Below are 72,089 nucleotides of genomic sequence, written 5' to 3' on the forward strand. Positions count from 1 at the left end.
ATTTGATGTAAAACAGAAACATAGAAACAACATAAAGTCCCGCACACCACCCACTTCAATTCACCCATCTGGTCAAAAGGTCCCTTCACCAGCCGCGGTCCGTGCAGGTAACAGCGGTGTGGCTGTGTAAGTTGGGATTCTGAGCGACGGTGCTGAGGGACAATTCATTATTTATTTAATTGTTCCTCAGCATTGTCCCTCAGAATCTCCCTTTACACGGACCCACCACCCACCGTTGTTACCTGCACGGACCGTGGCTGCCCTTCACACCTCTCAACCAAAGCTATAATCTCAACACAACGTGCCGTATTGAGATACATTCTGAGGGCGATAAAGAGCTCGGTGAACGACCCAGACAAGAAGTGGCCGGGTGAGAAAAGGAACAGAAACATTCCCCTTAGAAGGAGCCAGGGTAGAGAGTAAGACAAATGCAGCACGGTAAGACGGTGATCCGGACACGGGCACAATGCCAACAGCTTAGACTGATATCGTCCACAAGGTCATACAGTGGTGTGCAGAGGGGAGTAGGAACGCCTGTATTCACAGCAGGTGTGTAGCAGGTACCCTAGCACCTGAAGTCAATCTGCTATTCATTGTTGCTGAAGCAGCCATTCTTGGCTGATGCAGGATCAGGCGAGGCATGCACTTTAGTAGTCATTTGCTCTGGGGAGAATTTCATGGCCGCTTTGGGATTGGTAAAGAAGGGCTGCTTGCCAACCAAATGTATCAGCAGCTTGGACTGGTAGACAAGGAAGCAGGTGATGTCAGCTTTTAGAAGACATGTCAAGGGCAGGAAATAACATCGAGCAAGAGTAAAATCAGGATAGATTGATATTCTTGATATTTGAGAGTATGGCATATGGGAGTAAGGGTGTGTCCCTATAATTAACAAGACTGGCCACAATGGGTCATGCCGATGCGCCAGGGGGTGGGCGCGATCCCAACGTACTTTGTGCCAAAATAACCCCCGGTTAGAGATCATCTTTGAACATGGAGTAAAGAATTTGTGCCACATACAGTTCAATTTTATCAATGGTGGTAGATTCAGGCTGGCCTAGGATGAGGACATTATTGCACCTTTCAAATCCTTCTTTAGCTTAATGGCCTCCAGGACTTTCTCCATGTGGAGAAGTAGCTCGCTAGTGGTGGCATGTGAGTCTACGACAGTGGTGCTATTTTCAAGGAGCCCAGATTGTCATCTTGTTTATCTGCTCTCTCCTCGATATGGCTGGTCATCATATCAATTTTGGCATTTATGCTGTGAAGGCTGTTTTCAAATCAATATGCATCTCCTTGATGTCCATGTCCTGCATGCTTGGCCGGGGGCGGGGCTTGGAGGGAACAGAAATGCTATGATCCTGCTTGGTCATGCATGTCTGACATTTGCCATCAAATGATGATTTGATGGTTTGGCATAGCCCTTGCCTATGATGGCTATCTGTGGCACCAAGCGGCTCCCCGTGTCCTGATCTCACCCCAGGACTCCGCACCAGAATGTGGGGGAACGGGCAGACCTCAGACATCATCCCTCATCCAGAGGCACAGGGCAAAAGGTGGTCAGGCCTCCACAGCACCCCAAGGACTGATGCCGGCCTCTCGACAGTAGAAGGGGAGCAGGCACTCCACCAAAGTAGCACAGCCAGTCGGCATCAGCGTCCCTGACACAATAGCTACTGGCCCGCAAGGCGCACCAAGGCTCCAATTCAGGTCCAGCACTGCCTGAGAGCACATGTGCATCCCTCCTTGTCCGAGCCGCCAAGGGCAAAAATAAAAAGCTCTGCAACATTCAGCTACTATCCACATCACTTGTAGGTAAGTGACGGGGTCATATGTGCTCTAAAACCGCAGCTTTGTGAAGGATTGATGCAACAGCTGGTGGACTCCTGCTAAGTAGCAGGACTCTTGCAGCCAGACCATCTGGCTTTCTGTGTTTTTCCCCACTATTCCCAACTTATCCATAAAAGTACAGCAACGGGTATGTTTTTGCCTGGCTTGACAACAGCAGAGACTATGGGGTCCATTAGGATGTAGGGCGGTGGCACCACCGCGGTGCTGGTGGTGTGGAAAAATGCCTTTTTCTGCCCGCCAGCAGCGGACATCACGTCTGCCATATTAGTATTGACACACATTGGCCAATTCCCGACCGCCGTGGTGTGACGCGCACCACCATCAAAGTACGCCCGCCACCGTAGCGGTGGGAGCCAATGGAGACTCACTGCCGTGCAGAATGACGTCTGCCCCGCTCCACAAATTAGGATGACTCAAGCAAGCAGACGCACCTCAGCAGAGACACCGCCCAACCAGAGACGGCAGAAGTTCGACAGTGGAGCGCGAAACCAGAGTCCCGGTCACGACCGCCATGGACCCAGCTCTACACGTCTTTCCGGTGCTGTACCTGTGTTAGACGGACCGGGAGGGTCGGCCGAGGACAAGGGGAGAGGTCTCCGTGGAGAGCCGTCTCCAGCGATCGTACAGACGAATAACTTCCCCCCCACAGTTGTACACCACACGAAGATAAGGTTTAATGTTCTTTATAAGCAATCTTTAGGTACGATAGAATGGTACAAGGAGGTCAGGACTCAGGGATCCCCTCGATTCTAGTCTCTTGGTTGGGAAAGGGGGTAGCGGGACAGTCTTGTTACCAATCTGGTAGATGTGATGATATGATGGATAGCTCACAATCCTCGAGCTCGGCGTTCTAGATGGACGGGCCGCGGCAGCGCCAGCTGGTCCCGGTGAAGGTGGTAGTTACAACGGTCCGCGGCAGCGCCAGCAGGTCCCGACGAGGAGGAAGGATGCAGAAGGTTGCGGCAGCGCCAGCAGGCAGGACGATAGTTCGCAAGGCAGGGCTACGGCAGCGCCAGTAGTCCGTCAAAGATGAGTTCTTCACGGTGTCTCTCGACTCCAGGATACAACTGCCTTCCTGCTCTGGAGCTGCCCCAGTTATAGGTCTGGCGCCCTTTGATGTCCGGACCCTCGCACTTGGAGGTCGGGAGGTCCGGGACGAGGGAGTCCAGACACCCAGCAGGGGGGTGGAGCCAGCGCCCGGGGGAGCTGGGGGCGATCGGCACCTGGCGGGGGGAGCCATCGACACTTCTTTCTCCCATTGACCTGCCAAGTGGTCCGTTCACCTCCTGGGTGGATGGTGGTGCCGGGATGTCGGGGCCTGGCCAGGCCCAGGGTTAGAGTCGAGCTGAGGCCACGCGGCCTCGTGGTGCAGTGTCCAAGATGGCGGCCGGGCCGGGCGAGGGAGCCGGTAGTGGTTCGGCCCCATGATACAGAGATGTCCGGGGGCAGGAGTCCCGTATGAGACGGGGTGCGGGTTGCTTCTGTGGGTAACACCTGGAGGGCCGGGGCTCGGGCCCTGTCATGCGGGGAGGGAGCAAGCCCTTTATGTGGCCTGTCCAACATGCGTCCCCCCCAGCTGAAGGCGGGGAGAGTCACCCATCCTTTTGGGGACTCTCCTCGTCGAGGCGGAAAAAGCGTGACAGGCCATCTGCGTTGGCGTGGTCTTGGCCAGGTCGATGTTCCACAGTGAAGTCCATCCCCTGCAGGGAGATGGACCAACGCAATAGTTTGGGGTTTTCCCCCCGCATCTGCATTAGCCACTGCAGGGGCCGATGATCTGTTTGCACCCGAAAGTGGGTACCGAAGAGATAGGGCCGGAGCTTTTTGAGGGCCCACACCACTGCGAAGGCCTCCCTCTCGATGGTGCTCCAGCGCTGTTCACGGGCCAGGAGGCGTCTGCTGATGAAGGCCACTGGTTGGTCAAGTCCCTCGGAGTTCAACTGGGAGAGGACCGCCCCGATGCCATGGTCGGAGGCATCTGTTTGTACGATGAATTCCCGACTGTAGTCGGGGGCCTGGAGCACAGGGGCAGTGCACATGGCGGCCTTCAGCTTCTCGAAGGCCGCTTGACAGTCTGGGGTCCAGTTGACCCTCTTCGGGTGGTTTTTGGATGTGAGTTCCGTGAGGGGCCCCACAATGCTGCCATAGTTCCTCACGAACCGCCGGTAGTAGCCGGTTAGCCCCAAGAAGGCTCGGACCTCGGTCTGCGTGACTGGAGGCTGCCAGGACTGGATGGCAGCGATCTTGAGTTGTAGAGGGGCCACCAGACCGCTTCCCACCTGGTGTCCGAGATAGGTCACGGACCCCTGACCAATTTGGCACTTGCTGGCCTTGATTGTGAGGCCGGCCCGTTGGAGGGCCTGCAGGACCTCTTGGAGGTGGTGGAGGTGGTCGGACCAGTGGCGGCTGTACACAGCGATATTGTCCAGGTAGGCGGCGCTCAACTCCTCGAGTCCCGCCAAGACCTGGTTCACCAGTCGCTGAAAAGTAGCTGGGGCATTCTTCATGCCGAATGGCATGACTTTGAAGTGGTAGTGGCCATCGGGGGTGGAAAAGGCGGAACGTTCTTGAGCCCGGGGTGTGAGACCGATCTGCCAGTAGCCCGCTGTCAGGTCGAAGATGCTGAGGTAGCGGGCAGCCCCCATGCGGTCGATCAGTTCATCCGCTCGGGGGATGGGGTGAGCGTCGGTTCTGGTGACCGCATTCAAGCCCCGATAGTCGACGCAGAAACGGAGCTCAGGAGTGGTGCCGGGGGCAGCAGCTTTGGGGACCAGCACGACCGGGCTGGCCCAGGGGCTGTCCGAGGGCTCGATGACCCCGAGCGTGAGCATCTTTGACACCTCCTCTTGGATGCAGGCCCGTACCCGATCTGGTACGCGGTACGCCCGATGTCTGATAGGGGGACTGTCCCCCGTGTCCACGTCGTGCAAGCACCAGGGGGTGACCCCTGGGGTGAGGGAAAACAGGGTCGCAAACCGCAGCAGGAGGTCCCGGCAGCCTTGGCGCTGTTCCGGGGTGAGGGCATCTGAGAGTCGGACCCCGTCCACGGAACCATCTTTCTCACGAGTCTTTAGGAGATCAGGGAGAGGTTCGGAGTCTTCTTCCGCTCCACTGTCTGTAGCCATCAGGAGACTGAGCTCCGAGCGCACAAAGTGGGGTTTGAGCCTGTTGGCGTGGAGGACCCGGAGGGGGTTCCGTGGAGATTCCATATCGATGAGATAGGTGACGGGGCTCTTGCGCTCGACCACTTTGAAGGGCCCCGTCCACTTGTCCTGCAAGGCACATGGTTCGGTGGGGGACATCACCCACACTCGTTGGCCAGGTTCGAATTCGATGGAGGAGGCATTTTGATCGTACCATTTTTTCATGTCCTCCTGACTGGCCTCAAGGTTCGCTTTCGCCATTTCTCTGAATCGTCTGGTCTGATTGCGTAGGGTCAGGAGGTACTTGAAGACGTCTGGAGGGGTCTTTAGGGGGGCCATCTCCCAACCTTCTTTGACTAGGCTGAGGGGCCCTCGCACAGGGTGTCCGTACAGGAGTTCGAAAGGGCTGAAGCCGAGGGACTTCTGGGGGACTTCTCGATATGCGAAGAGGAGGCACGGAAGTAGCACATCCCACTGGCGACGGAGGGGCTCCTCCAACCCCCCAATCATTCCCTTGAGTGTGCGGTTGAACCGCTCGACTAGTCCGTTTCCTTGAGGGTGATAGGGGGTCGTGAATCGGTAGGTGACCCCGCACTGTTGCCAGAGGGACTTCATATATTTTGAAATAAAGTTTGTGCCTCTGTCGCTGACGACTTCTCGGGGGAAGCCCACCCGGGAGAAGATCCCCATTAAGGCCCGGCCGACCACCGGGGCTGTTACAGTTCGCAGGGGAACAGCCTCGGGGTAGCGGGTGGCGTGGTCCACCAGTACCAGGATGAACCGATGTCCTTGGGCTGTACGGGGGTCCAGGGGCCCCACAATGTCTATTCCCACCCTCTCGAATGGGGTGGTGACAACTGGGAAGGGTTGCAGAGGTGCTTTAAGTTTGCGGCCGCTCTTCCCGCTGGCCTGGCACGTGGGGCAGGACCGGCAGTGGTTGAGGACGTCGTTTCCCATCTTTGGCCAGAAAAAGTGGGTCACCAGGCGGCTGTAGGTTTTGTCCTGGCCCAGGTGTCCAGCCAGAGGGACATCGTGGGCCAAATTTAACAAGAAGTCTCTAAAACGGAGGGGCACCACCAGCACTCGACTGGCCCCTAACTCCGCGATTCTCTGTTCACTGTACAACAGGTCGTTGTCCCAATAGATCCAATGGGCTCCGGTGGTGTCCCCTGCGCTCTGGGCGAGGGCTTGCTGGCGGAGTCCCTCGAGGGAGGGACAGGCCTTCTGCTCTTGACGGAACTGTTCCTGGGTGGGCCCCCCTTCTTGACGCCACTGAGCCAGGTCGGGAAGGTCCTGGGGCTGAGCGAGCCCCTCGGGGGTTTGCTCTGGGGGGTCGGTATGGTCGGTGTCCTCTACTGGAGCGATCGGGGGAGGAGGTGCTGGCCATTCTGGTTCTTCTGGTCGGGGGATGGCACGGGCGGCCATGGACCGGGTGGTTACGCACGCCCAGTCCGGGAGGCCCAACATCCCCAGGTGCTCTTTTCTTTCTACGGCGGCCCACGGGGAACTCTCAAGATCATTCCCCAGGAGACAGTCCACGGGGGCATCATCTTCGACCGTCACCTTCAACATGCCGGAGACTCCTCCCCATTCGAAGGGGACGCAGGCCATCCGACATAGACTCTCCGAATTGTCGGCTGAACGGACGGGGCAGAGAATGTTCAGCAGGATCTGTTCTGGGGTCACCAGGTGACAGCGGACGGCCGTCACACTGGCCCCCGTGTCACGTAGTGCTTCGGCCCTTCGTCCATTAATGTTCACCCACTGACTATATTTTCTGGTGTTGGCGGGTAGGGGAGCCCGCGGGACCATGTCTCTTCCTCCTAGGCACGCTAGAATCATGGCGGCCGGTTCCCACTCTTGTTGTTCTTGTTCGCATTCTTCCTGTTCTTCGGAGATTTGTTCTCCCCCCAGGGCGGCGGCAGCTACCTGGCGGGGTCTCGGAGTTTGGTTTTGTGGACAGTTCGGGTCATTGGCGTAGTGGCCGACTCGCTGGCATCGGTGACACGTGACATTGGCTCGGAACCCTGGGCGCAGCGGGGGGTTGCCCCGGCTGGCCGGGGGCGGGGTGCTGGCGGCGGGAGCGGCCGGGACGGTGTCTCTTCCTCGCCCCTGGCCTCCTCCTCCTCCTCGGGGACGGTGCTGACCTTGGTTGATCCGGTTCTGTTCGTGCGGCCCCCTCCGGCCTACTCGGGTGCTCTCCCACCGGTCAGCTTCGGCGGCGAGCTGCCGTGGGTCAGTCAATTTACTGTCGAGGAGGTGCTGCCGGAGCTCGACGAAGCAGTTGTTAGAGAGGTGCTCCCACACCATGAGATTAAAAAGTTGCTCGTAGGTCGTTACGTGGCTTCCCTTGATCCAACCCTCGAAGGCTCGGCTGAAATAGTTTACATATTCCACCCAAGTTGTACCCGGGATCCGGGTGCAGTCTCGGAACCTCTGGCGGTACATTTCGGGTGTGAGCCCATATCGGGTGAGTAGGGCAGCCTTCATGTGGTCGTAGGATGTCATCAGATGGTCTGGGAGCTGTAGCAGGGCATCGCGGCCTTCATTGATGAACCTCCCCCATAGACCGGCTCCCCAATCACTTCGATCTATCCGGTGGGAGGTCATGGCGATCTCGTAGGCCTTGAACCACTGTTGTATGTCGTCATCTCGGAAATACTCTCGCACGACATCCTTGGGGATGTGGACTTTCTTTTCTGTCGCTCCTGGGGTGCGCGGTTGCTCGGGCACCCCCAGTTCTTTGTTCTGCTTCCGTAGGTCTATTTCTGCCAGTTTGCGCTCGTGTTCGTACGCTAATCTCTTTTCTTCGAGCTCTCTCTGTCTCTGTTTTTCTTCCCGTTCTTCTCGGAGCCGCAGATGTTCTAGGTTCAGTTTTTGTTCGGCTAATTTTAGTTCACCGTCCATTTTGAGCCGTGCCATTTCTAACTCATGTAGTCTGCTTTTTTCTCTTTCTTGGATCTCTTCCTGCGAGAGACCCGTTCTTCGCTCCTCGGGAGCCGTGGTGTTCCTCTCTGATGCTGCAATGTTTTGGTCCGGGGGTCTGGCGGCCCCGATTTCTGCCCACGACTCAATGGCGTGCTTGAAATCGTCTTTGGTACTCAGACCGGTGGTGGCAATGCCTAGTTCAATGCAGAATTGTTTCAACTCACGATGGCTGTACTCCATCTGGAATTTCTCGGTGGATCCGCTCTCTTTGGTTGTCATTGTGGTTTCGTCGTGGGGTGAGCGTACGATTACGCGTTGATTCTGATCGCGCCGCTGGCCACCAATGTTAGACGGACCGGGAGGGTCGGCCGAGGACAAGGGGAGAGGTCTCCGTGGAGAGCCGTCTCCAGCGATCGTACAGACGAGTAACTTCCCCCCCACAGTTGTACACCACACGAAGATAAGGTTTAACATTCTTTATAAGCAATCTTTAGGTACGATAGAATGGTACAAGGAGGTCAGGACTCAGGGGTCCCCTCGATTCTAGTCTCTTGGTTGGGAAAGGGGGTAGCGGGACAGTCTTGTTACCAATCTGGTAGATGTGATGATATGATGGATAGCTCACAATCCTCGAGCTCGGCGTTCTAGATGGACGGGCCGCGGCAGCGCCAGCTGGTCCCGGTGAAGGTGGTAGTTACAACGGTCCGCGGCAGCGCCAGCAGGTCCCGACGAGGAGGAAGGATGCAGAAGGTTGCGGCAGCGCCAGCAGGCAGGACGATAGTTCGCAAGGCAGGGCTACGGCAGCGCCAGTAGTCCGTCAAGATGAGTTCTTCACGGTGTCTCTCGACTCCAGGATACAACTGCCTTCCTGCTCTGGAGCTGCCCCAGTTATAGGTCTGGTGCCCTTTGATGTCCGGACCCTCGCACTTGGAGGTCGGGAGGTCCGGGACGAGGGAGTCCAGACACCCAGCAGGGGGGTGGAGCCAGCGCCCGGGGGAGCTGGGGGCGATCGGCACCTGGCGGGGGGAGCCATCGACACTTCTTTCTCCCATTGACCTGCCAAGTGGTCCGTTCACCTCCTGGGTGGATGGTGGTGCCGGGATGTCGGGGCCTGGCCAGGCCCAGGGTTAGGGTCGAGCTGAGGCCACGCGGCCTCGTGGTGCAGTGTCCAAGATGGCGGCCGGGCCGGGCGAGGGAGCCGGTAGTGGTTCGGCCCCATGATACAGAGATGTCCGGGGGCAGGAGTCCCGTATGAGACGGGGTGCGGGTTGCTTCTGTGGGTAACACCTGGAGGGCCGGGGTTCGGGCCCTGTCATGCGGGGAGGGAGCAAGCCCTTTATGTGGCCTGTCCAACAACCTGCTACATCACCAGGAACTCATGGACCACCACGGATGCCACTGCAGGTACGCAACAACACAAGACACGGCCTGACACAGGGTCCAAATCCACATCAGACACCCTAGGGGGTACAGGGACACATCCATAAGGGCAACCACACATCACCCACCTGCTACAAAGTCACCCCGCTGGTTCCTGGACACACAGCTACCGCCACCATGCAGCAATGTCCCGGTCACGTCACCGCAGCGGCAAACACAAGCAAATACATGCGTACAATGCAGAAGGCAGGGCCAGTGCCAGGCATGGGCAGGGCACAAAGACCACAGAGCCACACCCCCTTTCACCACACACTAGCACACTTCATGAAGGCACATGCCATGTGCCCCTCCTGTGCACCCCATGCACAACAACAAGCCAGGGCAATACACACCCTGCACCTCACAACAAACAATCATGGAGACACACACTGCAGGAGTGGCTGCACAGGAACACACAACACACAGCACAGCAGCACAGGGCCAGGGAAACACACACACCACCACACTCAGGGAAATATAAATGAGGACAAGCAACAAATGAACACATACAAGGAATTAACATCCAAATGGACACACAGCCTGCACAGTCACACATACATACCACAGACTGACACACACACACATACACGCCCCACATGCCAACAGCAATGGAGCACAACAAATATGAAAACCAAGGTGGGCTGCACACAAATGGAAGGCCATGGAGACTCACAACAAGCATGTGTACATCACATCAACACAAGGAACAGAGCACAACACCCTCACACCGTCAAAGCACACATGGCTGGCACAGTCAGTCAACACAAACCACAGACAGCTCATTGCAACAACACAGGGAGACAGCAAGGCAAACCACGTATAGGCACACGGATGAAAGGAAGGCCCTGAAGTCAAACTGTGAACAGCCACACATCCATACAACTACTTCACAGGAGTACACCAGCAGCACAACACACAGGGACCATCTACACACCTCAGGACTGACAAACACCAGTAAGAATCTACACACATTCCCCCTCACACCAGCAGCACACAACACCAGTGCCAAACACACTGAAGGCTGGCAATACTTGACAGTCAATACACACACAAACAACCACACACCCTGGGCTCAGCCACACACATCACACACACAGGGATGCCACCACAAATGTGGAAACAAATACAACAGACAAACACATAGCTCAACAGAAACACACACAGAGGCATAACAACAACAACAGACATGCCCTGTGCAGCTAAACTGGGGAAAGGCAATGGGAGCACAGACACAACAGGAGTGCACAACCTCCTCACTCAGGAACAATGCACAGACAACATACCACAACACACACAGGAGATGCACCATCACAGAACAACACAGTCACAGCAAACAAACAACAGATGCACAAGCAGAACAATCACAAGGCAACATACACACAGTGCAGCAAGCACAACAAGCTGTGTGTGCACACCAAGAATACCAGATACACACAGACATCAGTGACACAACATCAACCCACACAACACCAATCAGCACAGCACAAAGACAACAGCACACCCAGGAAGTGACGCAAAAACACAAACAACACACATACATCCAACACAACACCCAATAGATGCACAAGTCTGGGACACAAAGGTGGAAACAACTTGACAAGAGGACTGGGCAGCACACACATTTGAACTGCATAGGAGCAAACATGACTGACAAACAGCACCAGAACATCACACATGACCCATTTGGTAAATGCCCTTAGTGACACATTGACCCTGGCCAAAGAACTGCACCACAAAGCACAGTGGCACAAAATAAGTCATGGGGAGGCACACACACATAAACCAAGGGGACTGCTCACAGCAAAGTGAAGTGTACTGCATGTCAGTAGGGGACATGGCAGGAGTGTACCATACACAAAGAGAGAGAGTACAGACCCACAATGGGTAGGCAGCTGAAGCACAGATAGGGGATGGCATGACAACACACACAACATGCCACACTGGAGGCAAGAAGGCACCATGTGACAGCAAGGCATGAGAAAACACAATCACAATGGCAGTGTGGAGCACCAGGTCTGCACAGTCCCCACAAACAACAACAAAACACATGGATGTGCAACAAAACACAACACTGATTTGCCAGTAACACTCTCTGCATACTCACAAGTGACAAAAACAACAAGTAGGAGTCAGACAGAACTACAAGGACACACAAACACACTGCACAGTGCACAACATACAACTCACACATGGGCATACAACCACATCCACAAGGAGGAACAATCAAAACAACAGGCACACAACTCCTGGATGACACATGTGTGTAGTTGACATTGTAGTGACATGTACACATCAACACTCCCCATAAACTCACCCCCTTCACACTGCACACCACCTGGGCATCCAAGAGTACTAATGGAAAGCAAGCCATGGAACTAGGATGACTGGCCATCACAAGATGACCACACACATACAACACTGGGCACACATAAAGGAAGAACACACATACATGATGACCCTGGACAGCCTGCCTGTAATACTGTGTGCAGAAACCCACTCCGTGCTAGCAGTGAACCCCCCCCCCCCAAAGCTGACATGTGTACAATCGAGCCAACATAAACTAATCAAGTAAATGACTACTGATAACCATTCGGAATGGACACCATTACCACCACAAGTATCTGGGTCAAGCTGAAATGAAGACCCTGTCACCCCTACAAAAAAGAGAGTAAGTGAGCCCAAACATTGACCATGTTGAAGTGCCACACAGACCATGTGGCACAGTAAACCATTTACACACAGCAAAATAACTTTATTCAGTAAGGACACTGACAACATAGACAATAGGAGAAACTGTCTTTATTCACATATTGCACAGATCGGTACCATGAGAAGAGATGAACAAGGCACAAGATGCAGAGCATGTCCATGAGAAGCTGCACAGGCAGGGGGCACACAGCAGTGAACGACAAGGCCAGTTGGCAGGACAAAGTGCAGACTAAGTCCATGAGAAGCTGCACAGGCAGGGGGCACACAGCAGTGAACGACAAGGCCAGTGGCCAGTCCAGGGTGCAGACTGAGTCCATGAGAAGCTGCACAGGGAAGAGTCCAACAGAGCAAAGAGCAACAAGGCCAGTGGTCAGTCCAGGGTGCAGACTGAGTCCATGAGAAGCTGCACAGGGAATGTGTGTGACTGTGCCGTTCCATGCTCAGCAACATAGTCAGGGGGCAACAATGTGCAGTACAGGCCCACCTGTGTGAGAGACAGGTGTGTGAGGGTGACTAACACTCAGACTTGGCTGTCAGGTGGACTGGGAGCTGGCTGTGTCTCGGGGACTGGCGGGGCACTTGACCGGGGAGAGAGCGGAAAAGCTAAGGTAGAGCTATCAGTGGCTTGGCAAGCCAGAGGGCTGCTTGGACCAGGTGGTGTAGTGGCACGTGGAGGTGGAGTCATGCAGATGGGAGACACGGTGTGGCTGAGAGATTGTGAAGGGGAGCCCTTCTACTTCTTGGTGATCCTAAATGACTTGCCTGACTTTGGATCAATGGGAAGTGGTGTGGGCACAACAGGCACACTCACCACCACTGCTGCAGCAGGTGCAGGGGCTGGCAGCCCCTCTTGTGATTTGCTGGACCCAGCAGAACGCTTTGCCTGGCTTCGCCTCTGCCCCCCTTCACCTGTTTACTAGGTGTTACCCCTACAGTGCCCTCCGGCCCCTGCTTCACTGGGCTTGGAATGGGAGTTGAGGTGGTTGGCGATTCTGTCTTGGAACCCTTCCTAGGTGTACCCTTGACATGCAACACCTCCTTGGTGGGCACAGACACTGTACGATTAACTTTGCGCAATGCTTTAGGGGCAGGAGACTCCTTGGATGGGGATGCCACTGAGGCATATGTGCCTGAGGTCTGCTGCTTTGCTTTTTGTCCACTGTTGTCGTCTGATGAGCTTTTCTCCCTGCACTCTGGGGTGGCTTTAGTCTTCTGTGGGGATGGTGTCTGCGCCCGGGACCCCTTGGGTTGCTGCTGCTGTGTGCTTCGTGTGCTGTATCGTGACTTTGATGTATGTGGACTGTTAGAAATGAGGGGGCTCTGGTTGACGCAGGTGTGAACCCACAACAAGCAGGGACCCCTTACTTCTTGTCAGGGCGAAGGATGACTCCCCAGAATAACCCCTGCTCACCCTCTAGGTGCGTGGCGCGAGCAGTCTAGGCTAAGTCTCAGGCGTACACGGTTAAGCAAATGCAATTACACATACAGTAAACCCCTTGCATGCACCACAAACGGACACCAATCCGGGAGTATATAAAAATAAGCTTTTATGTAGTTTCAGCAGAGTTAAATACAAGGCCCAGTAACGTTGAACTGACGGGGCCACAATTCTTGGAAATACGGTCAAGTTCTCTTGGTTTTACGGAAAGTCCTTTAGGCGGGCACAAGGTAACTGTAGGCCTCAGCGCACTTCGTGCTGAAGCAGCGCCCGGGGAGCACACAGCAGATGACAGGGAAATAAGAACGTTGCGGACCCTGGATCCGATGCGAGCTCGCGGTCGAGTTCGTAAGTACAGTACCTTGTTTCTTGACGCAAAGGCGGGTGCGGGATTTCAGCGGCTCTTCGACAGAAGAGCGAGGCGGCGTCCGGGGCTCCCACACTTCACGATGGGGGTCTGATCTTCAGGCTCACGACAGGAGCGGGGTGTTGCAGGTGGCGGGTGAACAAAGCGGGGCAGCCGGGCACGCCGATGCGTCCGGGCCGTCCGAGGCTTGGAGATGCTCACAAACGCCGATTCCGGCGGGAGGGTGAAGGGGCACAGCGAGCCTCCACGAGCGAGGTGACGGGGCAGCCCAGCACAGCGTAGGGGGAGCGGCTCCGATCGAGCGAGGCTCTTCCCAAGGCGGGGGCGGCTAAGCAGTCCTGGTCACGGCTCAGGGAGGGACTGGGCACGAGGGTCACAGCTCCGGCGAGGGAAAGGACACCACAGTCCAGCAGCAGGCGAGTGGAGATCAGGTAGAGCCCAATGTTCCTGGGGCTCAGTTCAGGGGGCAAGCTCAGTTCCAAGCCCTTGGAGATCGTTTTGGAAAAGCACAAGTTTTGAAAGTAAAAGTAAAGTAAAAGTATTCAGCAACAGTTTCTCTTCTCTCCTTTGGCAGCAAGGTCACCACTGCAGGCCAATCCCCCAGGATAGGGACAGTCTTCCTCCTACAGCTTTCCCGGTGCCTCCTCCTCAGGCAGAGATTCTTCTTGGTCAAAAGCGGATCTAGTTTCTTAGGAGCAGGGCTCCTCCATTTATACCACAAATCTTTTGTTCTCCCAGGCCAGGGGGGCCCTTGCCTAGTTCAGTCCGGTTTCTGAGCACTTTGTTTACGTGATGCAGGCTTCTTCTTTCAGAGTGCAGGGCAGAGTCATCAGACGCTCCACAGGGGGTGGAGCCGGCATCGAGGGAGCGGAGCACTGTCCTATTCAGAGCCTAGGAGCACTCCTCCCACCCATCTACCTGTCGATCGTCCTATTCATACCAGGCTACCTAGCCCTGCCCATCTGGGTTCCCCCAGTCCTGTCACTCACACCAGCCAGACATCAGATACACATCACGCAGAGGCGGCTGAAATAGTTAGGCAAGCAAAGGCCAACTTTCTAAAAGTGACATTTGCAAACCCGGAATATTAAAATAAACCTTGCGAAAAGATGTACCTTATCATTCCGAGTTCAGGCATACTAAACTCGATCTCCTACCATGTTCCCTGGGTCGGTTAGGATCATAGGGTGTAATAATCCAGGCCGCCCATACTGGCCTATGAGAACAGGGTAGCCTTACAGTAGTGAACAACAAAATGGCGGTCATTCACTACCAGGACGTGCCACGCATCTAGGCTTGTCCTACCTCAGGCTCACAATGCACCCTGCCCGTGGGCCTACCAGAGGGGTGACTAACATGCAGCTGAGGGAAGGTTTCGGGGACCGGCAAGTGTGGGCACTTGTCGGTCGGCGCGTCAGTACCAGACTGCACGCAGGCTCTGCGACGGCAGACCTTAGACGTATTTTACCGGCCGCTTCCGTGGGTGGCACAACCCGTGCTGCAAGCCCACCAGCGGCGTTTGCCTTTACATGCCCTGGCGCTCCTGGCGCACTTTACTGGGGTCTGATAGTAAATCAAACAATCCAATCATGGAATCCAACCAACACATACAATTTATAAAGGGAGCACTCGCACCGTGACACTGGTTGGCAGTGGCACAGCGCGCTGAGCGGCCAACACCATAAAATCACATGAGGCACAGCGACAAAAAGAGGAAGGGAGACTCACGCCAAGGTGCCAGGTCTAACACGTGTCCCCTCCAGCTGAAAGGTGGGGAGAACTACCCTACCCCAGGGAGTTCCTCACCACTAAGGCGGAAAAATCTGGACAGACCGTCAGCATTGGCGTGATCTGTACCAGGGCGATGTTCCACCGTGAAATCCATCCCCTGTAGGGAAATGGACCACCTCAACAGCTTGGGATTCTCACCCCTCATATGCATCAACCATCTGAGGGGCCTGTGGTCCGTCTGAACCCGGAAGTGAGACCCAAACAAGTAGGGTCTTAGCTTCTTCAGCGCCCAGACCACAGCAAATGCCTCACGCTCAATAGCACTCCATCTCTGTTCCCGTGGAAGTAACCTCCTGCTAATAAGGGCTACGGGTTGATCTAGGCCCTCCTCATTAATCTGTGAAAGAACAGCCCCCACACCATGCTCTGAAGCGTCTGTCTGAACGATAAACTCTTTGGAGAAGTTGGGAGCCAAGAGCACGGGCGCCGTGCACATAGCAGTTTTCAAGGCCTCAAAAGCTCTCTGACAGGTGTCAGTCCAGATCACCTTCCTGGGCTGCTTCTTCGAAGTCAGCGCTGTCAAGGGGGCAACCAGGTTGCCATACCCCTTGACAAACCTCCTGTAGTACCCGGTGAGACCTAGGAAGGCTCTCACCTCCGTCTGGGTTTTGGGCGCCTCCCAATTCAGGATGGTTTCTATCTTGGGCTGAAGGGGTGCCACCTGGCCACTCCCAACTTGGTGTCCCAAGTACACCACGGAACCCTGCCCGATCTGGCACTTACTCGCCTTGATCGTGAGGCCTGCCTTCCGCAGCGCCATCAACACTTCCCAGAGGTGTCGCAAGTGTTCCTCCCACGTGGAGCTGAACACGGCGATGTCATCCAGGTAGGCTGCACTGAACGAATCCAGCCCAGCCAACACCTGGTTGACCAATCTCTGGAAGGTGGCAGGGGCATTCTTCATCCCAAATGGCATAACCCGGAACTGGTAGTGCCCATCTGGGGTGGAAAATGCTGACCTCTCTTTGGCCCCCTCGGTCAAGGCGATCTGCCAATACCCAGACGTTAGATCAAACGTGCTGAGGTAGTTGGCAGCCCCTAGCCGATCGATGAGCTCATCAGCTCTGGGGATGGGGTGTGCGTCAGTCCTAGTGACTGAATTGAGTCCTCTGTAGTCCACACAGAACCGGAGTTCGGGTGTGGCTCCCGGCGCTGCAGCCTTTGGGACCAAGACCACGGGGCTGGCCCAAGGACTGCTAGAAGACTCAATGACCCCGAGTGCAAACATCTTGGAGACCTCCTCCTTGATGCATGTCCTCACCCTGTCAGTCACCCTGTAGGCCTTGTGCCGTACAGGAGGGCTATCCCCAGTGTCCACATCATGGACGCACCAATCAGTGACACCAGGGACCAGGGAAAACAGATCAGAAAATTGTCCCAGCAACTGGCGACAATCATCCTGTTGCTCAGGGGTCAGGGTGGAAGAGAGGATGACACCATCCACTGACCCATCTTGCTCCTTGGCTGACAGGAGGTCCGGAAGAGGTTCGGTCTCCTCTTCCATCCCCGCATCTGTTGCCAAGAGCATGCCCACTTGGGACCTCTCCAAGTGGGGCTTGAGGCGGTTGACATGTAGGACCCGTAAGGGGTTCCTGGGAGTCTTCAGGTCCACCACGTAGGTAACAGGACTCTTTCGCTCCACCACCTCAAAGGGACCGGTCCACTTATCCTGGAGCGCACACGGCTCCACGGGGGCCAAGACCCATACTTTCTGCCCAGGCTGAAGCTCTACCAGAGTGGCATTCTGGTCGTACCACCGCTTCATCTCCTCCTGGCTGGCTTCCAGATTTGCCTCAGCAAGTTGCCTGAAACGCCTAGTCTGATTCCTGAAGGCCAGCATGTAGCTATATACATTCTGGGGAGGTTTCCTGGGAGATTGCTCCCAGCCTTCCTTGACCAGACTTAGAGGTCCTCTGACGGGGTGACCATACAGAAGCTCAAAGGGACTGAACCCCAGAGACTTCTGTGGCACCTCACGGTAAGCGAAGAGAAGGCATGGTAAGAGGACGTCCCACTTGCGCCTCATGGGTCCTTCTAGGCCCATTATCATGCCTTTGAGGGTTCGGTTGAATCTCTCAACCAACCCGTTTCCTTGGGGGTGGTAAGGTGTGGTGAACTTGTAGGTTACACCACACTCTTGCCAAAGAGATTTCATGTACTTGGACATGAAATTGGTACCTCGGTCAGACACCACCTCTAGAGGGAATCCCACTCGGGAGAAAATTCCCATCAGTGCACGTCCCACCACGGGGGCCGTCACTGTCCTCAGAGGAATGGCTTCCGGGTACCGGGTGGCATGGTCCACCAGGACCAGGATGAACCTATTGCCCATCGCTGTCTTGGGGTCCAGTGGCCCTACAATGTCGATCCCCACTCGCTGGAATGGAGTACCGACCACAGGGAATGGCTGGAGTGGAGCCTTCTGCTTCCTTCCACTCTTTCCACTTGCCTGGCAAGTCTGGCATGTCCTGCAGTGAGTATCCGAACTCCTGCGCATTTGGGGCCAATAAAAGTGGGTGACAAGCCTTTCAAAGGTCTTGTCCTGCCCCAAATGCCCTGCCAATGGCACATCGTGAGCCAGCCCCAGTAGGAAGGCTCTGAAGTCCTGGGGTACCACCAGCGCACGGGCTGACCCAGGCTCAGCAACCTTAGGCTCTGTATATAGGAGGTCGTTCTCCCAGTAAATGAAATGTGATCCTGACTGATCACCTGCGGCCTGGTCTGCAGCCTGCTGCCGCATACCCACGAGAGAAGGGCACTCCTTCTGTGCCTTGCAAAAGTCCTCCCTGGTGGGACCCCCTTCCTGCTGCCAATGGGTCAGCTCCGGCAGGTCTCCCAGTTCAGCTATCTGCTCCCCTGTAGGCTCCAGGGCATCCCCCTCAAGGTCTGCTTCCTCCTGGACCGTGGGAACTTCAGGGGCCGGCTTCCCACGCCCCTTGCCCCTTCTCTCTGAGGCCGGTTCCTGGGCCTCCCTCTCAGGCTCCAGGACCTCTCGAGTACCTTTACTGGCTGCCATGGACCGTGTGGTCACACACGCCCAATCCGGCATACCCAACATCTCCAGGTGAGCACTCCGCTCCACCTGAGCCCAAGGTGAGCTCTCCAAATCGTTCCCTAACAAACAGTCTACAGGCATGGCGGGCCTCACAGCTACCTGAAGAGTACCAGAGACCCCCCCCCACTCGAAGGGAACCTGAGCCACCTTGCAGTGCCTCTCTGTGTTGTCAGCGGCAACAACGGGATAGAATGCATTGGGGACCACCTGCTCCTGAGACACCAGGTGACACCTGACAGCGGTCACACTGGCTCCTGTATCTCTAAGAGCTTCCACCCTATGGCCATTTATGGTCACCCACTGCCTGTACTTCTTAGTGTTCTCAGGCAGCTGGGTTGGAGGGACCACTTCACGGTCTCCTAGCGAGACCAGGGACATCTCTGCGGGACCCCACCCACCTTGGACATCCCTCTCCTCCCCCAAGGCTACACTAGTCACCTGCCGGGGTGGAGCACCAGTGGGTGCTGGTTTACCAAACATCGGACACTTCACATCAGAGGCAAAATGCCCCAAATTGTTACACCTGTAACATCTTACGGGCCCCTTCTGAACAGGAGGACCTGTCGGGGCCCCGGTCGGTTTCTGGGGTGGGGGAGGCTGAGAACCCTTCCCTTGGTTCCCGTGGGGATTATTTTGTGGCCCTTTTTGGAACTGCTTCTGTTTACCCCTGTCCCCCCCACTCTTCTGCTGGGGACCCTGCCCACCTTTGGCGGAATCTCCCACGGTACCCTTGTGGACCCTGGTACTGACCCAGCGGTCCGCCTCCTCAGCAAGCTTCCTCGGGTTAGTCAGCTTACTATCGATCAGGTGCTGGCGCAGCTCAGGAAAACAATTACTGGACAAGTGCTCCCATGCCATTAGATCAAGAAGCCCTTGATAATCAGTCACCTTACTACCCTTCACCCAACCATCCAGCGCTCTGCAAAAGAAAGTCACATACTCCACATACGTACTATTGGGAATCTTAGTGCAACCCCTGAACCTCTGTCTATATAACTCAGGGGTCAACCCATACCTAGTCATCAATGCTTCCTTCATATGGGGGTAAGAATTACGAACATCAACAGGTAAATCTAACAGTGTGTCCCGCCCTTCACTCAGGAACCTTCCCCACAACCCCGCTCCCCAATCTTTCTCAGGGACCCGGTGGGAAGACATGGCTACCTCGTAGGCTCTGAACCACTGCCCGATGTCGTCATTCCTGAAGAACTCCTTCACTACATCCTTAGGAATATAAACTCTTGGTTCCGCCGATCCTGGCGGTGTGCTGCCACCAGAGGGATTAAGCTCCAAACTTTTGGCTTTCAGCTCCAGCTCCCTCAGCTTCATGTCATGCTCTAATTGTAGTTTCTTTTCTTCCATGGCTAATCTTTGTTTTTCCATATCCATCTGCCCATGAAGTTTCGCCATTTCCACCTCGTGTGCCCGGGTTGCTGCCCTGTCCGCCAACTCCTCTGGCGACAGGCATCTGCCGAACTCATGGACACTTTCTGGTGGAACCACTTCCACCTGATTCTCTGGTGCCTTTGACTCATACCAGGCCCTCAGCGCCTTTACGAGTTGCTCCTTCTTTTTCAATCCAGTTTGGGCAATCCTGAACTTGGAGCAAAGACCTTTCAAGTCTTCATTGGTACGATCATGAAGTGCGCCTTCCTCCCAATCTATGTCTTCAAATCCAGAGATTACGGAAGCCGCCCTTCCGGCGGAAAGTGAACCAGGCATGGCTCTAACAACGGAGATTCTTGGCAAAACAAAAACAATGCTAGCCTTGTGGCTGTGTTACTGGTCTGCTCTCACTACGTGGTGATCAGTGATTCACTACACGCAAACCACAAATGCAAATCCGTAAATCCTCACCGCTGCCACCAATGTTAGAAATGAGGGGGCTCTGGTTGACGCAGGTGTGAACCCACAACAAGCAGGGACCCCTTACTTCTTGTCAGGGCGAAGGATGACTCCCCAGAATAACCCCTGCTCACCCTCTAGGTGCGTGGCGCGAGCAGTCTAGGCTAAGTCTCAGGCGTACACGGTTAAGCAAATGCAATTACACATACAGTAAACCCCTTGCATGCACCACAAACGGACACCAATCCGGGAGTATATAAAAATAAGCTTTTATGTAGTTTCAGCAGAGTTAAATACAAGGCCCAGTAACGTTGAACTGACGGGGCCACAATTCTTGGAAATACGGTCAAGTTCTCTTGGTTTTACGGAAAGTCCTTTAGGCGGGCACAAGGTAACTGTAGGCCTCAGCGCACTTCGTGCTGAAGCAGCGCCCGGGGAGCACACAGCAGATGACAGGGAAATAAGAACGTTGCGGACCCTGGATCCGATGCGAGCTCGCGGTCGAGTTCGTAAGTACAGTACCTTGTTTCTTGACGCAAAGGCGGGTGCGGGATTTCAGCGGCTCTTCGACAGAAGAGCGAGGCGGCGTCCGGGGCTCCCACACTTCACGATGGGGGTCTGATCTTCAGGCTCACGACAGGAGCGGGGTGTTGCAGGTGGCGGGTGAACAAAGCGGGGCAGCCGGGCACGCCGATGCGTCCGGGCCGTCCGAGGCTTGGAGATGCTCACAAACGCCGATTCCGGCGGGAGGGTGAAGGGGCACAGCGAGCCTCCACGAGCGAGGTGACGGGGCAGCCCAGCACAGCGTAGGGGGAGCGGCTCCGATCGAGCGAGGCTCTTCCCAAGGCGGGGGCGGCTAAGCAGTCCTGGTCACGGCTCAGGGAGGGACTGGGCACGAGGGTCACAGCTCCGGCGAGGGAAAGGACACCACAGTCCAGCAGCAGGCGAGTGGAGATCAGGTAGAGCCCAATGTTCCTGGGGCTCAGTTCAGGGGGCAAGCTCAGTTCCAAGCCCTTGGAGATCGTTTTGGAAAAGCACAAGTTTTGAAAGTAAAAGTAAAGTAAAAGTATTCAGCAACAGTTTCTCTTCTCTCCTTTGGCAGCAAGGTCACCACTGCAGGCCAATCCCCCAGGATAGGGACAGTCTTCCTCCTACAGCTTTCCCGGTGCCTCCTCCTCAGGCAGAGATTCTTCTTGGTCAAAAGCGGATCTAGTTTCTTAGGAGCAGGGCTCCTCCATTTATACCACAAATCTTTTGTTCTCCCAGGCCAGGGGGGCCCTTGCCTAGTTCAGTCCGGTTTCTGAGCACTTTGTTTACGTGATGCAGGCTTCTTCTTTCAGAGTGCAGGGCAGAGTCATCAGACGCTCCACAGGGGGTGGAGCCGGCATCGAGGGAGCGGAGCACTGTCCTATTCAGAGCCTAGGAGCACTCCTCCCACCCATCTACCTGTCGATCGTCCTATTCATACCAGGCTACCTAGCCCTGCCCATCTGGGTTCCCCCAGTCCTGTCACTCACACCAGCCAGACATCAGATACACATCACGCAGAGGCGGCTGAAATAGTTAGGCAAGCAAAGGCCAACTTTCTAAAAGTGACATTTGCAAACCCGGAATATTAAAATAAACCTTGCGAAAAGATGTACCTTATCATTCCGAGTTCAGGCATACTAAACTCGATCTCCTACCATGTTCCCTGGGTCGGTTAGGATCATAGGGTGTAATAATCCAGGCCGCCCATACTGGCCTATGAGAACAGGGTAGCCTTACAGTAGTGAACAACAAAATGGCGGTCATTCACTACCAGGACATGCCACGCATCTAGGCTTGTCCTACCTCAGGCTCACAATGCACCCTGCCCGTGGGCCTACCAGAGGGGTGACTAACATGCAGCTGAGGGAAGGTTTCGGGGACCGGCAAGTGTGGGCACTTGTCGGTCGGCGCGTCAGTACCAGACTGCACGCAGGCTCTGCGACGGCAGACCTTAGACGTATTTTACCGGCCGCTTCCGTGGGTGGCACAACCCGTGCTGCAAGCCCACCAGCGGCGTTTGCCTTTACATGCCCTGGCGCTCCTGGCGCACTTTACTGGGGTCTGATAGTAAATCAAACAATCCAATCATGGAATCCAACCAACACATACAATTTATAAAGGGAGCACTCGCACCGTGACACTGGTTGGCAGTGGCACAGCGCGCTGAGCGGCCAACACCATAAAATCACATGAGGCACAGCGACAAAAAGAGGAAGGGAGACTCACGCCAAGGTGCCAGGTCTAACATGGACTGTGGACTCACTATCGTCAGACCTGGCCACTGCCAGGTGGGTGGACAAAGGGACTGGTGCTGGACTGTGAGTATGTGCCTGATGCAGGGCAGACGTCACTGTTGATGACAAAGCCTGGACTGTCCGGTGCAGCTCACCCACGTCTGAATGTATGCTCTCCATGAAAGCAACCACCTGGGCCAATTTCTTGTCATGGTCAATGAAGGCATTGAGGAGAGCTGTCTGGCCTGCACACAGCTGGTGCAAAAGGTCCACAGACTCAGCACTGATGGCAGCAGGGGGGACAGGGGCAGCGGTGCCAGGGGTAAAGGACACTCTTCCCCTCTTACTGAGGCAGACACCGGCAGCACCAGAGGAAGTGGCTGGGAGGGTGGCAATGGCCACTGTGTGGTGGAAGTCGATGCAGAGTCCCCGTTCCCTGTGCCCTCCAACATGGATGCACCCCCGCTGGCATCGTATGATATGGTGCTTTGTGTCTCAGGCTGGGACTCCTCCAGCAGACTCCTGTCCCCCTCTGAGGTGCTGGTGACATCTGTGTCACTGGGCTCCTGGGCAGCTGTGGTGCTAGTTTCACCCCCACTGGTGTCAGTCTCCTGTCCCTCTGTAACCACAGGTGATGCTGCATGAGAGAGAGAGATTTAGGGTCAGGTCAGTGGCAGAAACAGAACAAACATATGCAAGCAATGCATGACAAAAGTTGACCAAAGCTACATGTTGCACACCACCCTGTGCAATCACATCGTGCCAACTCACTACATAGACTCAAGCAGTGCGTGGAAACTGGAAACTCAGGCATGAGTGAGCCATGTGATGACCACACAGCACAACACCCTGCTTGTGGCTCTGTTCAAATAGACACACAACTAGTTCTGAGCACACCTAGGGACATGATGGGGCACACTACTTGTTACCAATGACAGAACTAGATGGAACAGGAGGGGACAACACAGACCCAGACTACAACATGACAGTCCACAATGGACATTAGCCCATGCCACCCACCATGTCGTACCTTGGGGACAATATTATGCTGCACATTGCTGTAAGATGTGTAGGCCTCCCCAATATGGGTGCATGCAATGGACGCATTGATGTATGTACAGTCAGAACGGGCACACTGCCGTTCGCTCCCATGGGATTCCCAAGACTACAGCTATGCAGAAGAAACCTGAAGAGCACAACTCAGAATGCAATGTGAAGGCACAGCATCCGAATCACCTTTGTAAGTACAAGTAGGGCAAATGCATACCACAGGCACCCAGGCCAGCAGCCACTCACATGCCACAGCATCACACTACCAACATCACATAGGCCAGCGCTGGCACAGGCTCTGTACACATGCAGCCACTCCCAGCCAAACTCAGACTCCCCAAATGCTCACCCCTCGCTTGCTGCTGATGCTCCTTCAAACGTGCATCCAGCTCAGGCTGTGTCATCGCCAAGATGAGCCCCATTAGTGGTGTCATGCTGGGCCGCGCCAGACGCCCAGTGCGAGGAAGCAGCCCCAAGGTCATCTCCGCCACATTCTTTGCCAGCCGGCTAATGTTGTCCCATCTCTTGTGGCAGTGGGTGCGCCATCGGTTTGAGACCCCCAGAGCTCGCACCATGGCTGCAATGGCCGACCACACAGCCTTACACTGGTGAACCTTGAGCTGAAGGCATGGGAGACAAGAGGGGGGAATGATCAGTGACACAGTGTAATGTACCAACATCTATCAGTATAGCAGCAAGATCCAAAATCATCACATATCCAACGATAGATCAATCATAGACTATAGTACAGCCCACATGTGGCCCCTGCATGGGAAAAGCTGATGTTAAAGCATGCATGTGTGAGGGGGAACACAGTCCCTGCACATCTCACGCACATGCAGGATGCCAGCACTGAAACACCCATGTAGCCTGCCCACATCTCCAGTCCATTGTTGGCTTGAGCAACACATACATCACATGTCAACCTGTGTCCAAGACTGCGCAGCCATCAATGTCCCTGTCTTGTGAATAGATGAATGTGTCATGGTGGTCACATTGAGGGACACGATCACACAAATACAAAATGCCATTAACAAGGGCAGTTGTGTGCAAAATACAGTGCTGAGATGGCCCATAGCTGGAGTGCAATGTGAAAGACTGATGTCATACTCTGCAAGTTAGGTGAGGTGTCCTTGTCTTTGTAGGCGGGGACTGTGCAAGCCAGCTGGGCTCACACTAAGATGGACTACAGGGGCACAAACAGCCATCCAGCCAAGCAATCCCTGTCCTGACTACAGCATGAACAACCTTCTGTGTCACTGTATGGCTGACAACACAACACAGGTCACTCATACATACATGTGCTGGGAGGAAAAACTTTGGCATTGGGTACACACACCCTCCCACTGGAGACATCATGTCAGGCAGTGTATGACACTACCCCACACTCCCAGGCACATACTGCATCAGTCCAACTATGTTTGTCACCCCCCCCTGCCCTACCCCACAACTGTTGAAGACTCATCACGACATTTGGGGCACCATATAGCCTTGGGTACAGTGTGAGCACCTCGTCCACCAGGACCTCCAGCTCCTCGCTTGTGAAGGGACTGGCACGGATCTTCTCTGTCCTTGCCATCACTGTGGACATGAGACAACAGCGGCAGAATTGGGTGGTGAGGGGTCTCAGGCAGCAGTCCCTGGAGGCAGCAGCAGGTGAGGGGTCTCAGGCAGCAGTCCCTGGAGGCAGCAGCAGATGAGGGGTCTCAGGCAGCAGTTCCTGGAGGCAGCAGCAGGAGAGGGGTCTCAGGCAGCAGTCCCTGGAGGCAGCAACAGGTGAGGGATCTCAGGCAGCAGACTCTTGAAGCAGTGGAAATGTGAGACTCACTCCCACACATATATAGCCCCCTGGGGTCTTTTCAAAGGTGCCAAGCTGCATCAATTGGTGGTCTAGATCTGCCTCTTTCAAATGCATCCAAAGACCACCTCCGCCATGGCGGAGCAAGCCTACCACGATCTTCAAAACTGCATCATGCCACCGCAATCATGGCTCCCTTTGGCTGTAAGGGCATGCTCCATGATGGTGACACAACGCTGGGGCCCGGAGTGCTCTACCGCGATGGTGCATCTTTGAAATGCAGCCAATGACCGCCTCTGCGGTGGCAGAGCATGCCTACCATGACCTTCAAAATTGCATCATGCCACCGCTATCGAGCTTCGCATTGGCTCTAAGGCAAGCTCCGGTGTGGGCCTGGTGTGCGCTACCGCGATTTTAGCGGAGCATGCCAATCACCATTTCCACATATCTCCATGCCTATCACTACCGCACTTGTGTGAATGGGGGTGTTGGTGACACACCGCCATGGTCAGGCAGTAGCTACGACCATATGGGTGCCATACATGGACATATGACTCTGCCATTCATGCGGCGGAGCATGCCAACCGCCATTTCGACATGTCTCCATGCCTATCACTACCGCACTTGTGTGAATGGGGGTGCTGGTGACAACCCGCCGGGGCCAGGCGGTCGCTACCACGATTTGAGTGCCATACAATCGCAATGGCCATTTGTCAAACATCAACAGTGCACAGTGCCAACATGTTCAATGGCACATCATTGTGCACACAATGCCAATGTTCCATTTACTCCACTGATGGCTACACATGCCATGATTGTGTTTGTGTATCGTAAATTGTCCTGTACCCACTCACATGTCACTTATGGATTTGATGTTGGTGTAGGCAGGACAGTGTTGTTCAGGACTGTACAATGTATACACATGTCAATGTGTTGAGGTCAGGTGACAATCACAGCGATGCTCATCTCAATGAATGATGATCTATTTTGCATTGCCTCTCATATCTGCTCATGAGCACATTCGTCATTCCAGCGCCGACTGTGGTCTTTCTGTGGTGGATGTGTGCCAGGTTGTAATGACGCATTAAGGTGTGACAGGTGTGAGAAGGTGGCCTGATATATGCTGTCCACTAGTTCTAGTGGGCACCTTGTATCAGTCCAAACAACCCCTTATGGTGAATTGGTTAAAGACAACCTTTATTGAAAGCTATCCTAGTGGTAGCTATGGAGAGCAGCCTTCAGGCTAAGTCTTGAAGGAATGTAAAGCAGCTTGTTTTACCAGTCTATAATCTCTTGAATGATCAAATGAAAAGACAAACACACCAGGTATATATTTAAAATATATGTATTTAAGATAAAACACACCCCTCTAGTCTCTTTATGAGACTGGAGTTCGAAGTCAGCAATTATCAGTAGTAGCACAAATACACGTTTGGGCCCTAGGGGCATGCCAAACCATATTCCAAAAAATTGGTATAAGAACCACAACTGGAATAGACACTAGGCCTATAGCCTGTAGAATCGCTGGGACCCCAAGGAACCACCCAAGGTAGGGACAGAGGGAACCCACGGGACTATGCAGTGTGTAAACATAACCGCGGGTTCCCGTTATCTTCTATGGGCAATGTCGTGGTTGGAAATTTAAAGATTAGGGACACTTCTAATCGAGTCAGGACCAAAGCATTTTAGACTTAAGAAGTTCTAGGGCCAGCACTACGGGAGCACCGGAGTACTCGAGTTACCTCACCCAGGGAAGCCGGGTGCACAGGTTTCTTTTGGTGTCGGGTCGCGTCGTTGTTTTCAATAGAAGCCTGCAAAGAACTGCTGCTGCGGTGAAGAAGAGAAGTGTCTGAAGAGGTCCAAGCTCGGAAGGAACCTGAAAGCAGAGGGGACAGAGTTTGGGTCACTTGCCAGTGACCGAGGGCAGGATGGACCAATGCCCACAGATGTCGGGTGCTTCAGGTGAGTTGATGGGTGTCTTGACTCTTCAGCCACGAGGTCCAGGAGGTGTTGACAAAGTCTATGAGCTGGATTCCAGCTGTACCACAAAGTCTGTTAAGTGCTGCGGTGTCGGTGACCAGAATGGACCCAACAAGCCTTGGCAACGGCAAGTCACTAGAATTCAGAGAAAGGACTGCGGTGCAGACCAGCAAGGTCTGAGGGACTCATCCAGCAAGGGTAAGTCAGGGCACGTCTGGAGCAACGAGGTAAGCCCATTTAGAAAAGGATTTGCCTTTGTGGGGACCTGCTAGCCAACGGGCTAGTGATCGTGAAGGTGCCTCGAGCAGTCGCACTTGCAGCTGGCCCACGGGTCACTCGTGGAGTGGAGGCCAACAATCTTTGGTGCAGGAGGTGCTCAAGACTGGGACTACTCGGAGCCCAGAGCACAACTTCAAGGAGGACCAGGAAGATAGTGTTGCTGCAAAAGTTCACGGTGTCCAGGGGTCACGGTTACACGTCACCCACGACAGCCATGGGCCTCAGCTTTGCTGTGGACTCAGGGTAGCCTCGGGGTAGTCTGGAAATCTACCTTTGGTGATGCAAAGACTTCGGCGTCCTGCGGGAGCTTCAGCGATGCAGATGGGTCAGTTGCTTCTTTGATACCTGCCAAGCAGGGGAGTCACTCCTTGACCCCAAGGGAGATTTCTTCAGTCTTCTAGTCAGGATAGAACATCGAAGGTCCAGTATATATGTTGCAGAGTTTCGTCCAGGGTAATCAAAAGTCCTAGGGACTGGATTCCTATACTTATAGTAAGTTTAGGGGATGGACTAACTCTAAGGCCCCACCTATGGGTGGGCCTGGAAAGAGGGGTGGTTACACCCATTTCCTTTGTCCAGTTTCGTGCCAGAGCAGGGGCAGGTAGCCCCTGCAACCAGTTTGAACTGGGCTATGCACAGGGACAGCAAACGTGCCCCCAGTGCAGGACTTCAAAGCACCAGAGAGTGCTCCCGCCCAGCCCCTATACACATCTGCCTTTCTGGGGAGGTGGTCACACCTCCCTTTGACAGGAAACCTATTGTCCAGACCTCCCCTGCCAGAGTTTCGGTCAGCAGCAGGAGGCCAGACCCGTGTCTGTGGTTGAGGCATCCATTTTGTGATGCCAGGGCTTAGGAAAGTCCTACCGGGTTTGAACAGTGTGAACATGTCTTTCCCTCTAGAAGGGTGGAATGCTACCCCTCTGGCGTGGGGTGGGGTAGTATTCCAAAGCGTTTGACACCAAACACGACATGTTTTGATGCAGCCATTCCATAGTTAGCATTGACCGCGAGGTTATAATGCACTTAAGAGTATATGGTATGCCTGTATCACAGAACAGCCATAAGGAAGTATTTCCGAAAGCTGCAGAGGGGCTCAGCTCATGCTTGGGCACCCTCTCACAAATTATGTTATTTTCCAAATCATTTGTAGTGTATACCTGTTTAGAGGGAAAATGATAGTATATTTTATGTAATCAATTTAAAAGTTTACAATTTATGCATTTTCAAGTTCTGTTTAATGTTTTTAATGTGTTGTATTTCTATCTTTGTTGGTTTTTTACAAAAACAATCATGTTTTATTGGGAGAAAAAAAAGTTACTCTGTTTTATTGAATACTATTTGAGGTTTTTTTACCTTTGAATTAGATGTTGCTGGATTCTTTTTCTTTGGTAAATTATTAATTGATTTATTCGGTGGTTCTGAAATGAAAAATATTTAATGGGTTTTATTAAATATATATAATTTTTGAAAAAGTTGCCTAGGAAGAGAAACATAGTTAATATTTTGGATTGGCTTTAGTTTTAGAAATCTTACCTTTATAAAATTATTTAGGTTGTTCCGTTCTGTGGTTTATGAGTTTGAGTTGTATTGTGGTCTGAAAAAGTAGAAAGAAATGTATTGTTAGGTTATTGAAAATATTATCTAAAATACAATAGAATATTTTGCTTAAGGAACAACAGGTTAATGTTTTATAATTTTCTTTGAAGAGATACATTTGTGTTTATTTGCCTATATTTCTTTAGTGAACTTTAAAAAAATGTATTTACCTGCTAAATGTCTTTTTCTGTGGGACAAATAAATTCCATTTATTTATAACAATAGAAGTAAATACTTTAATGTAATAATTTATAGATGTGAAAATTACCTTGTTATGTTTTTCTTTTTTATGTTCGTTGAACGTTTTGAAAGCTGAAAGAAAAAATATTTGAACATTGTTTGTAATTTGTAATGATGATGTTTTTTAATTTGTTTCATTTGTGTTTGCATACTATATCATTTATTTACTTGTTTTTTGTTGTAAATATTTAAGTAAATTACCTTGCAATATGCTTTACACAAGGTTTTGTGGATATATATATATATTTTCAGTCGAAATATTGTTCGTATTTTGTTGTTGGATGTAGTAGTAATCTGTTGATATATAAAAAATTGAAAAAATATATTTAGTTTTTGATAAAATTATAAGGTAGTTAAAAATAAAAAGCATGTTTTACTGAGATAAGTTAATGTTTCAGTAGGATTAGTAATTTAGGGGATCAATACAAAGGTGGGCGGACAAAGTCCGCCCGCCATCGCAAGGGAGCCAGAGACCGACCACCCAAGTTGCAGCAGTCCCGCCATGTGTTTTAGGATGTGCCCGCCACACTGACAGGTGCATCCTGGCCCTTTAATTTGCAGGTGGATCTACTGGCTTCAGACCCACTAGCAATGTAAAAGGACAGTGCACAGCATTGCCATCACTACATGGCAGGCACCATGTGGTGCCTGCCACGTAGTGCATGGCAACAAGAGGGATACCATAAGTACCCCCATGTGTACCCTTCACACTCTGGTGGCCCACAACGGGCCCCCAAAAGCCGGAACCGCATGCCTTTCTATGGCGGCAACGCCGCCATGGAGAGGCATATCACCGCCTTCATTATAATCATAATTGCAGACACCGCCACCATATTATACCCTTTTTCTGCCCGGTCGATGAGTCGACCGGCGGAAAAGCGGCAGACGGTGTTTTCGTCCGCCGTGAACCCCCCAGCCATGCTAATATGGTGGGGGGTCAATCAGGCAAGGATGGTGGGCGGATTACCCCCGCTGGGCCAGCGGTGGCTACCGCCGGCCCGACGGGGGCAGTCCACCCGCCATCCTAATGGGCCCCTACGTTTTTATCAATATACAGCATTTCTAGGTCTCGCCGGAGCCAGCGTTTTAGCGCTGCTCTGGCGAGAGCTATAGGAAGCGGGATTTGGAAGTGCAAACTAGTGCTTTTCAGGCCGCCAACTACAGTGCATGTGCCCCTGGGCGCGCGCACCATTTGTGTGCCTGCTGATCACTTTCGCGTCCGCTTTGATGTTCTCAGTGAGCGGCGCGGCCACTGAGAACATCAAAGCGGACGCGAAAGTGATCACCATTTGCCACCCCCTCCCTCTTCCCACTTCCTGCTTGTTTTTTTGGGCTTACACTCTCCATGCCCTCTGGCTCCTTCGTGCTGCTTTACCCTTCCCTCTGCTTGTTACTCTGCCTGCTCTGTTTTGCGCTCCCCTCCGACTATGTTTGTCTTTGTTACTTCCAAAACGCATGCTAGGCTTGGCTCCGTGTTAAATTATTTAATTAGGTTTGTTGCATGGTTCAAGCACAGTCACAGGTCCTGTGTCGTAGGACTCAAATAAAAGAGGCTATTTTTTCAGAATGTGTCATTCTTTGTGTGTTTGTGATCGAAATAATAAAATTCACCTTCTTAAAAATACAAAATCCATACGTTCTTTATGTGTTGCAGAACAGCAGTTTAAGTTCTGAAAATACAGAATCCTTTTTGCTATATGAAATAAAAAATACCGTGGGAACATATTTGTGTGGCTGAAAATCACATTTCAGAAAACATTTAGTCAGGTTGAATCTGACTTTCCATCAGCCTCAGCATCGGCAATGAGGCTCCTCTCCACGCAACATGGCGTTTGCTGTTCATAAACGATGCGAACGTTTCAGGCTCTGGCGAAAGCCCTGCAAGGGGACAGATGGCGCATTAGCATGAGACGGAGCTGCTTCCATAAATTATGATCCGTGCACATGTCAGGCGATGACTGAGGGCCTTTCGCGCGCATCCAGCCTTGAAGCCACTCGTCCGCTCGATTCCTGGGTGCGGATCACAGACACCCTCGCCAGAAGCCCGTGGGATGCAGTTACTCGAGTCTGTGCTGGCAGCCGTGCTCGGAGCAGGACTAAACTCAATCTACAGCGCGTGGTCTGGAGGATTATAAAAACCTCTCCTCGTTCCTTGCAGAAGTGCCACTAAATGGTTACAGATTATGAGGCGCTAGATGGGAGGGAGGATGCTTACTGGAGTACCCTTAGTTCGTTTCACTTCTTGTGAAAACCGAAATCTTCAGTCCAAATACATGTAAACAAAGTTGTAATTGGTCTGCTGCTCCCAGAGGCTTGTGCAGAAAACGACACATGCTGCCAGCCTGCTTAAGCCTAACATGGTTTTCAGAGAGAATGTTTGCATTCCAGCTGCAAAATGTTCACGAACATTGACGCAACAAGAACTTTGATAAATCAGTCTTTTGTGTTCTGGCCTAAAATCACTTACCAGCCTCATGTTTTTAAAAAAAACAAAATAATTCTTGCATATATGCATATGCTGGGGCCCAATTTTGTTGTATCCATTTATCTCAAGAACCCACTCTGGTCGACTGAACCTTTTTACTTGCCTAATAGCGTGGAGGGAGCAAATACAATTATCAAAGAATACTTTCCGCAATTTGACATAATTGAAGACTCGGAAGTCAATGACTATTTCTATCTGGATTTTATTATCAGGAAAAACATCTGCAGATACAAGCACCTTAGCACAAGGCTCAACAGGTAAATGGGTACTAATACAAATGCCACTCTACGTAGAATCCGCATACGACTGAATATGAACAAAAGTACAGCTTCTAAAAGCATGAGGTAGATAACTACCAAGCTAATGTCTATATTAGGAATCATTAACCCCTTCAGTGCCCATGACGAGCTGGACTCGTCATGGAGCACAGTCGCGCTGTGCCCATGACGAGTCCAGCTCGTCATGGGACCCACCCTTGGGGGAAGCGCTGGCGCTCCCCCCGTGATTCCGCGATCTTTTTTTTTTTTGCTTGGGAGGCAGGGGAAGACCTTCCCCTGCCTCCCCCCGCCCCCCCCGCCCGCGTCATCAATGACGTCAGCGCGGGAGCCGCGCTGACGTCACCGGAGGCTTCCCCTTTGCTCTCCGAGGCGCTGGAAGCCATTTGCTTCCTGCGCGTCGGAGAGTAAAGGTCAGTTTTGTGGCTGGGGAGGGGGTATCAGTGGATGTGTGCGCTAGGTAGGGTGGGGGCACAATGTTGGGGGGGGTGTAAGTGGGTTTTTGAGATCTCTGCTTTGTTTCTGCTCTTTGATCGTCAAAGCGCAGGCGATTTGATGCGAATTTCGAAAAAAAAAAAAACGCTCGTTTTCGTTTCTTTGTCTGTTTCACCTGGGGGGTGCTGCTAGCGTGGGATGGGGGTGGGGGGCGTAATAAAGTCAGTCCTAGGGGTTCCAAAGTGGCCAGATTGATTTTATTGGCTTATAAAAACACCAGCATCCGAGTTTGCCAGTGCAGTGTGACTTTCGTTTTCTCCTGTAACTTTGAACTGCATTGTTGTACCAAGGGGGGGCGAAAGAAAGTGAGACAGGGGTTGCAAAGTGGCCAGATTGATTTTATTTGCTTCCAAGTACACCAGCATCAGAGTTTGCCAGTGATGTGCTTTTTTCGTTTTTTTGTCTTCCTTTGAACTGTATTGTTGTTCCCAGGGGGCAAAGTAAAGTTAGACAGAGGGATTGCAAAGTGGCCAGATTGATTTCATTTGCATCCAAGCACACCAGCATCAGAGTTTGCCAGTGCAGTGCGACTTTCGTTTTCTCAGCCTTACTTTGAACAGTATTCTTGTTCCCTGGGTGGGCGAAATAAAGTAAGACAGAGGGGTTGCCAAGTGGCCAGATTATTTTTATTTGGATCCAAGTACACCAGCATCAGAGTTTGCCAGTGATGTGCTTCTTTCGTTTTTTTGTCTTCTTTTGAACACTGTTGTTGTTTCCAGGGGGGGCGAAATAAAGTTAGACTGAGGGATTGCAAAGTGGCCAGATTGATTTTATTTGCATCCAAGTACACCAGCATCTGAGTTTGCCAGTGATGTGCTTCTTTCGTTTTTTTGTCTTCCTTTGAACAGTGTTGTTGTTCCCAGGGGGGGCGAAATAAAGTTAGACTGAGGGATTGCAAAGTGGCCAGATTGATTTTATTTGCACCCAAGCACACCAGCATCAGAGTTTGCCAGTGCAGTGCGTCTTTAGTTTTTTCGCCTAACTTTGACCAGTATTGTTGTTCCCAGGGGGGGCGAAATAAAGTTAGACAGAGGGATTGCAAAGTGGCCAGAATGATTTTATTTGCATCCATGCACACCAGCATCAGAGTTTGCCAGTGCAGTGCGTCTTTAGTTTTCTCGCCTAACTTTGAACAGTATTGTTGTTCCCAGGGGGGGCGAAATAAAGTTAGACAGAGGGATTGCAAAGTGGCCAGATTGATTTTATTTGCATCCAAGCACACCAGCATCAGAGTTTGCCAGTGCAGTGCGTCTTTAGTTTTCTCGCCTAACTTTGAACAGTATTGTTGTTCCCAGGGGGGGCGAAATAAAGTTAGACAGAGGGATTGCAAAGTGGCCAGATTGCTTTTATTTGCATCCAAGCACACCAGCATCAGAGTTTGCCAGTGCAGTGCGTCTTTAGTTTTCTCGCCTAACTTTGAACAGTATTGTTGTTCCCAGGGGGGGGCGAAATAAAGTTAGACAGAGGGATTGCAAAGTGGCCAGATTGATTTTATTTGCATCCAAGCACACCAGCATCAGAGTTTGCCAGTGCAGTGCGTCTTTAGTTTTCTCGCCCAGCTTTGAACAGTATTGTTGTTCCCAGGGGGGGCGAAATAAAGTTAGACAGAGGGATTGCAAAGTGGCCAGATTGATTTTATTTGCATCCAAGCACACCAGCATCAGAGTTTGCCAGTGCAGTGCGTATTTAGTTTTCTCGCCTAACTTTGAACAGTATTGTTATTCCCAGGGGGGGCGAAATAAAGTTAGACAGAGGGATTGCAAAGTGGCCAGATTGATTTTATTTGCATCCAAGCACACCAGCATCAGAGTTTGCCAGTGCAGTGCGTCTTTAGTTTTTTCGCCTAACTTTGAACAGTATTGTTGTTCCCAGGGGGGGGCGAAATAAAGTTAGACAGAGGGATTGCAAAGTGGCCAGATTGATTTTATTTGCACCAAAGCACACCAGCATCAGAGTTTGCCAGTGCAGTGCGTCTTTAGTTTTTTCGCCTAACTTTGAACAGTATTGTTGTTCCCAGGGGGGGGGGCGAAATAAAGTTAGACAGAGGGATTGCAAAGTGGCCAGATTGATTTTATTTGCATCCAAGCACACCAGCATCAGAGTTTGCCAGTGCAGTGCGTCTTTAGTTTTCTCGCCTAACTTTGAACAGTATTGTTGTTCCCAGGGGGGGGCAAAATAAAGTTAGACAGAGGGATTGCAAAGTGGCCAGATTGATTTTATTTGCATCCAAGCACACCAGCATCAGAGTTTGCCAGTGCAGTGCGTCTTTAGTTTTCTCGCCTAACTTTGAACAGTATTGTTGTTCCCAGGGGGGGCGAAATAAAGTTAGACAGAGGGATTGCAAAGTGGCCAGATTGATTTTATTTGCACCAAAGCACACCAGCATCAGAGTTTGCCAGTGCAGTGCGTCTTTAGTTTTCTCGCCTAACTTTGACCAGTATTGTTGTTCCCTGGGGGGGCGAAATAAAGTTAGACAGAGGGATTGCAAAGTGGCCAGATTGATTTTATTTGCAACAAAGCACACCAGCATCAGAGTTTGCCAGTGCAGTGCGTCTTTAGTTTTCTCGCCTAACTTTGACCAGTATTGTTGTTCCCTGGGGGGGTGAAATAAAGTTAGACAGAGGGATTGCAAAGTGGCCAGATTTATTTTATTTTTACCAAAGCACACCAGCATCAGAGTTTGCCAGTGCAGTGCGTCTATAGTTTTTTCGCCTAACTTTGAACAGTATTGTTGTTCTCAGGGTGGGGCGAAATAAAGTTAGACAGAGGGATTGCAAAGTGGCCAGATTGATTTTATTTGCATCCAAGCACACCAGCATCAGAGTTTGCCAGTGCAGTGCGTCTTTAGTTTTCTCGCCTAACTTTGAACAGTATTGTTGTTCCCAGGGGGGGCGAAATAAAGTTAGACAGAGGGATTGCAAAGTGGCCAGATTGATTTTATTTGCATCCAAGCACACCAGCATCAGAGTTTGCCAGTGCAGTGCGTCTTTAGTTTTCTCGCCTAACTTTGAACAGTATTGTTGTTCACAGGGGGGGCGAAATAAAAGTTAGACAGAGGGATTGCAAAGTGGCCAGATTGATTTTATTTGCATCCAAGCACACCAGCATCAGAGTTTGCCAGTGCAGTGCGTCTTTAGTTTTCTCGCCTAACTTTGAACAGTATTGTTGTTCACAGGGGGGGCGAAATAAAAGTTAGACAGAGGGATTGCAAAGTGGCCAGATTGATTTTATTTGCATCCAAGCACACCAGCATCAGAGTTTGCCAGTGCAGTGCGTCTTTAGTTTTCTCGCCTAACTTTGAACAGTATTGTTGTTCCCAGGGGGGGCGAAATAAAGTTAGACAGAGGGATTGCAAAGTGGCCAGATTGATTTTATTTGCATCCAAGCACACCAGCATCAGAGTTTGCCAGTGCAGTGCGTCTTCAGTTTTCTCGCCTAACTTTGAACAGTATTGTTGTTCCCAGGGGGGGCGAAATAAAGTTAGACAGAGGGATTGCAAAGTTGCCAGATTGATTTTATTTGCATCCAAGCACACCAGCATCAGAGATTGCCAGTGCAGTGCGTCTTTAGTTTTCTCGCCTAACTTTGAACAGTATTGTTGTTCCCAGGGGGGGCGAAGTAAATTTAGACAGAGGGATTGCAAAGTGGCCAGATTGATTTTATTTGCATCCAAGCACACCAGCATCAGAGTTTGCCAGTGCAGTGCGTCTTTAATTTTTTCGCCTAACTTTGAACAGTATTGTTGTTCCCAGGGGGGGCGAAATAAAGTAAGACTTAGGGGTTGCCAAGTTGCCAGATTGTTTTTATTTGCATCCAAGTACACCAGCTTCAGAGTTTGCCAGTGTATTGCTACTTTCGTTTTCTAATCTAACTTTGAACAGCATTGTTGTTTCCAGGGGGGGCGAAATAAAGTAAGACTTAGGGGTTGCCAAGTTGCCAGATTGTTTTTATTTGCATCCAAGTACACCAGCTTCAGAGTTTGCAAGTGTATTGCTACTTTCGTTTTCTCATCTAACTTTGAACAGCATTGTTGTTTCCAGGGGGGGCGAAATAATGTAAGACAGAGGGGTTGCAAAGTGGCCAGATTGATTTCATTTGCATCCAAGTACACCAGCGTCAGAGTTTGCCAGTGTTTTGCTACTTTCATTTTCTCGTCTTCCTTTGAACAGCATTGTTGTTTCTAGGGTGGGAGAGGTTACCATTTCTGTAGGTACTGCAATACCTGGTTGATGGGTGAATTGGAAAACACAATGTGCACCATGGTTGTACTTTATACTCTTTGTAAGTTGACACCACTACATTACACCTGCTTGTGCTAAGACTAGAGGTATAAAAGTGCAATAAATGGCAGACACTCAAAACACAGGAACACACTGGGTAGGCACTTCTACGGGCATGGAGAACAGAATTTCCTATAATGTAAAGACTTACTTCACACAATGGAGAGGGTGTGAATTAAGTTTGGAAGTGTCTTTGCAGGAGGAGAAATTTGAGGTTAGTTTTGAAGGACTGGGAAGAGGGAGGGGGTGGTCCGGAGCTGAGGCTCAGTTCCAGAATCTTGCCGCGTAGCTTGTAAAGGATTGGGCCATCAATCTTTCCTTTTTGAAAGTGGGAGGGTCAAGCAAAACATTTTGCGCAGTACGTGATGGTCTAGAGCATTATATGTATATGTTACAATAAAGTTTTTTTTCCTCTTTTTTTTCTAGACTAAAGCTTTTCAACGGTGGCTGTTCTGCAGTTTTGTGTAGTTGCATTGTGTTGGTAAGAATTTTTTTGTTGTTGTATTTACACCAAATGAGTAATAATGTAATGTCCGAATGTTTTTTTTTGTAAGTGATGTCATAATGGCGGCATATTTAGTTAGTGGTTTGAGCATGAAAATCTTTGCGATGTGTTTTGCATAGTCTTATGTGTAATTGTTTTTCTCTTTCTTTTTTAGTGGGATATTGTTGATCCATACTGTGTCTGTACAGAGTAGGTGGTGGTGAGTAGTTTTGCTGCCTCTGGCAAGTGAGTGGTATTGTTTTGGAGTATATTTGAGTTTTTGATAAAGGTGCTTTTTGCTTATTACTTATTTTACAAAGAGTTTGTTGTTGTTGACAAGTTACATTTATTAGTAAGCAATATGGCTAGCCGTAGAATGACTGCTCAACAGGTGGTCGGTATGCTTCTTGAATCTTCCTCTGATCATGATTATGAGACTGACAGTGCGTCTGAGGGAGAGGAGGGAGGGGAAGATTCTGGCAGTGAGTTTTCACTCAACATGGAATCATCGGATGATGAAGGTACTCTCAGTGCAGATGAAGGTACTCTTGGTGTGGATGAAGCAACTCTCAGTGCGGATGAAGTGCCTGTCTTAGAGGAGGAAACTGCTGTGCCGATGGTGCAAGAGGCATCTGGATTGCAGTCTGAGGCTGCTAGGCTTCCTACTGGAAGTGCTGGACTTTGGGTTGATCCAAACATGGTGCAGCCGGTGTTGCCTGCCTTTAGTGGTGTTGCAGGGTGTACAGTGAATTGTGAAAACTTTTTGCCTATTCAGTTTTTTCAGTTGTTTATGGATGATGTATTTTTGGGTGAGATTGTTGAGCAGACGAATTTGTATGCTGAACAGTTTTTGAGGATCAACAGTGACAAACTTAGGCCCCAGTCTAGAGCTACCCGGTGGACTCCCACATATCTGGAAGAGATTAAGAAGTTTTTGGGTTTGACTTTATTGATGGGTGTGGTAAGGAAGCCAACCTTGGCTTCATATTGGTCTACTAGCCCCTTGTTGGCAACTGCCATATTTCCTGCAGTTATGACTCGTAATCGGTATTTACTTTTGCTACGTATGCTGCATTTTGTTGATAATTCAATGGCGTTGCCACGAGATCACCCTGACTGTGACCGTCTTTTTAAGATTCGGCCCGTTCTTGATCACTTTGTGGATCGGTTTTCTGAGATCTATACTCCCGGGAAAGAAATATCTATTGATGAGTCTTTGGTCTTGTTCAAGGGCCGTTTGGTTTTTAGGCAGTACATCCCTAGCAAGAGGGCACGCTATGGAATTAAGCTGTATATGTTGTCTGAGAGTAGGACAGGATATGTATTTAATTTTCGTGTGTATACTGGTAGAGATTCTGCCATTGACCCCCCAGGATGTCCGTCCACTTTTGGAGTTGCAGAGAAAATTGTGTGGGATCTTGCTAGGAGACTGTTTAACAGAGGCCACCATTTGTACCTGGATAACTTCTATACTGCTGTGCAATTATTTAAGGAATTGTATAAAGTGGACACTTTTGCATGTGGCACAATCCGCTCTAACCGTAAAGCTTATCCGAAAGAGCTTGTTTGCAAAAAACTTCAGAGGGGGCAGTGCAGTTCCTTGCGTAGTGATGAACTACTAGCTGTGAAATTTGTGGACAGGAGGGATGTGTACATGCTGACTACCATCCATGATGAGAGTACTTCACCTGTGGCTGTTTGGGGTCAGGTTGCTGAAGTGCTCAAACCTGTGTGCATTCTAGACTACAATAAGCACATGGGTGGTGTTGACAGAGTAGATCAGAGGTTGGAACCTTACTCTGCTATTCGGAAGGCTTATGTTTGGTATAAGAAGTTGGCCATCCATTTCTTCGAATTAGCAATGTTCAATGCTTTTATTGTGTTCAAGGAGTGTTCTCCTGCGTCAAAGTTGACATTTATTCAGTTTCAGCACTCTGTGATAGCTAGCCTTGTTGTTGTGGAACAGGCAAGTGTTCCTAGATTTGGAGTGGTGGAGGATGTGGTTCGATTGAAAGATCGCCACTTTCCTGATTTCATCCCTCCCACACCGGCAAAAGATTTTCCCACTAAGAGATGTAGAGTCTGTTGGCGAAGAGATAAGCGGAAGGAGACTCGTATGTACTGCTCCGACTGTCCATCTAAACCTGGGCTGTGTGTCCCTGCTTGTTTTAGAGCGTACCATACCCAAAAGAAGTTTTGGGAGACATCATGAGTGGTAAAGTTAACTGATTGGTTTGTTTTCTTTGGAAAATGTGATTCTGTTTCCAGGTTGGCTTTAGTGCAATGTGTTAAGTTTCTGATTTTGTGTTTGTAGATTTTTATGTATTTGTGATTTGTTTGTGTTTTTATTTTTGGCTAAAAAAATCCTAAATGTGTTGGCAGTGTGTGTGGACTGGCACTTCTTTGGCGGTGTACGTGGAATGGTGCTTGGCTGTTGGCGTGCGTGGCCTGGTGCTTGGCTGGCGGTGTGTGTGGACTGGTGCTTGGCCGGCGGTGTGCGTGGACTGGTGCTTGGCTGGCGGTGTGTGTGGACTGGTGCTTGGCTGGCGGTGTGCGTGGACTGGTGCTTGGCTGGCGGTGTGCGTGGACTGGTGCTTGGCTGGCGGTGTGCGTGGACTGGTGCTTGGCTGGCGGTGTGCGTGGACTGGTGCTTGGCTGGCGGTGTGCGTGGACTGGTGCTTGGCTGGCGGTGTGCGTGGACTGGTGCTTGGCTGGCGGTGTGCGTGGACTGGTGCTTGGCTGGCGGTGTGCGTGGACTGGTGTTTAGCTGGCGGTGTGCGTGAACGGGTGCTCGGCTAGCGGTGTGCGTGGACTGGCGCTCGGCTGGCTGTGTGAGTAGTGACTTGCTGCTGGTCACTACACACACTGCTAGCTGAGTGCCACTCCACGCAATCCATCTACTTGTGTAGTTTCTGTTTCAGGAATGTGGGCGTGTGAAAGTGATGGGCCCTTGAATGGCGCTGTGTGCTGGTGGGAGTTTTGTTATGTGATGGGCCCGCGGCTGGCGGTATAAATGGTTTTGTATGTCTCACGCGTATGAAAGGTGTATGAATGGCCTGTAAAGAGGTTGGTGCCTTGTCGTGGCTTTACAGCTCACGAGCTGTGAGTCAATGGTTCAGTTTCTCGCCCTTTCAATTATTAACAGTGCATTTCATTGTTGTGAAATCACTTGCTAATACAATTGTATATTCTAAACCATCACTCACTCTCGTGCCAAATCCAACCAGTATGTGTGTGTGCTTGAGGTTTAGATGGCTGTGCAGTAATATTTGCCTTTCTGAAGCAGGGTGTACCTTGTCCCTTTTGTGAATTTTGTAATGTGTTTTTTTTGTGCCTGGTGGTGTGAATGGTCTTGTGTGTATCACGTATGAAAGATGTGTGAATGGCCTGTAAAGCGGTTGGTGCCTTGCCGTGGCTTTACAGCTCACGAGCTGCGAGTCATTGGTTCAGTTTTTTCTCCATTGAATTATTGACAGTGCATTTCATTTTTGTGAAATCTCTTGTTAATAAAATTTAATATACTGAACCATCACTCGCCCTCGTGCCAAATCCAACCAGTATGTGTGTGTGTTTGAGGAATAGGTGGCTGTGCAGGATTCTTTGTCTGTTTAGTTTCTCTGCCAAAGTGTATGTTCCATGTAAAAATAACCCACCGACTGTAGATATTGTGGTAAACCCATGGGAGTTCATGGTGATGTCTCTCTTGTGAATTTCAAAAAGGTTTTTTATCCTCAATGTCCTGCAAACCTCAAAATATCGATCACATTGTCCATGCAATTTTGTTCCAAAATTCTCACGTTGTAGAAACAATGTCGAAACTTTCTTGTTTTGCAAGGGGGTCAACTGTCTTTTTGGCCCGTGCTCGGCGGCCATCTAGGGAAACCTACCAAATCCACCATTTCTGAAAACTAGACACCCGGCGGCTTCCAGGGAGGTATGGCTTGCGTGGATCCCCCAACGTTTCCTTACCCTGAATCCCCAGCAAACCTCAATTTTTGCTGAAAAAATCACTTTTTTCACACATTTTGGGGTGGGAAAGTAGTGGCATCACCGGGCTCACACAAATTTACCACCACCCAGCGTTCCCCCAGGTCTCCCGGTAAAAATGGTGCCTCACTTGTGTGGGAGGCCCAAGTACCCGCCGCAGGCAAGGGCCCAAAACGCAGTGAGGCGACATCAAAAGGGCCTGTCGCAAAACCACCTGGTTTTGCAAGGGGGGTCACTTGGGTTTTTGGCCCGGTGCTCGGCGGCCATCTAGGGAAACCTACCAAACCCACGCATTTCTGAAAACTAGACACCCGGCGGCTTCCAGGGAGGTATGGCTTGCGTGGATCCCCCAACGTTTCCTTACCCAGAATCCCCTGCAAACCTCAATTTTTGCTGGAAAAAGCACTTTTTTCACACATTTTGGGGTGGGAAAGTAGTGGCATCACCGGGCTCACACAAATTTACCACCACCCAGCGTTCCCCCAGGTCTCCCGGTAAAAATGGTGCCTCACTTGTGTGGGAGGCCCAAGTACCCGCCGCAGGCAAGGGCCCAAAACGCAGTGAGGCGACATCAAAAGGGCCTGTCGCAAAACCACCTGGTTTTGCATGGGGGGTCACTTGGGTTTTTGGCCCGGTGCTCGGCGGCCATCTAGGGAAACCTACCAAACCCACACATTTCTGAAAACTAGACACCCGGCGGCTTCCAGGGAGGTATGGCTTGCGTGGATCCCCCAACGTTTCCTTACCCAGAATCCCCTGCAAACCTCAATTTTTGCTGGAAAAATCACTTTTTTCACACATTTTGGGGTGGGAAAGTAGTGGCATCACCGGGCTCACACAAATTTACCACCACCCAGCGTTCCCCCAGGTCTCCCGGTAAAAATGGTGCCTCACTTGTGTGGGAGGCCCAAGTACCCGCCGCAGGCAAGGGCCCACAACGCAGTGAGGCGACATCAAAAGGGCCTGTCGCAAAACCACCTGGTTTTGCAAGGGGGGTCACTTGGGTTTTTGGCCCGGTGCTCGGCGGCCATCTAGGGAAACCTACCAAACCCACACATTTCTGAAAACTAGACACCCGGCGGCTTCCAGGGAGGTATGGCTTGCGTGGATCCCCCAACGTTTCCTTACCCAGAATCCCCTGCAAACCTCAATTTTTGCTGGAAAAATCACTTTTTTCACACATTTTGGGGTGGGAAAGTAGTGGCATCACCGGGCTCACACAAATTTACCACCACCCAGCGTTCCCCCAGGTCTCCCGGTAAAAATGGTGCCTCACTTGTGTGGGAGGCCCAAGTACCCGCCGCAGGCAAGGGCCCAAAACGCAGTGAGGCGACATCAAAAGGGCCTGTCGCAAAACCACCTGGTTTTGCAAGGGGGGTCACTTGGGTTTTTGGCCCGGTGCTCGGCGGCCATCTAGGGAAACCTACCAAACCCACGCATTTCTGAAAACTAGACACCCGGCGGCTTCCAGGGAGGTATGGCTTGCGTGGATCCCCCAACGTTTCCTTACCCAGAATCCCCTGCAAACCTCAATTTTTGCTGGAAAAAGCACTTTTTTCACACATTTTGGGGTGGGAAAGTAGTGGCATCACCGGGCTCACACAAATTTACCACCACCCAGCGTTCCCCCAGGTCTCCCGGTAAAAATGGTGCCTCACTTGTGTGGGAGGCCCAAGTACCCGCCGCAGGCAAGGGCCCAAAACGCAGTGAGGCGACATCAAAAGGGCCTGTCGCAAAACCACCTGGTTTTGCAAGGGGGGTCACTTGGGTTTTTGGCCCGGTGCTCGGCGGCCATCTAGGGAAACCTACCAAACCCAAAAATTTCTGAAAACTAGACACCCGGCGGCTTCCAGGGAGGTATGGCTTGCGTGGATCCCCCAACGTTTCCTTACCCAGAATCCCCTGCAAACCTCAATTTTTGCTGGAAAAATCACTTTTTTCACACATTTTGGGGTGGGAAAGTAGTGGCATCACCGGGCTCACACAAATTTACCACCACCCAGCGTTCCCCCAGGTCTCCCGGTAAAAATGGTGCCTCACTTGTGTGGGAGGCCCAAGTACCCGCCGCAGGCAAGGGCCCACAACGCAGTGAGGCGACATCAAAAGGGCCTGTCGCAAAACCACCTGGTTTTGCAAGGGGGGTCACTTGGGTTTTTGGCCCGGTGCTCGGCGGCCATCTAGGGAAACCTACCAAACCCACACATTTCTGAAAACTAGACACCCGGCGGCTTCCAGGGAGGTATGGCTTGCGTGGATCCCCCAACGTTTCCTTACCCAGAATCCCCTGCAAACCTCAATTTTTGCTGGAAAAATCACTTTTTTCACACATTTTGGGGTGGGAAAGTAGTGGCATCACCGGGCTCACACAAATTTACCACCACCCAGCGTTCCCCCAGGTCTCCCGGTAAAAATGGTGCCTCACTTGTGTGGGAGGCCCAAGTACCCGCCGCAGGCAAGGGCCCAAAACGCAGTGAGGCGACATCAAAAGGGCCTGTCGCAAAACCACCTGGTTTTGCAAGGGGGGTCACTTGGGTTTTTGGCCCGGTGCTCGGCGGCCATCTAGGGAAACCTACCAAACCCACGCATTTCTGAAAACTAGACACCCGGCGGCTTCCAGGGAGGTATGGCTTGCGTGGAACCCCCAACGTTTCCTTACCCAGAATCCCCTGCAAACCTCAATTTTTGCTGGAAAAAGCACTTTTTTTCACACATTTTGGGGTGGGAAAGTAGTGGCATCACCGGGCTCACACAAATTTACCACCACCCAGCGTTCCCCCAGGTCTCCCGGTAAAAATGGTGCCTCACTTGTGTGGGAGGCCCAAGTACCCGCCGCAGGCAAGGGCCCAAAACGCAGTGAGGCGACATCAAAAGGGCCTGTCGCAAAACCACCTGGTTTTGCAAGGGGGGTCACTTGGGTTTTTGGCCCGGTGCTCGGCGGCCATCTAGGGAAACCTACCAAACCCACACATTTCTGAAAACTAGACACCCGGCGGCTTCCAGGGAGGTATGGCTTGCGTGGATCCCCCAACGTTTCCTTACCCAGAATCCCCTGCAAACCTCAATTTTTGCTGGAAAAAGCACTTTTTTCACACATTTTGGGGTGGGAAAGTAGTGGCATCACCGGGCTCACACAAATTTACCACCACCCAGCGTTCCCCCAGGTCTCCCGGTAAAAATGGTGCCTCACTTGTGTGGGAAGCCCAAGTACCCGCCGCAGGCAAGGGCCCACAACGCAGTGAGGCGACATCAAAAGGGCCTGTCGCAAAACCACCTGGTTTTGCAAGGGGGGTCACTTGGGTTTTTGGCCCGGTGCTCGGCGGCCATCTAGGGAAACCTACCAAACCCACACATTTCTGAAAACTAGACACCCGGCGGCTTCCAGGGAGGTATGGCTTGCGTGGATCCCCCAACGTTTCCTTACCCAGAATCCCCTGCAAACCTCAATTTTTGCTGGAAAAAGCACTTTTTTCACACATTTTGGGGTGGGAAAGTAGTGGCATCACCGGGCTCACACAAATTTACCACCACCCAGCGTTCCCCCAGGTCTCCCGGTAAAAATGGTGCCTCACTTGTGTGGGAGGCCCAAGTACCCGCCGCAGGCAAGGGCCCAAAACGCAGTGAGGCGACATCAAAAGGGCCTGTCGCAAAACCACCTGGTTTTGCAAGGGGGGTCACTTGGGTTTTTGGCCCGGTGCTCGGCGGCCATCTAGGGAAACCTACCAAACCCACACATTTCTGAAAACTAGACACCCGGCGGCTTCCAGGGAGGTATGGCTTGCGTGGATCCCCCAACGTTTCCTTACCCAGAATCCCCTGCAAACCTCAATTTTTGCTGGAAAAATCACTTTTTTCACACATTTTGGGGTGGGAAAGTAGTGGCATCACCGGGCTCACACAAATTTACCACCACCCAGCGTTCCCCCAGGTCTCCCGGTAAAAATGGTGCCTCACTTGTGTGGGAGGCCCAAGTACCCGCCGCAGGCAAGGGCCCAAAACGCAGTGAGGCGACATCAAAAGGGCCTGTCGCAAAACCACCTGGTTTTGCAAGGGGGGTCACTTGGGTTTTTGGCCCGGTGCTCGGCGGCCATCTAGGGAAACCTACCAAACCCACGCATTTCTGAAAACTAGACACCCGGCGGCTTCCAGGGAGGTATGGCTTGCGTGGATCCCCCAACGTTTCCTTACCCAGAATCCCCTGCAAACCTCAATTTTTGCTGGAAAAAGCACTTTTTTCACACATTTTGGGGTGGGAAAGTAGTGGCATCACCGGGCTCACACAAATTTACCACCACCCAGCGTTCCCCCAGGTCTCCCGGTAAAAATGGTGCCTCACTTGTGTGGGAGGCCCAAGTACCCGCCGCAGGCAAGGGCCCAAAACGCAGTGAGGCGACATCAAAAGGGCCTGTCGCAAAACCACCTGGTTTTGCAAGGGGGGTCACTTGGGTTTTTGGCCCGGTGCTCGGCGGCCATCTAGGGAAACCTACCAAACCCACACATTTCTGAAAACTAGACACCCGGCGGCTTCCAGGGAGGTATGGCTTGCGTGGATCCCCCAACGTTTCCTTACCCAGAATCCCCTGCAAACCTCAATTTTTGCTGGAAAAAGCACTTTTTTCACACATTTTGGGGTGGGAAAGTAGTGGCATCACCGGGCTCACACAAATTTACCACCACCCAGCGTTCCCCCAGGTCTCCCGGTAAAAATGGTGCCTCACTTGTGTGGGAAGCCCAAGTACCCGCCGCAGGCAAGGGCCCACAACGCAGTGAGGCGACATCAAAAGGGCCTGTCGCAAAACCACCTGGTTTTGCAAGGGGGGTCACTTGGGTTTTTGGCCCGGTGCTCGGCGGCCATCTAGGGAAACCTACCAAACCCACACATTTCTGAAAACTAGACACCCGGCGGCTTCCAGGGAGGTATGGCTTGCGTGGATCCCCCAACGTTTCCTTACCCAGAATCCCCTGCAAACCTCAATTTTTGCTGGAAAAAGCACTTTTTTCACACATTTTGGGGTGGGAAAGTAGTGGCATCACCGGGCTCACACAAATTTACCACCACCCAGCGTTCCCCCAGGTCTCCCGGTAAAAATGGTGCCTCACTTGTGTGGGAGGCCCAAGTACCCGCCGCAGGCAAGGGCCCAAAACGCAGTGAGGCGACATCAAAAGGGCCTGTCGCAAAACCACCTGGTTTTGCAAGGGGGGTCACTTGGGTTTTTGGCCCGGTGCTCGGCGGCCATCTAGGGAAACCTACCAAACCCACACATTTCTGAAAACTAGACACCCGGCGGCTTCCAGGGAGGTATGGCTTGCGTGGATCCCCCAACGTTTCCTTACCCAGAATCCCCTGCAAACCTCAATTTTTGCTGGAAAAATCACTTTTTTCACACATTTTGGGGTGGGAAAGTAGTGGCATCACCGGGCTCACACAAATTTACCACCACCCAGCGTTCCCCCAGGTCTCCCGGTAAAAATGGTGCCTCACTTGTGTGGGAGGCCCAAGTACCCGCCGCAGGCAAGGGCCCACAACGCAGTGAGGCGACATCAAAAGGGCCTGTCGCAAAACCACCTGGTTTTGCAAGGGGGGTCACTTGGGTTTTTGGCCCGGTGCTCGGCGGCCATCTAGGGAAACCTACCAAACCCACACATTTCTGAAAACTAGACACCCGGCGGCTTCCAGGGAGGTATGGCTTGCGTGGATCCCCCAATGTTTCCTTACCCAGAATCCCCTGCAAACCTCAATTTTTGCTGGAAAAATCACTTTTTTCACACATTTTGGGGTGGGAAAGTAGTGGCATCACCGGGCTCACACAAATTTACCACCACCCAGCGTTCCCCCAGGTCTCCCGGTAAAAATGGTGCCTCACTTGTGTGGGAGGCCCAAGTACCCGCCGCAGGCAAGGGCCCAAAACGCAGTGAGGCGACATCAAAAGGGCCTGTCGCAAAACCACCTGGTTTTGCAAGGGGGGTCACTTGGGTTTTTGGCCCGGTGCTCGGCGGCCATCTAGGGAAACCTACCAAACCCACGCATTTCTGAAAACTAGACACCCGGCGGCTTCCAGGGAGGTATGGCTTGCGTGGATCCCCCAACGTTTCCTTACCCAGAATCCCCTGCAAACCTCAATTTTTGCTGGAAAAAGCACTTTTTTCACACATTTTGGGGTGGGAAAGTAGTGGCATCACCGGGCTCACACAAATTTACCACCACCCAGCGTTCCCCCAGGTCTCCCGGTAAAAATGGTGCCTCACTTGTGTGGGAGGCCCAAGTACCCGCCGCAGGCAAGGGCCCAAAACGCAGTGAGGCGACATCAAAAGGGCCTGTCGCAAAACCACCTGGTTTTGCAAGGGGGGTCACTTGGGTTTTTGGCCCGGTGCTCGGCGGCCATCTAGGGAAACCTACCAAACCCAAAAATTTCTGAAAACTAGACACCCGGCGGCTTCCAGGGAGGTATGGCTTGCGTGGATCCCCCAACGTTTCCTTACCCAGAATCCCCTGCAAACCTCAATTTTTGCTGGAAAAATCACTTTTTTCACACATTTTGGGGTGGGAAAGTAGTGGCATCACCGGGCTCACACAAATTTACCACCACCCAGCGTTCCCCCAGGTCTCCCGGTAAAAATGGTGCCTCACTTGTGTGGGAGGCCCAAGTACCAGCCGCAGGCAAGGGCCCACAACGCAGTGAGGCGACATCAAAAGGGCCTGTCGCAAAACCACCTGGTTTTGCAAGGGGGGTCACTTGGGTTTTTGGCCCGGTGCTCGGCGGCCATCTAGGGAAACCTACCAAACCCACACATTTCTGAAAACTAGACACCCGGCGGCTTCCATGGAGGTATGGCTTGCGTGGATCCCCCAACGTTTCCTTACCCAGAATCCCCTGCAAACCTCAATTTTTGCTGGAAAAATCACTTTTTTCACACATTTTGGGGTGGGAAAGTAGTGGCATCACCGGGCTCACACAAATTTACCACCACCCAGCGTTCCCCCAGGTCTCCCGGTAAAAATGGTGCCTCACTTGTGTGGGAGGCCCAAGTACCCGCCGCAGGCAAGGGCCCAAAACGCAGTGAGGCGACATCAAAAGGGCCTGTCGCAAAACCACCTGGTTTTGCAAGGGGGGTCACTTGGGTTTTTGGCCCGGTGCTCGGCGGCCATCTAGGGAAACCTACCAAACCCACACATTTCTGAAAACTAGACACCCGGCGGCTTCCAGGGAGGTATGGCTTGCGTGGATCCCCCAACGTTTCCTTACCCAGAATCCCCTGCAAACCTCAATTTTTGCTGGAAAAATCACTTTTTTCACACATTTTGGGGTGGGAAAGTAGTGGCATCACCGGGCTCACACAAATTTACCACCACCCAGCGTTCCCCCAGGTCTCCCGGTAAAAATGATGCCTCACTTGTGTGGGAGGCCCAAGTACCCGCGGCAGGCAAGGACAACAAACGTAGTGAGGCGACATCAAAATGGCCTATCGCCAAACCACCTGGTTTTGCAAGGGGGTCACTTTGGTTTTTGGCCCGGTGTGCGGCGGCCATCTAGGGAAACCTACCAAACCCACGCATTTCTGAAAACTAGACACCCGGCGGCTTCCAGGGAGTTATGGCTTGCGTGGATCCCCCAACGTTTCCTTACCCAGAATCCCCTGCAAACCTCAATTTTTGCTCAAAAAATCACTTTTTTCACACATTTTGGGGTGGGAAAGTAGTGGCATCACCGGGCTCACACAAATTTACCACCACCCAGCGTTCCCCCAGGTCTCCCGGTAAAAATGGTGCCTCACTTGTGTGGGAGGCCCAAGTACCCGCGGCAGGCAAGGACAACAAACGTAGTGAGGCGACATTTGGGAAGGGCAATGTTGATGTCGCCTCACTACGTTTGTTGTCCTTGCCTGCTGCGGGTACTTGGGCCTCCCACACAAGTGAGGCACCATTTTTACCGGGAGACCTGGGGGAACGCTGGGTGGTGGTAAATTTGTGTGAGCCCGGTGATGCCACTACTTTCCCACCCCAAAATGTGTGAAAAAAGTAATTTTTCCAGCAAAAATTGAGGTTTGCAGGGGATTCTGGGTAAGGAAACGTTGGGGGATCCACGCAAGCCATACCTCCCTGGAAGCCGCCGGGTGTCTAGTTTTCAGAAATGTGTGGGTTTGTTAGGTTTCCCTAGATGGCCGCCGAGCACCGGGCCAAAAACCCAAGTGATCCCCCTTGCAAAACCAGGTGGTTTTGCGACAGGCCCTTTTGATGTCGCCTCACTGCGTTTTGGGCCCTTGTCTGCGGCGGGTACTTGGGCCTCCCACACAAGTGAGGCACCATTTTTACCGGGAGACCTGGGGGAAGGCTGGGTGGTGGTAAATTTGTGTGAGCCCGGTGATGCCACTACTTTCCCACCCCAAAATGTGTGAAAAAAGTGATTTTTCCAGCAAAAATTGAGGTTTGCAGGGGATTCTGGGTAAGGAAACGTTGGGGGATCCACGCAAGCCATACCTCCCTGGAAGCCGCCGGGTGTCTAGTTTTCAGAAATGTGTGGGTTTGGTAGGTTTCCCTAGATGGCCGCCAAGCACCGGGCCAAAAACCCAAGTGACCCCCTTGCAAAACCAGGTGGTTTTGCGACAGGCCCTTTTGATGTCGCCTCACTGCGTTTTGGGCCCTTGCCTGCGGCGGGTACTTGGGCCTCCCACACAAGTGAGGCACCATTTTTACCGGGAGACCTGGGGGAACGCTGGGTGGTGGTAAATTTGTGTGAGCCCGGTGATGCCACTACTTTCCCACCCCAAAATGTGTGAAAAAAGTGCTTTTTCCAGCAAAAATTGAGGTTTGCAGGGGATTCTGGGTAAGGAAACGTTGGGGGATCCACGCAAGCCATACCTCCCTGGAAGCCGCCGGGTGTCTAGTTTTCAGAAATGTGTGGGTTTGGTAGGTTTCCCTAGATGGCCGCCAAGCACCGGGCCAAAAACCCAAGTGACCCCCCTTGCAAAACCAGGTGGTTTTGCGACAGGCCCTTTTGATGTCGCCTCACTGCGTTTTGGGCCCTTGCCTGCGGCGGGTACTTGGGCCTCCCACACAAGTGAGGCACCATTTTTACCGGGAGACCTGGGGGAACGCTGGGTGGTGGTAAATTTGTGTGAGCCCGGTGATGCCACTACTTTCCCACCCCAAAATGTGTGAAAAAAGTGATTTTTCCAGCAAAAATTGAGGTTTGCAGGGGATTCTGGGTAAGGAAACGTTGGGGGATCCACGCAAGCCATACCTCCCTGGAAGCCGCCGGGTGTCTAGTTTTCAGAAATGTGTGGGTTTGGTAGGTTTCCCTAGATGGCCGCCGAGCACCGGGCCAAAAACCCAAGTGACCCCCCTTGCAAAACCAGGTGGTTTTGCGACAGGCCCTTTTGATGTCGCCTCACTGCGTTTTGGGCCCTTGCCTGCGGCGGGTACTTGGGCCTCCCACACAAGTGAGGCACCATTTTTACCGGGAGACCTGGAGGAACGCTGGGTGGTGGTAAATTTGTGTGAGCCCGGTGATGCCACTACTTTCCCACCCCAAAATGTGTGAAAAAAGTGATTTTTCCAGCAAAAATTGAGGTTTGCAGGGGATACTGGGTAAGGAAACGTTGGGGGATCCACGCAAGCCATACCTCCCTGGAAGCCGCCGGGTGTCTAGTTTTCAGAAATGTGTGGGTTTGGTAGGTTTCCCTAGATGGCCGCCGAGCACCGGGCCAAAAACAAAAGTGACCCCCCTTGCAAAACCAGGTGGTTTTGCGACAGGCCCTTTTGATGTCGCCTCACTGCGTTTTGGGCCCTTGCCTGCGGCGGGTACTTGGGCCTTCCACACAAGTGAGGCACCATTTTTACCGGGAGACCTGGGGGAACGCTGGGTGGTGGTAAATTTGTGTGAGCCCGGTGATGCCACTACTTTCCCACCCCAAAATGTGTGAAAAAAGTGCTTTTTCCAGCAAAAATTGAGGTTTGCAGGGGATTCTGGGTAAGGAAACGTTGGGGGATCCACGCAAGCCATACCTCCCTGGAAGCCGCCGGGTGTCTAGTTTTTAGAAATGCATGGGTTTGGTAGGTTTCCCTAGATGGCCGCCGAGCACCGGGCCAAAAACCCAAGTGACCCCCCTTGCAAAACCAGGTGGTTTTGCGACAGGCCCTTTTGATGTCGCCTCACTGCGTTTTGGGCCCTTGCCTGCGGCGGGTACTTGGGCCTCCCACACAAGTGAGGCACCATTTTTACCGGGAGACCTGGGGGAACGCTGGGTGGTGGTAAATTTGTGTGAGCCCGGTGATGCCACTACTTTCCCACCCCAAAATGTGTGAAAAAAGTGATTTTTCCAGCAAAAATTGAGGTTTGCAGGGGATTCTGGGTAAGGAAACGTTGGGGGATCCACGCAAGCCATACCTCCCTGGAAGCCGCCGGGTGTCTAGTTTTCAGAAATGTGTGGGTTTGGTAGGTTTCCCTAGATGGCCGCCGAGCACCGGGCCAAAAACCCAAGTGACCCCCCTTGCAAAACCAGGTGGTTTTGCGACAGGCCCTTTTGATGTCGCCTCACTGCGTTGTGGGCCCTTGCCTGCGGCGGGTACTTGGGCCTCCCACACAAGTGAGGCACCATTTTTACCGGGAGACCTGGGGGAACGCTGGGTGGTGGTAAATTTGTGTGAGCCCGGTGATGCCACTACTTTCCCACCCCAAAATGTGTGAAAAAAGTGCTTTTTCCAGCAAAAATTGAGGTTTGCAGGGGATTCTGGGTAAGGAAACGTTGGGGGATCCACGCAAGCCATACCTCCCTGGAAGCCGCCGGGTGTCTAGTTTTCAGAAATGTGTGGGTTTGGTAGGTTTCCCTAGATGGCCGCCAAGCACCGGGCCAAAAACCCAAGTGACCCCCCTTGCAAAACCAGGTGGTTTTGCGACAGGCCCTTTTGATGTCGCCTCACTGCGTTTTGGGCCCTTGCCTGCGGCGGGTACTTGGGCCTCCCACACAAGTGAGGCACCATTTTTACCGGGAGACCTGGGGGAACGCTGGGTGGTGGTAAATTTGTGTGAGCCCGGTGATGCCACTACTTTCCCACCCCAAAATGTGTGAAAAAAGTGCTTTTTCCTGCAAAAATTAAGGTTTGCAGGGGATTCTGGGTAAGGAAACGTTGGGGGATCCACGCAAGCCATACCTCCCTGGAAGCCGCCGGGTGTCTAGTTTTCAGAAATGTGTGGGTTTGGTAGGTTTCCCTAGATGGCCGCCAAGCACCGGGCCAAAAACCCAAGTGACCCCCCTTGCAAAACCAGGTGGTTTTGCGACAGGCCCTTTTGATGTCGCCTCACTGCGTTTTGGGCCCTTGCCTGCGGCGGGTACTTGGGCCTCCCACACAAGTGAGGCACCATTTTTACCGGGAGACCTGGGGGAACGCTGGGTGGTGGTAAATTTGTGTGAGCCCGGTGATGCCACTACTTTCCCACCCCAAAATGTGTGAAAAAAGTGATTTTTCCAGCAAAAATTGAGGTTTGCAGGGGATTCTGGGTAAGGAAACGTTGGGGGATCCACGCAAGCCATACCTCCCTGGAAGCCGCCGGGTGTCTAGTTTTCAGAAATGTGTGGGTTTGGTAGGTTTCCCTAGATGGCCGCCGAGCACCGGGCCAAAAACCCAAGTGACCCCCCTTGCAAAACCAGGTGGTTTTGCGACAGGCCCTTTTGATGTCGCCTCACTGCGTTTTGGGCCCTTGCCTGCGGCGGGTACTTGGGCCTCCCACACAAGTGAGGCACCATTTTTACCGGGAGACCTGGAGGAACGCTGGGTGGTGGTAAATTTGTGTGAGCCCGGTGATGCCACTACTTTCCCACCCCAAAATGTGTGAAAAAAGTGATTTTTCCAGCAAAAATTGAGGTTTGCAGGGGATTCTGGGTAAGGAAACGTTGGGGGATCCACGCAAGCCATACCTCCCTGGAAGCCGCCGGGTGTCTAGTTTTCAGAAATGTGTGGGTTTGGTAGGTTTCCCTAGATGGCCGCCGAGCACCGGGCCAAAAACAAAAGTGACCCCCCTTGCAAAACCAGGTGGTTTTGCGACAGGCCCTTTTGATGTCGCCTCACTGCGTTTTGGGCCCTTGCCTGCGGCGGGTACTTGGGCCTTCCACACAAGTGAGGCACCATTTTTACCGGGAGACCTGGGGGAACGCTGGGTGGTGGTAAATTTGTGTGAGCCCGGTGATGCCACTACTTTCCCACCCCAAAATGTGTGAAAAAAGTGCTTTTTCCAGCAAAAATTGAGGTTTGCAGGGGATTCTGGGTAAGGAAACGTTGGGGGATCCACGCAAGCCATACCTCCCTGGAAGCCGCCGGGTGTCTAGTTTTTAGAAATGCATGGGTTTGGTAGGTTTCCCTAGATGGCCGCCGAGCACCGGGCCAAAAACCCAAGTGACCCCCCTTGCAAAACCAGGTGGTTTTGCGACAGGCCCTTTTGATGTCGCCTCACTGCGTTTTGGGCCCTTGCCTGCGGCGGGTACTTGGGCCTCCCACACAAGTGAGGCACCATTTTTACCGGGAGACCTGGGGGAACGCTGGGTGGTGGTAAATTTGTGTGAGCCCGGTGATGCCACTACTTTCCCACCCCAAAATGTGTGAAAAAAGTGCTTTTTCCAGCAAAAATTGAGGTTTGCAGGGGATTCTGGGTAAGGAAACGTTGGGGGATCCACGCAAGCCATACCTCCCTGGAAGCCGCCGGGTGTCTAGTTTTCAGAAATGTGTGGGTTTGGTAGGTTTCCCTAGATGGCCGCCGAGCACCGGGCCAAAAACCCAAGTGACCCCCCTTGCAAAACCAGGTGGTTTTGCGACAAGCCCATTTGATGTCGCCTCACTGCGTTTTGGGCCCTTGCCTGCGGCGGGTACTTGGGCCTCCCACACAAGTGAGGCACCATTTTTACCGGGAGACCTGGGGGAACGCTGCGTGGTGGTAAATTTGTGTGAGCCCGGTGATGCCACTACTTTCCCACCCCAAAATGTGTGAAAAAAGTGATTTTTCCAGCAAAAATTGAGGTTTGCAGGGGATTCTGGGTAAGGAAACGTTGGGGGATCCACGCAAGCCATACCTCCCTGGAAGCCACCGGGTGTCTAGTTTTCAGAAATGTGTGGGTTTGGTAGGTTTCCCTAGATGGCCGCCAAGCACCGGGCCAAAAACCCAAGTGACCCCCCTTGCAAAACCAGGTGGTTTTGCGACAGGCCCTTTTGATGTCGCCTCACTGCGTTTTGGGCCCTTGCCTGCGGCGGGTACTTGGGCCTCCCACACAAGTGAGGCACCATTTTTACCGGGAGACCTGGGGGAACGCTGGGTGGTGGTAAATTTGTGTGAGCCCGGTGATGCCACTACTTTCCCACCCCAAAATGTGTGAAAAAAGTGCTTTTTCCAGCAAAAATTGAGGTTTGCAGGGGATTCTGGGTAAGGAAACGTTGGGGGATCCACGCAAGCCATACCTCCCTGGAAGCCGCCGGGTGTCTAGTTTTCAGAAATGTGTGGGTTTGGTAGGTTTCCCTAGATGGCCGCCAAGCACCGGGCCAAAAACCCAAGTGACCCCCCTTGCAAAACCAGGTGGTTTTGCGACAGGCCCTTTTGATGTCGCCTCACTGCGTTTTGGGCCCTTGCCTGCGGCGGGTACTTGGGCCTCCCACACAAGTGAGGCACCATTTTTACCGGGAGACCTGGGGGAACGCTGGGTGGTGGTAAATTTGTGTGAGCCCGGTGATGCCACTACTTTCCCACCCCAAAATGTGTGAAAAAAGTGATTTTTCCAGCAAAAATTGAGGTTTGCAGGGGATTCTGGGTAAGGAAACGTTGGGGGATCCACGCAAGCCATACCTCCCTGGAAGCCGCCGGGTGTCTAGTTTTCAGAAATGTGTGGGTTTGGTAGGTTTCCCTAGATGGCCGCCGAGCACCGGGCCAAAAACCCAAGTGACCCCCCTTGCAAAACCAGGTGGTTTTGCGACAGGCCCTTTTGATGTCGCCTCACTGCGTTTTGGGCCCTTGCCTGCGGCGGGTACTTGGGCCTCCCACACAAGTGAGGCACCATTTTTACCGGGAGACCTGGAGGAACGCTGGGTGGTGGTAAATTTGTGTGAGCCCGGTGATGCCACTACTTTCCCACCCCAAAATGTGTGAAAAAAGTGATTTTTCCAGCAAAAATTGAGGTTTGCAGGGGATTCTGGGTAAGGAAACGTTGGGGGATCCACGCAAGCCATACCTCCCTGGAAGCCGCCGGGTGTCTAGTTTTCAGAAATGTGTGGGTTTGGTAGGTTTCCCTAGATGGCCGCCGAGCACCGGGCCAAAAACAAAAGTGACCCCCCTTGCAAAACCAGGTGGTTTTGCGACAGGCCCTGTCAGGGAAGCAAAAACCGTCGCTACCCTCAATCTGCCTCAGAAAAGATCTCGAGTGACGGTCAAACCCTCCTGCTGTAATGTGTGGACAAATGCCTACTAGAGATCAAGCGCACCATTTCAAGATGGCCGCTTGACTCATCAGAACAATCTAAGTACTGTTTGACGCATGGGATCTCGCGAGATCTGAGGTTTCGTGCGTCAGCGAAGAGCGTTCTCATGCGCACTTCAATTTAGTCCTCAGTGAGAGAAGTTGTGTTTAGGGAGAACTCCGTAGTTTTTGAGAAGAATTCCAAAGTGCGTCACAGTTCGTGAAGAATTCTTAGTAAACTCAGAAGAGGCATAGTGAAGAGAGAAATTCCGAGTTCCAGTCATATTGGAACATTCCTTCACAGAGCGTCAGAGAATCTTCAGTGAGAGAAGAGACAGAAGCAGTAAAATCTCCAGAGAACTTGGCAGTCTTCCTGCTCGACGGAAAATCGTCGTGTTCCAGGGAGTTATGAATTCAAGCCCAGACGTCCAACAACAAGTAAGGTCAGCTGTGAAAGACTAAGACTTGTACTAACTTGCTGAAAGTAAGAGACCACGCTCCAGGCGTACTTCCCCCCCCTTCGAATTCCCCGCTTGCGTTCTTCCCTAATTTCTCCTTCCTAACTTTCCTTTACTTACCTTTTTGCGCGCTTCCATTGAATGCCAAGAATATCCTGTGGATTCCATCACCCGAAGCTGAACTAGTGTTCATTAGACTTTGTGATCATTCCACTACTCACCAAGAGCAGAGCAGTCTTCGCTAATTATAGAACCCCCTTGTTAATCATTCAGTCAGACTACACAAGGTAAGAGAGTAGAAGGGGAGGCGAAGGAGTAAGAGACTTAGGAGGGAATGGGTAATCACCTGACTGAACAATATCTCTTTGTGCAATAGGTTGTTAGAAACACATGCCCGAAGTAGTCAGCTGAATCAGAAGAGGAGCTCAAACTCCAGCAAATCCTGGTAGGGAAGGTACAACAAGCGAGAATTCAAGCAGTCAGGTATTTAGAGTCCATAGAGTTAAGTGTTTTCTCCCTCTGTGCATTAGGTACTCCAGACAACAATATCAAGACCAGAAAGAAAAGGAGTCCAGAAAAGCTCGAGTGTCTCTTCTTATCCAATTCCCCTTTCCCCCTGCCTGGAGCCATTGTATTCTACAGTGCGTTCTGGGAGGTGGGCATTGGGAGCTAGCAGCGTTCTGCCTCCGTGGGATTTCCGACACAGCTTCTGACAGATTGAAGTGCCGTAAATTTCCCCACTTGGGCAGAATGGCTGAAGGTTTTAGTTTGAAGGCATTAGGGGAAATGTTGGAGGGAATTCAACGGGAATTAGGAGCCCTAAATGAAGAAAATAAGAATTTAAGACAGGAGCTGTTAATTTCCCGACAGGAAACCACACAACTGTCCCAGAGAGTTAGTGAGATCTCCACTGGAACTCTTCCCGCCTCGACCTTTTCTGGTAGTGCCCAACCAGCTCAAGACCCACACACTGTAGCTCAAGTAATTCATTCGGTCTCCCCCCTGATTCCTTTGGCCCCTCCCGAAAGATTTCATGGTGACCCTCAAAAGGCTCAACTTTTTCTAACCCAATGTTCTTTGCATTTCATGTGTCGCTCCACCCTTTTCCCTGATGCTCAGTCCCGGGTAGCCTTTATTCTATCCTATTTGGGGGGTGATGCAGCGAATTGGGCCATGCCTTTAGTTTCCAGAGATGACCCCTTCCTATATGATTTTGAACGTTTCAAGACAGAATTCCTTAGGATTTTTGATAGACGCAGAATTTCCCAGGCTACCGATAATGAGTTGTTAGAATTGCGTCAAGGGAACAGGGATCTTCTTACTTACCTAACTCAATTTAATAAATTATTGGTGGAAACCAATTGGCCTGAGGAGAAAAGATCAGCCCTATTCTATCGGGGTTTACGAGATGAGATTAAAGATACTCTGGCACAGATTCCTAACAGACCCACAGAATTCTCTGAGTTGGTAGATCTAGTTCTGGAAATTGACTTTCGAAGTTCTGAAAGAAGAGGAGAAAGAAAGACCAGAGAGTTTCGCTGGAACCTTCCCCGGTTTGACAGAGCAAGGCCGGATACGAGCAAGGGTCCGGGAGGAGCTGCAGAAAGTGAACCCATGCAGATAGGATCTGTTCGTGGGCCTTTAAGCAAGGAAGAAAAGGAACTAAGAAGACAAAAGAAGTTATGCATGTATTGTGGAACTCCGGGACACTTTGTGAAAGAGTGTCCGAAAAGACCGAAGACTGTTAGTCAGGGAAACTCTCAAAACCATCTGTAGGCGGAGTCGCTCAGGTGGCGCAAACGGAAGATCAGACTCCAGAAGTTCATCACGTCATGAATACCCTTCAGACCCTGACGCCGCATTTAATTCTGCACATGACTTTGAAGTTTCGAGATCAAGAATTTGGTGGTGTGGCCATTATGATTGATTCCGGGGCCACCGGCAATTTTTGTGACATCAAATATGCGAGAAGGATGGGAATTTTGGCTGTGCGCAAGGAACAAAAGGAATCTGTTCGTGCAGTAGACGGAACCGATCTATCTTCAGGCCCAATCACACATCACACCGAGTTGGTGGAACTGATCCAGGTAAATGGTCATCATGAGATCCTTCAATTTAATTTGATTGACGCCCCTCAGTTCCAGATAATTTTGGGTCTCCCTTGGCTTACATTACATAATCCAACGATAGATTGGGAGAACCGGACAGTCGATATGGATTCCATCTTCTGCTCTGAACATTGTTTCGACTCCCCATCCAAGAATTCAGAACCATCCTTGGCCACCTTGTTATCGTTTGCTGGAGAATCAATTGGGGTCATAGATACCTTAGACATTCCATCTGAATATGCAGAATTCCAAGATGTTTTCAGTGAAAAGGAAGCGGAACGACTTCCGCCACATCGTTCTTACGACTGCACCATTGAGTTGGAACCAGGAGCTGCGCTGCCCTGCAGTCGAATCTATGCGTTGACAGAAGCAGAGAATGGCTATCTCAAGGAGTACCTGGATCGCTATTTAGCCAATGGATTCATTAGACCGTCACAGTCTCCAGTATCCTCTCCGCTCTTTTTCATTCCGAAGAAGGAAGGCTCTTTGAGGACATGCATAGATTATCGTGCTATCAATCGGGTCACCGTCAAGAACCGTTACCCGTTGCCACTGATTTCCGTTCTCCTTGACCAGATCAAAGATGCTCAGATATTCACTAAATTGGATCTTCGAGGGGCTTATCATTTAATTCGCATGAAGGAAGGGCACGAATGGAAAACCGCTTTCAGGACCAAATATGGGCTATTTGAATATCAGGTAATGCCCTTTGGCCTTTGCAATGCCCCGGCAGCTTTTCAGCACTTTATCAATGACATAATGGGAGATTTGGTGGATAAGGTGGCAGTAGTATATCTAGATGACATCTTGATATATTCCAAGAATACCGAAGAACATCCTAGGCACGTCAAGGCGGTTCTCGAAAGGCTACGTCAGCATCAGCTCTACGTCAAACTAGAAAAGTGTGCTTTTAGTGTGCAGACGGTGGAGTTTTTGGGATTCGTTCTATCCCCTGGAGGAATCTTGATGGATGCCAAGAAGGTTCAAGCGGTGGTGGACTGGCCATCGCCAAAAGATGTCAAGGAGATTCAGCGATTCTTAGGATTTGCTAACTTCTATCGGCGGTTTATCCAGGGATTCTCGCAAAAGATCATCCCCATCACTAAACTACTTAAGAAAGGAGTGAAGTTCAGTTGGACCCCAGAGGCAGAGCAAGCCTTCGAGTATTTGAAGTCCAGCTTTACCTCGGCACCCATCTTGCTACACGCAGATCCTAGTGAACCCTTTTTTGTGGAAGCAGATGCCTCCGATCAAGCAATTGGTGGAGTCCTGTCTCAGCGGCACAAATCCACTGGACAACTGCACCCCGTGGCGTATCATTCCCGGAAATTAAATCCAGCTGAAATTAATTACACCATCGCAGAAAAAGAGCTGTTGGCGGTGAAGGATGCGTTCACGGAGTGGAGACACCATTTACTCGGGGCTCGACACACTATAACAGTGTTCACAGACCACAAGAACCTTCAATTTCTCAAATCTGCAAAAACACTAACTCCACGTCAGTTGCGTTGGTCCCTGTATTTCGCAGATTTTGACTTTGTGATCACCTACCGCCCAGGGAGTAGGAATGGGAAGGCGGATGCCTTGTCCAGGATCCAAACAGAAGGAACAGAACATGTGGTAACTCCCCAACCCATCATTCCAGACACTAAGATTGTGTGCACACTATCTGTTGCGAACTTTAAGGAAGAGATCAGCAGACAGATGTCCGCAGAGCAAATGGCTGAATGGGCAAGTCAAGAGGAAGGAAGAGTCATCAAGGATGCCTTGCCTTATCGTCAGGGAGCTCTGTATTTGCCCACTGAAGAACTTCAGGAACAGGTTCTAAGAGACTGTCACGATCAACCTTTAGCAGGCCATAAAGGAACTTTAAAGACCATTGACTTAATCCAGCGCTATTTCTGGTGGCCAGACATGAGGTCGCGGATCAGGAGATATGTGGAGTCTTGTGGGCTCTGTGCCAGAGGGAAATCCAGTAGACAGGCTCCTCAGGGGTTCTTGCAACCGTTACCCACAGCAAAACATCCCTGGCATACGGTCACGTTAGACCTGATAGTAGATCTTCCTCAGAGTAAGGGTTATGATACCGTCTTAGTAGTGGTAGACACCTTCACCAAAATGAGCCACTTTATCCCAGCTAAAGGAGTCCCGTCGGCCCCAGAATTGGCTAAGCTTTTCAGAGAAAATGTTGTAAAAATTCACGGGGTTCCAAAGATCCTGATTTCTGATCGTGGCCCTCAATTTGTATCCCACTTTTGGAGGGCGTTTATGCGAGGGTTGGGTGTAGAAGTCCGACATTCTACCAGCTACCACCCAGAAACAGATGGCCAGACTGAAAGAGTAAACCAAGAGCTCGAGCAGTATCTGCGTCTGTTTCTTCTGGATCGGGGTGGTGAATGGTCAGATTTTTTGTGGATGGCGGAATTTGCACACAACAATGCCAAGAACGTTTCCACAGGTTACTCACCATTCTTTTTAAATTTTGGGAGACATCCAAACCCCTTTTGTAATCAGGGAGATTTTGAAGTTCCAGCAGTTAGTGACTTGCTAATGGATTTGGCTTCTGCTCGTAAGGCTGCGGAATCTAATCTGTTGAAAGCAAAAGAAAGTTACAAGAAACAAGCCGATCGACATCGAAGAAAGGCCCCACCTTATCAGAAGGGAGATTCTGTGTGGTTATCTTCCCGACATCTTGGATTGAAGGGAAATCGAAAATTTCAACCTCGATTTTTAGGCCCATTTCCTATTGAACAAGTTCTGGGTCCAGTTACCTGCAAACTCAAGCTACCCAAGCAGTTACGGATTCACCCGGTTTTTCATGTGTCCCTCTTAAAAAAGACTGCTCCTAATCTCAGGGTAGACAGACCGCCACTCCCTTTACAGATCAAAGAACACCTGGAATATGAGGTAAAGGAGGTGCTAGACTCTAAGAGGGTTAGAGGCAAGTTAGTCTACTTAATTGACTGGAAGGGTTATGGGCCAGAAGAACGAACCTGGGTACCAGCTAAAGATGTACATGCCCCAAGACTAATTAAACAGTTTCATTGGCGTTACCCATTAAAGCCAGGACCGATAAATCGGTCTTTGAGAGGGGGTACTGTCAGGGAAGCAAAAACCGTCGCTACCCTCAATCTGCCTCAGAAAAGATCTCGAGTGACGGTCAAACCCTCCTGCTGTAATGTGTGGACAAATGCCTACTAGAGATCAAGCGCACCATTTCAAGATGGCCGCTTGACTCATCAGAACAATCTAAGTACTGTTTGACGCATGGGATCTCGCGAGATCTGAGGTTTCGTGCGTCAGCGAAGAGCGTTCTCATGCGCACTTCAATTTAGTCCTCAGTGAGAGAAGTTGTGTTTAGGGAGAACTCCGTAGTTTTTGAGAAGAATTCCAAAGTGCGTCACAGTTCGTGAAGAATTCTTAGTAAACTCAGAAGAGGCATAGTGAAGAGAGAAATTCCGAGTTCCAGTCATATTGGAACATTCCTTCACAGAGCGTCAGAGAATCTTCAGTGAGAGAAGAGACAGAAGCAGTAAAATCTCCAGAGAACTTGGCAGTCTTCCTGCTCGACGGAAAATCGTCGTGTTCCAGGGAGTTATGAATTCAAGCCCAGACGTCCAACAACAAGTAAGGTCAGCTGTGAAAGACTAAGACTTGTACTAACTTGCTGAAAGTAAGAGACCACGCTCCAGGCGTACTTCCCCCCCCTTCGAATTCCCCGCTTGCGTTCTTCCCTAATTTCTCCTTCCTAACTTTCCTTTACTTACCTTTTTGCGCGCTTCCATTGAATGCCAAGAATATCCTGTGGATTCCATCACCCGAAGCTGAACTAGTGTTCATTAGACTTTGTGATCATTCCACTACTCACCAAGAGCAGAGCAGTCTTCGCTAATTATAGAACCCCCTTGTTAATCATTCAGTCAGACTACACAAGGTAAGAGAGTAGAAGGGGAGGCGAAGGAGTAAGAGACTTAGGAGGGAATGGGTAATCACCTGACTGAACAATATCTCTTTGTGCAATAGGTTGTTAGAAACACATGCCCGAAGTAGTCAGCTGAATCAGAAGAGGAGCTCAAACTCCAGCAAATCCTGGTAGGGAAGGTACAACAAGCGAGAATTCAAGCAGTCAGGTATTTAGAGTCCATAGAGTTAAGTGTTTTCTCCCTCTGTGCATTAGGTACTCCAGACAACAATATCAAGACCAGAAAGAAAAGGAGTCCAGAAAAGCTCGAGTGTCTCTTCTTATCCAATTCCCCTTTCCCCCTGCCTGGAGCCATTGTATTCTACAGTGCGTTCTGGGAGGTGGGCATTGGGAGCTAGCAGCGTTCTGCCTCCGTGGGATTTCCGACACAGCTTCTGACAGGCCCTTTTGATGTCGCCTCACTGCGTTTTGGGCCCTTGCCTGCGGCGGGTACTTGGGCCTTCCACACAAGTGAGGCACCATTTTTACCGGGAGACCTGGGGGAACGCTGGGTGGTGGTAAATTTGTGTGAGCCCGGTGATGCCACTACTTTCCCACCCCAAAATGTGTGAAAAAAGTGCTTTTTCCAGCAAAAATTGAGGTTTGCAGGGGATTCTGGGTAAGGAAACGTTGGGGGATCCACGCAAGCCATACCTCCCTGGAAGCCGCCGGGTGTCTAGTTTTTAGAAATGCATGGGTTTGGTAGGTTTCCCTAGATGGCCGCCGAGCACCGGGCCAAAAACCCAAGTGACCCCCCTTGCAAAACCAGGTGGTTTTGCGACAGGCCCTTTTGATGTCGCCTCACTGCGTTTTGGGCCCTTGCCTGCGGCGGGTACTTGGGCCTCCCACACAAGTGAGGCACCATTTTTACCGGGAGACCTGGGGGAACGCTGGGTGGTGGTAAATTTGTGTGAGCCCGGTGATGCCACTACTTTCCCACCCCAAAATGTGTGAAAAAAGTGATTTTTCCAGCAAAAATTGAGGTTTGCAGGGGATTCTGGGTAAGGAAACGTTGGGGGATCCACGCAAGCCATACCTCCCTGGAAGCCGCCGGGTGTCTAGTTTTCAGAAATGTGTGGGTTTGGTAGGTTTCCCTAGATGGCCGCCGAGCACCGGGCCAAAAACCCAAGTGACCCCCCTTGCAAAACCAGGTGGTTTTGCGACAGGCCCTTTTGATGTCGCCTCACTGCGTTGTGGGCCCTTGCCTGCGGCGGGTACTTGGGCCTCCCACACAAGTGAGGCACCATTTTTACCGGGAGACCTGGGGGAACGCTGGGTGGTGGTAAATTTGTGTGAGCCCGGTGATGCCACTACTTTCCCACCCCAAAATGTGTGAAAAAAGTAATTTTTCCAGCAAAAATTGAGGTTTGCAGGGGATTCTGGGTAAGGAAACGTTGGGGGATCCACGCAAGCCATACCTCCCTGGAAGCCGCCGGGTGTCTAGTTTTCAGAAATGTGTGGGTTTGGTAGGTTTCCCTAGATGGCCGCCGAGCACCGGGCCAAAAACCCAAGTGATCCCCCTTGCAAAACCAGGTGGTTTTGCGACAGGCCCTTTTGATGTCGCCTCACTGCGTTTTGGGCCCTTGCCTGCGGCGGGTACTTGGGCCTCCCACACAAGTGAGGCACCATTTTTACCGGGAGACCTGGGGGAACGCTGGGTGGTGGTAAATTTGTGTGAGCCCGGTGATGCCACTACTTTCCCACCCCAAAATGTGTGAAAAAAGTGCTTTTTCCAGCAAAAATTGAGGTTTGCAGGGGATTCTGGGTAAGGAAACGTTGGGGGATCCACGCAAGCCATACCTCCCTGGAAGCCGCCGGGTGTCTAGTTTTCAGAAATGTGTGGGTTTGGTAGGTTTCCCTAGATGGCCGCCAAGCACCGGGCCAAAAACCCAAGTGACCCCCCTTGCAAAACCAGGTGGTTTTGCGACAGGCCCTTTTGATGTCGCCTCACTGCGTTTTGGGCCCTTGCCTGCGGCGGGTACTTGGGCCTCCCACACAAGTGAGGCACCATTTTTACCGGGAGACCTGGGGGAACGCTGGGTGGTGGTAAATTTGTGTGAGCCCGGTGATGCCACTACTTTCCCACCCCAAAATGTGTGAAAAAAGTGCTTTTTCCAGCAAAAATTTAGGTTTGCAGGGGATTCTGGGTAAGGAAACGTTGGGGGATCCACGCAAGCCATACCTCCCTGGAAGCCGCCGGGTGTCTAGTTTTCAGAAATGTGTGGGTTTGGTAGGTTTCCCTAGATGGCCGCCAAGCACCGGGCCAAAAACCCAAGTGACCCCCCTTGCAAAACCAGGTGGTTTTGCGACAGGCCCTTTTGATGTCGCCTCACTGCGTTTTGGGCCCTTGCCTGCGGCGGGTACTTGGGCCTCCCACACAAGTGAGGCACCATTTTTACCGGGAGACCTGGGGGAACGCTGGGTGGTGGTAAATTTGTGTGAGCCCGGTGATGCCACTACTTTCCCACCCCAAAATGTGTGAAAAAAGTGATTTTTCCAGCAAAAATTGAGGTTTGCAGGGGATTCTGGGTAAGGAAACGTTGGGGGATCCACGCAAGCCATACCTCCCTGGAAGCCGCCGGGTGTCTAGTTTTCAGAAATGTGTGGGTTTGGTAGGTTTCCCTAGATGGCCGCCGAGCACCGGGCCAAAAACCCAAGTGACCCCCCTTGCAAAACCAGGTGGTTTTGCGACAGGCCCTTTTGATGTCGCCTCACTGCGTTTTGGGCCCTTGCCTGCGGCGGGTACTTGGGCCTTGTTGGAAACGGCCCTTTTTGCAGGGTTATCCCCAAACTTTTTGCTTCTTCCTCCTTTATTTTTTCTGACCCGTGGTTGTTGGCAATAGGACTCTGGGCACTTTACCACTGCTGATCAGTGCTAAAGTGCATATGCTCTCTGTATAAATTGTTGTATTGATTGGTTATCCATGATTGGGATATTTGTTTCACCTGTTAGCCCCTAGTAAAGTGCACTGCGTGTGCCAGGGCTGGTGATTCAAATGCTACTAGTGGGCTGCAGCACTGATTGTGCCACCCACAGGAGTAGCGCTAAAATGATGTCTTAGGCCTGCTTGCAGTGCCTATGTGCAGTCCAGGACTGCCATGTCGACCTGGCCAGTGCACCCACTGACCAGGCCTTATCCTTCCCTTTCTGTACATGTCAGGCACCCCTATGGTGGCCCTAGGTACCCCCCTGGGCTGGGTGCAGTGTATCTGAAAGGTAGGGCATGTACTGAGGTGTGTAACATGCCCTGGTAGTGAATTACAGCCATTTTCGTTTTTCACTGCTGAGAGGCTATCTTGCCCATAGGATAGAATGGGGAAGGCTGTTTACATGCCTCTCTTCCCATAAGGGCAAGATAGAAAATCCAAGTTTGGTATCTCTGTGTTCACAATTTAATTATACATCTTTTTAGCAAGATGGTTTTTAAATTCACTGTGTGAGAATAGCACTTTTTAGAAAGTAGCTATTCTCCTGTTTATCCTTCCTGTGTGCCTGTGTGCTGGTTGGCTGACTGGTGTCAGGTGATGTGCTAGGTGGCTCCAGGAGCCTGGATGAGTCAGCAGCAGGGTGAATAGGGAGATCTGCTTTAGATGGGTGGGAGGAGTAGTCCCTGGGTCTGAATAGGGCTGCCCCTGACAAACACAAAGCTGGCTCCACCCCCTGCTGGCCAGGCTGAGGACCCTGCCTCTGCTGGCACAAAGAAGGCTCCACCTCCTGCTGAGCGTCTAACGACCCTGCCCCTCACTCTGAAAGGAACCAGGTGCTCCAGAGCAGAGCACACCCAGGAACCGGTTTGAGCAGGGGAATCCCCCCACTGAAACACAAGAGACAAAGACTTGGAGGGGTATAAGAAGAGGACCCCAGACACCTAAAACTTTAGATCACTTTGGAACTAAGAAGAAACCTCTGCCAAGGAGAAAGCTGGAAGAAACTGAAGAGGAGAAGACTGCCTGCTTGCTGTTTTGCTTTGCTGCCAAGGAGAGGGGAAGGACTTTGCTGTGTCCCCTTCTTTTGATTCTGATCTCCAAGGGCCTGAGAAGAGCTGGCTCCCTGTTAAGAAGTCCCAGGAACAAAAGGACTTCACCACCAGCTCCCCTGGAACTCTGCTGAGAGAGTTCTGACCTGCCTTGGAGTGCTTGCCCAGTCTTGGGGCTTCAGGAGGTCGTTTTGCTGTGTTGAGGGAGCTGGGAAGCAGAAGCGTGAACAAGAGTGACTGGTACCCAGCGCATCATCCGATTGCGTGTCGCAAGACGAGAGTGCGTGGAAAATTTCATCGCGGCACCATCGCAACACGCAGGGTCTCCGCATCGCCGAGTGTGTCGAGCATCGTCCCGAAGCGTGAAGCTTCCTGCCATTGCGAGGGTTGTCGCAGAACCAGTCTGCCGGTGCGTGAAAAGTCTCCAATCACTGCGTGCGTCGACGCAGAGTCCCGTTCCGTGGCGCATCGAGAGTTGCGGCGCCGGAAGGCAACGCTGCGCCACGCATCGCACCACATCGAAGAGTGTCGCATCGAACCTGTGCGTGAAGCTTCCCCCTAAGAAACCTACGCAACGAAAGCCAAAGGTATCGCATCCTCCCCCTACAGATCGGAGCCGGCGCATCCACCTCTGCTGCGTGAAGCAGGGCTGCTGCAAAGCCTCCCCAGGATCTCAGGAGCATCGCATCGCCTTTGCCATCTTCCTTGTTATAGCTTTTGGGAACCTTATCGCAACTACAGGTACTGTTGGGCACGAAAGTGTCGCATTTTGTGCATTGAGAGTCGCATTGTGCAGGACACTGACTTTGACATCCTGGAGTACTTTCTGCAAACTCTTGAACTATCCTTAAAGTAACCTTTTTGAATTATATGTTGGTTTGTCTGTAGTATTTGGTCTTGTGAAGTTTTTAGTAAAGATACATTATATTTTTCTAAAACTGGTGTGGAGTAAATCTGTGGTGTTTTCACTGTGTTACTGTGAGTGTTGGTACAAATACTTTACACATTGCCTTTGATAGCCTAGACTGCTCAGGCCAAGCTACCTAGAGGGTGAGCAGGGGTTATCTTAACAGTGTATCCCCCTTTCCCTGACTAGAAGCAAGGGTCCCTACTTGGACAGTGGTACCTACCCTGCCAACTAGAGACCCCCAGATCTAACATTGGTGGCAGCGGTGGGATTGAACTTGTATTTGTACTTGACCCACAGTAATTGGTGTACATCACTAGGAGTGCAGACCAATAGACAACCACATACTGTATTATTTTTGATTCTATTTTTGAGTAACTCTTCAAGAGCATCATGTCTCAGGTGGCAACAAGTGAGAGGGCAGAATTGGAGTTTTCCATTGAGGATTTGTATTCGTACAAAGTTGAGGAGCTCAAGCAATTCTGCAAAGACCTTGGTTGCCCTGTGAAAAGCGGATCTAGAAAGGATGTGCTACAAAGATTCTTGAAGGCCTGTTGGGAGGCCCAAGAGGAAGATGATGCAGATGAAGAGAATGGTTTTATTCCCCAAGATCTGCCCGTGGGCAGAGCAGTCTCAAGGGCTGGCAGCTCCCATTCCAGTAGGGGGCTCACTCCAGAGGAGTTGGAGGAGAATCAAAGGGTGAGAAACCATGAATTGGAAATAATGAAAATGAAAATGAAGCAATCGGAAGTAGACAAGGCGGCGGAGGAGAGCAGGAATGCCCGTGCCTTGGAGGAGAAGAAATTGCTTCTGGCTCATGAGTTGAGGATGAGGGAGCTTGATTTGGAGCTCGAGAGGCTTGAGGCCATGAGTGTCTCAGCTGAAGAAGAATGGTTAGCTCAAGAAGTGAGCTTTGTTGAGTTGGAGGTGGAGTCCAGCTCAGATGGTGGCAGCAAGATTGTAATATCCAGTGCTGAGAGAAAGGTACAAACACCCAGAGATGTGGCGCCTAACTTGAGGGAGGGGGTTGACATACACCAGGGGGTTCAGGTTTATGATGTAGTTCCAGTGGAGTGCAGTGTCCCTGAAGTGGATTGGGGAACTGGCACAGGGGACCATATTCCTAGTGGTGGGAGGGACATTCTACTGAACCTAGATGAGAGGTACAGGGAGAGGGGTTCCCCCATGGTAGAAACCTTGGTGTGTGAGTGTGAAGACCGCCCAGAAGAGTGTGAGTTGTGTGACAGAGACAGTCAGGTACTGTCTTGCCAATCTCAGGAGAGTGGTGTGGGGTACTTGTGTGAGGCACTGGAGGGTGAGGCAAACGGTAGCTTGGTTAACAACTGTGGGGGGCTGTGTGATTCATTTGTTGGAGAGCATATTTTAAGTCCCTGTTTTCCAGAGCTGTGCCAACACCCGGTGGAGTGTGAGTTCTCTGGTTCAAGAGAGCTTGCGTTGGAGGCAGACCTTTGGTTGGATGCCAAAAGGTCTGGAGAGGCATTGGGGAGTGATCCCAAAAGGAGTGGCCCAGATATCTTCCAGACCTGTGAGGTGGAAGAGGTTCAGTGTAGCCCGGTTAGGTCCCAGTGTAGTGGGAGGGGTGTAGGGGCTCACGTCCTGTCTCAGTGGAGAAGGGGTGAGTGTGGGACTGTGGGTCCCAAGGTGCCCAAAACCCAGTCTCAGGGCCTGGAGGGTTTCTTAAGGGAACACCAGGTTGGGGGCCTAGACGGTGCTAGTAGGCCATTTGAGGAGGATCTCCTAGTGTCAGGAGAACCTGGAGCCTCTGTAAACAGAGCTCCAGTGGTTCTGGTGTCTGGCGGTACCGCTCCAGTTGGGAGGGTGCAGAAGTCCAGACTGAGGGGTGAGAGGGGGATGTGTTCCCCAGTGGGAGAACCAGTGGGTCAGGGACCGGCCAGAAGGGCTGAGTCCCCTAGGAGTGACCATGGTGACACCACTTCTGTCCTGGGGGATCTTCGCGCACTGTCAGGTGGACAGGGGCCGGGAGATCTGCGCCAGGCAGACTGTCACGAGACACATGAGTCATGTGTCACCCTCGGGGAGATACTGTTTGAGTCCCCAGAAGTCCTGGCATGCCAGGCAGGTGTGCAACCGCAGGGTTTAGTCCCTGGGTTGGGAGACCAGGTTCAGGATCTGCCTGACCTGGGGGGAAGGACATCTGTAAGCTGTGTCCTGACCGGTTTGGCTTCCAGGGGTACCACTCCAATGGGGAGGGTGCAGCTCTCTGGAAGGGGGTGCAGAGGGAGAGAGTCCTCGCCTCTGACCCCGGTGCAACCTGAGGGTTTAGACCCTAGGTTGGGAGACCAGTTGCTGGAGAGAGGTCCTGAACTGGACGGAGGGACATCTGTAAGCAGTGTCTCTACCAGTTTGTCTTCGAGGTGTACCGCTCCGAGTAGGAGGGTGCAGAATTCTGGAAGAGGGTGCAGAGGGAGGGAGTCCTCGCCTCTGACCCCGGTTCACCTGGAGGGTTTAGATCCTAGGTTGGAGGGCCAGGTCCGGGGTGTCCCCCCTGACCTGGAATCCCAGTTGCAGGATAGAACCCCTGAACTGGTGGGTGAATGGTGCAGGACACCTGCCACAGGTGCCCTGACTATTCTAGAAGGGGGTACCGCTCCAGGTGGGAGGGTACAAAGCCCCAAGGAAGAGGAGGACTGGGTATGGAAAAGCCTACCCCAGCCTCCTGTCCAGCCACCGGATACAGGCCCGGAGCTGGTCAGTCAGTGCCAGGTTGTCAGACCCGACCTGACAGGGAAGGGAGTGGACAAAGGGTGCCAAGCACCTGGGGCTACCGCCCCCCACCCTCTGACGCCACAGGGGTTTGAGGGCCCTGAGAGGAATAAGTCCTGGGTCTCATCCCTGACCACTGTCAGTGGTCACTGTGGCTTGCTGTCTGTCTGTTGGGACACATCTGTGAGCAAGTTAAGGCTAGGTGCTGCACAGGTGGTGTCCACAGGTGAGGATAAGGGTTCCACATGGGTTGGCGTGGTGGACCCTGAGAGTATGGATGGAGAGATCCAACTGGGTTCAGGAAGGCGTAGAACAGGAATAGTGCCCTGCTGTTTGGGCCAGTTTCCGTGTTCTATCGCCCTAAGCAGGGAATCCCATCGAGGTATCGTTTGGTCTACCCTGGCTTTAGGCTGGAAGGGGGTTGTGTTGGAAACGGCCCTTTTTGCAGGGTTATCCCCAAACTTTTTGCTTCTTCCTCCTTTATTTTTTCTGACCCGTGGTTGTTGGCAATAGGACTCTGGGCACTTTACCACTGCTGATCAGTGCTAAAGTGCATATGCTCTCTGTATAAATTGTTGTATTGATTGGTTATCCATGATTGGGATATTTGTTTCACCTGTTAGCCCCTAGTAAAGTGCACTGCGTGTGCCAGGGCTGGTGATTCAAATGCTACTAGTGGGCTGCAGCACTGATTGTGCCACCCACAGGAGTAGCGCTAAAATGATGTCTTAGGCCTGCTTGCAGTGCCTATGTGCAGTCCAGGACTGCCATGTCGACCTGGCCAGTGCACCCACTGACCAGGCCTTATCCTTCCCTTTCTGTACATGTCAGGCATCCCTATGGTGGCCCTAGGTACCCCCCTGGGCTGGGTGCAGTGTATCTGAAAGGTAGGGCATGTACTGAGGTGTGTAACATGCCCTGGTAGTGAATTACAGCCATTTTCGTTTTTCACTGCTGAGAGGCTATCTTGCCCATAGGATAGAATGGGGAAGGCTGTTTACATGCCTCTCTTCCCATAAGGGCAAGATAGAAAATCCAAGTTTGGTATCTCTGTGTTCAGAATTTAATTATACATCTTTTTAGCAAGATGGTTTTTAAATTCACTGTGTGAGAATAGCACTTTTTAGAAAGTAGCTATTCTCCTGTTTAACCTTCCTGTGTGCCTGTGTGCTGGTTGGCTGACTGGTGTCAGGTGATGTGCTAGGTGGCTCCAGGAGCCTGGATGAGTCAGCAGCAGGGTGAATAGGGAGATCTGCTTTAGATGGGTGGGAGGAGTAGTCCCTGGGTCTGAATAGGGCTGCCCCTGACAAACACAAAGCTGGCTCCACCCCCTGCTGGCCAGGCTGAGGACCCTGCCTCTGCTGGCACAAAGAAGGCTCCACCTCCTGCTGAGCGTCTAACGACCCTGCCCCTCACTCTGAAAGGAACCAGGTGCTCCAGAGCAGAGCACACCCAGGAACCGGTTTGAGCAGGGGAATCCCCCCACTGAAACACAAGAGACAAAGACTTGGAGGGGTATAAGAAGAGGACCCCAGACACCTAAAACTTTAGATCACTTTGGAACTAAGAAGAAACCTCTGCCAAGGAGAAAGCTGGAAGAAACTGAAGAGGAGAAGACTGCCTGCTTGCTGTTTTGCTTTGCTGCCAAGGAGAGGGGAAGGACTTTGCTGTGTCCCCTTCTTTTGATTCTGATCTCCAAGGGCCTGAGAAGAGCTGGCTCCCTGTTAAGAAGTCCCAGGAACAAAAGGAC

This window comes from Triturus cristatus, chromosome 5_1, assembly GCF_964204655.1.
Source record: "Triturus cristatus chromosome 5_1, aTriCri1.1, whole genome shotgun sequence".
Lineage (NCBI taxonomy): Eukaryota > Metazoa > Chordata > Amphibia > Caudata > Salamandridae > Triturus > Triturus cristatus.